The sequence below is a fragment of the Tympanuchus pallidicinctus genome, unplaced genomic scaffold (assembly GCF_026119805.1).
Source record: "Tympanuchus pallidicinctus isolate F22 unplaced genomic scaffold, pur_lepc_1.0 scaffold4, whole genome shotgun sequence".
In the NCBI taxonomy this organism is placed as follows: Eukaryota; Metazoa; Chordata; class Aves; order Galliformes; family Phasianidae; genus Tympanuchus; species Tympanuchus pallidicinctus.
The window spans coordinates 5437331-5509419 of record NW_026294758.1 but is presented as its reverse complement, the minus strand read 5'-3'; positions in this window follow the sequence as shown (position 1 = coordinate 5509419).

Genomic DNA, 72089 nt, shown 5'->3' with positions numbered 1-72089 from the left:
TTACATGAATCCTGTGAATTACACAATATCCTGAAAACTGTATTTAGGTGAGCTTTCAGTTGGAAGCGCTGTAGAGTAGCATGCAAGAAACAGACAAAGCAAACCAATTGCGGATCTGAAGCCTAGTATTTCTTTATGCATTCATTTTAACTGTTCAAGACTCAAAAATACCTTACAAGATTGCGTGGTTTTCCTAGACTGTAGAAATGTCCTGAATGAACTTACGTAGTTCATATTTCTGTTGCTAAAATGAGTTGTGGTGGTTGTCAGTCTACAGTCAACTGGAAGGATAATGTGAAAGTTGAATGGTAATATGTGTTCGTATATAATATGTACTTACATATATACTTACATATAGCCTTATTTAAGTATATATATATATAACATATATTCTGTATTTTAAATTCTTAATTTTCAGTTTGGATAGAGTCGATGTTTCTCCCTGTCTGAGAAGGAAGCCAGTGACAGTAAAAGTCAGTAGTAAATCCAGATATTTATACATGAATCTGAAACAGAAATCTGCTCTCAAACATGAAGTTTTTACGATGATGAAAATATTGTCATGCATGTCAGGCGCATATGGGTGAATATTCTTTCCTGGAGATCCTATTCAAAGAATGGAGACTGCTCAGCTAGGATTCTCTTTAAAAGGGGCTTACTAGTTTTGTGAAGCTAGAGGAGATTTCCCATAATGTGAGGCAAGGCGAAGGTCCTTTCCAAGAAATTATTTCCTGCTGCAGGAAGTAGAAGGAGCTGCCAGTGTGGTTGTACCAAAGGTAACCCTGAGGTGGCCAGCAATGCGGGTGTTATAGACTTCAATCTTAAGTAGATTTGCTGAGATAAAGGAATGTGAAAATAGCTGGAAAGTTGGGTAGGACTGATGGGTTTAGAGAGACGTGGTCTATGAAATTTTGGGGGAGTATCCGTATCTGGAAATATTGAATGTCCTGGACAAATTTCTGAACAGCCTGACCTGGATGAACTTACTTTAAGCAGACTGTTGAACCAGGTTATTTCCAGAGCTCCTTACTATGTGCTTCCATGAAATACCAGTAAATTTCTTTTGACCTTGTTTTCAAAGTCAGAGGTGTTTGTAACCTTAAAATACTGATTATTTACACAGATAAGCTGAACGCTCCACTGTCCTAGTGTACATATGGTTGTAGATAGTCTGTCTTTCTACTTTCTGATGCCACAGTCTACCACTTGTGACAAAACTGCTATTGTGTGTTTCACTTCCATTGAGTTGTGCTTTGAGTCAGCATATCTGTAGTGAGTCAGAGAGGTGCCACCTCACCTACGAGATGCTCAGCAAGGGTCCACAGCGAAATGGAAAAGGAGTCTTTGCAGAAGCTGAGGAAACTTGTTCTATTATATGTGGGTTTGGAGGGAGAAGAGAGCATTTTGTGTGTCCTGCAGAAGAGGGGATGATTCTTCTGGTAGGTACTGCACTGCCAGATAACAAAGAGAATTCTGTTCTTTGTTGACTTAAACATTTGGCATTCAGTGTGAATGTTGTTCCTTTGGTTATATTTTTGCCTGTTTCGACTGCTAACTTGGCATTTTTGTTTACACGAGGAGTTACAATGCTTGACTTGTTCTAGAGCATTCATGTTTCTACACACACCCTGAAATTCCTAATAAATGTTCAAGTTTTCAGTTTTGTTTCCATGTTTTGATATGAAACTAAGTGCCTGCAGTTCATTTTGAAAACAGCAAGTGGTTCCTGTCATTGTATCCTTGGAAGGTGAAATCTGCATTTGTGTCATGCAAATAGTCTTCTGTGGTTCACCCAGTTCTGACTGTAAAAATTCCTTAGCATCCGAGCACCCTGATTTCAGATGGTGGAGTATTTCAAATAGCTGTAAAGAGCTTGATGAGATAGAAATCTGTTCTAAAAGCAATAGAAAATATGACATTTAAATTCCATTGTATATGGAGCTGGGATTTAAGAACAGTTAGATGCCACTGAATTCATTAAGATCTCTTCATAATTCAGATCTGTTTGGTTATGGCTGCTGCCAGTCTCAGGCTCATTTTTATACCCAAAAGAGTATATCATCACTGTAACCAGTGTGACCTCAGCAGAGGTGATTTTAGCTCAGAATGAAGCTGTCTGCATTAACCAAAGGACACCTGCACTGTCCCAGATTGGGAGGATATTGTTAAAAGAGTGTTAGCTACTTCTCACTGTGAAAGAGTTGCAGAAATTAGGTCAGTTCTGATTATGGAAACTATTTCCTCCAGCTTTTCACTGCCATCCTCTACAAACATACAAGACACAGCTCAGAGAAAGGTTTGGCTTGCCCTTGTTATTTTTCCAAAGGCAAAATGAAAAAGGAAAAAAGAGAATAAGTAACAGTGGACCCAGAAGACAGCCTGATTCTGAAGAACAGCTGAATTTCTTGGCGTATAGCTACCACGTCTTGTTTAAGCAGAGTTCTTAGCCTAAATGCTGACTTCTGCCCTGCTCCTACCAGAAGACGTGAGGTAGCACCTGCTTTGTGCAGAGCTCTGCCACAAGCACTGTGATTTCCCCTTCCAGCAGAAGCAGTCTGCAGGAGCTCCCATTTTTGGCCAGTGCTGGTCCAAAGGACTTACAAGCATAACGCTTCTTGCAAATCACAAATCCATGACATGCTGGTATCCTGAAAAACAGAAAGCAGTGATCCCACAACTACCTAACACCAGAATTATGTAGTGCAGCTAGTTATGATGCTTGTTAACTACAGCTATAAAATAGCCTCTCAAACCAACAGAGAGGAACGGTGCTCAGAAGCAATGGTTCTCTAAGTTAGGGTTTACCTTTCATTAAATTACATCACGGGCAAGTTCTTTGTTTGGAACAGGCAGTACCTGCTAAATACACACTTTTCCAAACAGCAGCATTTTAAAATTTGAGGGAGAAAAATCTTCCTTCAGTGCAAAGTAAAGCATTGTTCACTGTGTTCCTAATTCATGCCTTTTCTCCACAAATCACACAAATTTCTAAATTTCGTAGTTGCCTTGTGCCCATATTATTGGCCTAAACCAGAGTTGTGTGCACCTGTGACTTAATTAGCTACCACTGCGCTTCATAAGATACCAGGAATTGAATTCTTGAAGACATATTAAAACCTGGAGAGTTTCCTGTGGGAAACAGCTTCTTTTTAAATGGGAGGAATTAGCATTTCCTCTTACTTGCATAGAAATATCTCAATCATCAGAATGTCCATTGATACCAAATCTACATGTTTCCTGACACCTCCAGGGACAGTGACTTCACCACCCCTCTGGGCAGCCTGTTCCAGAGCCTGTCCATTTTATTGGAGAAGAAGCTTCCTAATATCCAACCTGAACCTCCTCCAGCACAACTTGAGGCTGTTCCCTCTTATCCTGTAACTATCATCTGGGAAAAAAGTCCTACCCCGCTTGCCACAACCTCATTTTAAGAAGTTGTAGAGGTTGATAAGGTCTCCCCTAAGCCTCCTCTTCTCCAGACTGAACAATCCCTGTTCCCTCAGCTGCTTACATGACTTGTATCTTTATCTCAGAGTTTACAGCGCAGTTTTTACATTTACTTTGAGCCACATCTAGAAAGGGATTTTCTAGCTCCTGTCTCCCAAAAATTCTTCCTTGCTATTCTGAAATTTTCTTGATTAAAAAAGACATTTAAGCAAAATTCACCCTCAAATCCCTAACTACACCAAGGGAGATGAAAGAACATTCCATGTATTTAATCCCCAAAACAGTATAAGGTTTGATCTTTTATACTCAGGGAAAAAGTTGTTGTTCTGATAAATCTGGGAGACATCGTGAGAGAAATAGTATAGTTCAGTAAATTTGTACTCCTGATGGTGTGATTTTAGATTATTTATGGTGTAGACATATGTTTGGACTTGAATAGTCATTAAAGTAGGCATAGTTTGGATAAAGGGACTCTGTAGAACTGCTGTGATCAAGGAGTGTTATTTGACAAAGAGAATTTTACAAAATCCTATTTTTTCAAAGAAATACCAACCGTGTCCGTATTAATAGTGTTTGTCTGTAAAGATTCACAAATTCAGTCTCTTTATATCAGTGACTACACCAGCATGTAAGCTGGCGCACTTTTGTCATGAATGTTTAATCCACAATATTCTGATTAACCATAACATTTAACAATATATTGGTGGCTCCATGACCTGACAACTCATCTTCTTGCAGGGTCAATGTTGCATTTTAATTGATGTAAGATAATTGGAATTTATTTATTGGAGTTTTTCCAGAACTGCTCTGTCACAGAAATTTAATGAGCTAAATACACTATAATGTAAAGTATGTAGAGCACTGGGTTCATCTAGCCCAGTGGCTTTCAGTGTTTTGATAGTTTATCAAGGACAGTGTGAACACATCGGAAAGTTCAGCCTTGTGCTTTTCTATGTAAAATATGCAGACGCATTTTTATAAATCATCTTTCATTTGACACCTTTATAGAATCATAGTTGTACTATAATCATAGTATAGAATCATTATACTAGATCATGGAAACTCTGAAGGGTTCTGAAGAATACAAACTGAAGCTCTACTCAAACTACTGAGTTGTTTGGACAATTTCTTGCATTTCTGAAGTTTTGATGAATTATTTTTAACCAACTGTAGAAAGCATAGGTATTTAGTTGTTTAGCAATGGGTATTTAACAGAACCAAAGGGCTACATGAAGAGCACCGCATTTCATAAAGTTGTGTTTGGGTTGTCAGGACATTGTTCCCAGAGGTAATTGCTTTCTGTCCCTTTATTACACCTAGGAAATGGCATCACAGAGTTTTGCATGGGGGAGGAAAGTTATTATGTGCTGGTAGTTTGCAAGTGGAAAAGAATACTGAAAACATGCATGCAGGAGTGAGAAAATTAGTTTTGTCATAGAATGTTCGGAAAACGTCTGTGGAGCATTACATTTGAAGCATAGTTTCAATTGTACATCATAGGCAGGGTATTTTCTAATAGTCCTTTTTTGTACAGTATGTATTATTAAGTTCAGGTGAGCTACAAACGTTACTTTTAAAAATAACTAAGGGATCTACTGTTGCTTTATTTGATGTGCATAATGTGTATTGTGTATATAACATAAACTTAATCCCTTGATCTTTTACAGTGTATGAGTGGAATTTCTGTCTAACATACCAAGTAGTTTTTCTACACAGATTTTTTTTCCTGAATAGAAAAGGATAATGACTTCCTAATATAGTAGTCACTGTAGCCCTTTGTGGCCCTCTTCCACCCCCCCTCAAAAAAAGACAACCCAAGGAGAAGTTCTTAGTCTGTACTGAATATGTAACTCAGAAAATGTCTGGTGTGCTGTGAACAGCAAAAGAAAGTCTCCTTTAACAGTACCGAAAAATGAATGAGCACAAATGAAGGTTGAGATGATGGCCTCAAGTCATGCTGGGGCAGGTTCTGATTAGATATTAAGAAAAGTTTCTTTGAAAGAGTGGTCAAATGCTAGAAAGGGTTGTCCAGGTTGGTGGTGGAGTCACTGTGCCTGGAGCTGCTCAAGAGATGTGGGCATGAGGGGCGTGGTGGGGATGGGCTGAGGGTTGGACTTGGTGATCTTAGAGGTCTTTTCCAACTGTAATGATTCTATGTGCGTTAAACTCAGTTGTAAGACAGTGATAGCAGATGTAAGAACAAATGACTCAAGTCCCAAAAGGTAGTCTTCTAAGTCTCCATTTAAAAAAAAATAAAAATCTAAGATCTGATTATCTAAGAGAAGTTGAAACAGAGTTGACTCTGTTAGAGTCTGTTAGAGTCTATTTCAATGAGGATTCTTCAGGCCTCAGCAAAAGAAAGATGTGTCTTGTTGGCTTGTTTTTTGTTTTTGACTGCTGTGTCAACAATCACCAGGGTTGAAATTTGAAGGTTTAAAAACTACATACATTTAATACCACTTTTGTGGTATTATTTATGCAGTGGTGGGAAGGCTTGAGAGAGAATCTACTAGCAAGCAAGAGCAAATTTTGCTTTTACAGGTTGGAACCTAAATAATTTTCAAATACAATCAACCTCCATAAGGTATTCTCGGATAAATAACAAGCATTCAAATTATGCACAAAAAATAAATTTGAGGGTAGACAGAAGAGTATTGCTAAAAGTTTGCAGTACAAAATAAGTTTTTTCACACTGCATTTGCTTGTACATAAAAATTTGTAAATTCTTTTTGCACAAGAAGGAAAAAAAACTGGGTAAGGTGGATCTTTAAAGCTACCTTCAAATTGTACCTAAAGTATGACTACATTCCACCTTACACTACCTTGTATGAAGCTATTAATGGAAACAATGTGGATGTATTGGCTCTCTATTACACCCTTGCTAATTGCCAGCTTCCTAACAGTGGTGATTAACTAGAACAGAAGTCTGTGTTAAAGTTTTGTGTTTGTCCTTAAGCTAGCTTGCAAATCTCTGCACAGAATGTTATATTGCTGCACAGGCATGCCCCTGATGTTGTCATCATACTCAAGTCTCTTATCTTTGGCCTGTTATCCCACGTCAAGGTAAGACATCCTCTTTATGATGACCAACATCATTATTTTTGGCCCTGTGAAGGCACTAACATATTTTTTATATCAGTCTATACAGAGACAGTGAGAAGCTGTCACTGGCTTGTAATTAACCTGTTTTTTTGTTTTTGTTTTTTTTTTTTCCCTGGCCTAAGATATGTTTAAGGAAGTAATGTTCACAGTTTGTGTGGGGAAAAAAAAAAAAGAAATTGTCATCCTGATGACAGCTCTTCAGGCTGCTGGGAAGTTAAAACTGTGGTAGAGGGATGCTGACCAGGGTAGCATGGGTCCATTGGAAGTCACTACTTAAGGGTAAAGGTTCCAGGAAGCCTGGACACTCCTCAAGATGGAAATATTAAAGGCACAAGAATTGGCTGTCCCTGAATGCCGTAAGGCAAGCCGTAGGGGAAGAAGAGTGGTGTGGATGAATCAGGAACTATTGTGGAGACTCTGGAAGAAAAATAGAGTCTATGTCCTCTGGAAGAAGGGACAGGGTACTTGGAGAGATTACAAGGAAGTTGCTAAGGTATGCATGGAGGATGTTAGGAAGGCAAAAGCCCAACTTGAACTCAGATTGGCCACTGTAGTAAAAGAGAATAAGAAATGCTCTTACAAATATATCAATGATAAGAGAAGAATCAGGGATAATTTCCATCCTTTACTTGATACAGCGGGGAATGTGACCTCTGAGGAAAAGGAGAAAGCTGATGTCCTCAACGCCTTCTTTACATCTGCCTTTAATAGGCAGATCAGTTATCCTTAGGGCATTATATGCCTTGATCTGGAAGTCTGGGATGCTATGCAGGATACACCCTCGGTGATTTAGGTGGAGATAGTTAGAGAGCTCCTCCTCCATCTAGACTGTCACAAGCCCATGGAACCAGACAGGCTCCATCCTTGGGTGCGGAGGGAGCTGGTTGAGGCAACTGCCGAGCTGCTCTCCATCATCTACTAGCCCTTCTGGTTATCTGGAGAGGGCTCAGAGGATTGGAGGCTTGAGCAAATCATCTTGGGTGAAATTACACAGCACATGCATGGTGACCATCAGGCACAGCCAGCACAGATTCATGGAAGGCAGGTTGTGCTTGACCAACCTCATCTCCTTCTACAACTAGGTGACCAGACTGGTAGACGAGGGAAAGCCTGTAGTCTACCTAGACTCCAGCAAAGCCTTTGACACTGTCTCTCACAATACTCCCTGGGGAACTGGCTGCCCATGGCCTGGACAGGTCTACCCTTCTTTGGGTAAAGAACTGGCTAGAGGGCCGTGCCCAGCGGGTAGTGGTGAATAGAGTGAAGTCCAGCTGGAGACCCATTTTAAGTGGTGTCCCCCAGGGGTCAGTACTGGGGCCCATCTTGTTTAATATCTTTAGTGATGACCTAGATGAGGGCATTGAGTGCACCCTCAGTAAGTTTGCAGATGACACCAAGCTGGGAGGTGGTGTCGATCTGCCTGAGGGTAGGGAGGCCCTGCAGAGGGATTTAGATAAGCAGGATGGCTGGGCTGAGGTGAATGGGATGAGGTTCAACAAGGCCCACTGTCGGGTCCTGTACTTTGGGCACAGCAACCCATGCAGCGTTACAGGCTTGGGGATCAGTAGCTGGATGAGTGTGAAGAGGAAAGGGACCTGGGGTTGTTGGTTGATGCTTGGCTGAACATGAGCCAACAGTGTGCCCAGGTGGCCAAGAGGGCCAACGGCATCCTGGCCTGCATTAGGAATGGTGTGGCCAGCAGGAGCAGGGAGGTGAGCATCCCTCTGTAGTCAGCTCTGGTGAGGCCGCACCTCGAGTGCTGTGTTCAGTTTTGGGCCCCTCACTACAAGAAAGACATTGAAGCCCTGGAGCGTGTCCAGAGAAGGGCAACGAAACTGGTGAGGGGTCTGGAGCACAAGTTTTATGAGGAGCAGCTGAGGGAGCTGGGATTGTTCAGTCTGGAGGGGAGGAGGCTCAGGGGAGCCTGAAGGGAGGGTGTGGTGAGGAGGGCTTTGGCCTCTTCTCCCAGGCAACAAACAGAACTCGAGGAAATGCCCACAAGTTGTAGCAGAAGAGATTTAGATTAGACTTCGGAAAAGCGTTTTCTCTCAGAGAGTGGTCAGGCACTGGAATGGCTGCCCAGGGAGGTGGTGGAGTTGCCGTCCCTGGTGGTGTTCAAGAGGCGTCTGGATGAGGAGCTGTGAGATACGGTTTAGTTTGTGGTAGCAGTGGTAATGAGAAGACAGTTGGACTAGATGATCTTACAGGTTGTTTCCAACCTTGTGATTCTATGATTCTATGTATAATATTCTATTCCTGCCTTACAGGTGCAAAGGAGAAGGAGAAAGAAAATCGTATTTTTCTCTTTATAAAAGTGGCAGCTGGTCTACAAAGGCTAGGCTTAAGCACACAATTAAGGTTGCACCTTGGCTATGCAGTGACGAAACCTATATCAAATGAAACAAGCACTTCTCTAAAAATACATATGCCATTTTTGCCTCGATTCTCTTCGAAGCCTCCAAAATAGGCAATAAAAGGCTGAGGTGGCAATTTTTTTCTATCAGTTGAAATATAGTAGCTGCATAAAACTTTATCAGATGCATCCAGTTTGAATCCCTGGCTGAAATACCAGCTTCAATATACAGTGCTAAATTATGTGCTTAACTAACTTCATCCACTATTTTTTTGAACATTTTTGAAATACCTGTCTTGTAGGTGATGGGAGCATTTTTATTGTGGAGCACTTCCTAATCTGAGATGATAATATTTTGTTAAAGAAACCCAGAGTTTTATTGACACTGGTTTGACTGGGTTTGGCTGACTTATTGTGTAGCTTTTGTTGATTTTGTACATCAGAATACTTCATAAGGAAGTAGGAAGCTCTCAGACTGTTTTGAATGTACTGCTGACTGCATAATGGTACCTTGATAAAAGATGCTACTTATCTGAAATTATCAGGAACATATAGACCGTGGAGTGGTGTTTGGAAATACAAGCTCATGCTGTTGTTCTGATATCACACTGTCCATCATATTGGCTCCTTCACAGTGCCTTGACTCTCCAGAGAAGCTTGTGATTTGGTCTGTAAAATCTGTCAGCTCAAACATCTCTTGTAGTATGTGTAGCATTTTGCATAAGCAGATCATTACCTCAGTGTGTGTCTCTTAACTAGTGCTTTAAAACAAGCAATTAAGAATGAAATGCCATTTATAGAGTTATGAGGACATTTATTACTAGGCTAGAATAGATAATTATAGAAGGAAGAGAACACATTTGTATTTAAAGGTAGAGAGGGAGGCTGTAAGTTTACATAGGGTTCTTTACTAGTAAATGAGAGTTAATTTCCCTCATAAGGATGGCTTGATTCATGCTTTTGTTCAGGAGTGCTATATGTTCTGCTTCCTCTGCATATTAGTAGTATTCATTAAAATCTTCAGTCAGTAAATGGGTTCTGCAAGAGCAGATAGAATTGTGTATGCTAAGTAAAGTACATTAACACTTTAACAAGTACAGACATGCATCTCTCTCTTCACAATATGCAATTTCCTTAAATCTAGAAAGTGCATTTAATGGGTATTTAAGTTAGGCATACCTCCTTGCTATTAAGTTAGAATGAAATGCCTCCCACAGCTGTAATGCTACGCATTGGCATAAAATAACATTTGTTTTGTAAGCAAACGACCTCTATTAGATGACAGACTACGAGAGAAGCAGCATTTTATTAACATCTGAATCTGTGTATCTTCTACTCGTTTTATTTAATCAAAGTATTCATTTGGCAGCAACCTAGGGACTGGAGTTAAACTTTCCTGCTTTCTTGTACAACAGGCACGTCCAACTTTCAGCTGCAAAAAATATATTTTGTCTTCCTGTTGCTGATAAGATGTATGAGAGAAGAAAGAAGAAAAAACAGAAGGGTGTGGTGATAGGGTGTTCAGCAGCTGCACTGCCTCAGGCCTCTGATGAAATCCCAAGGAGCTGAACTGGTGCTGGGGGGCTGCCTGGAGTAGCACCTGCAAAGGAGGTGGGTGGTGAAGAGGAAGAGCAGTGCACGCTGTCTGTCAGAATTTCTATAGAGCTTAAGGGTTGCAAATTGCATTTGTGATTGCATTTAAGAGGAAATAAGATTCCCACAATACCATTTTGTCTCCAGCAAAGTAAAACAGTTTTTAATAGCTTTGTTTTCCAAACCCATAGGAAAAAATATGCTGTGACTTTACAGAGGCTATGATGGTTACTGCAAATATCCTAGCACTTTTAATTCTGAATAAAACTGATAATGATCATATCAGGTGCTCTCCAGTTATGCCTGAGTTGCACATCTGCATTTTAAACCTTATCACAGGACAATTGACATTGGAAAAGACCATGAAGATCATCAGGTCCAACTGTCAACTCATCACCACCATGCCCACTAAACCACATCCCTTCCTCTGGCTGACAGTAGGATTCAGCTGTGAATAGATTTCTTCGGCCAATTGTCTATCTGTGTCTCCTTGTTGGCTCCATTAAAGCCTTGTGGGTGAATGCTTAACTTTCAAGGTACTTTATGGGCTCACATATGAGCTTTTATTTACCACATAAGCTCTGAGAACATTTTGATGTTCAGGGCACATAAAAGATGAAATAAACAATACCTCTGATTTATAGGGCTTTGTGCACACTTAATTTCAAGTGGGCAAAAGAGATGACTGCTGTTGAAGCTAGATGAAGCTGAGATTTCCATGGCTGATTTCTTCACCCATCTGCAGTGTGTGACTGAAGTCTTTAAGAGCATGGTGTCCTTTTAGCAAGCCATGACACGTGTGTCTGCTTTAGCATGTTGGATTTCTTTTGTCTTTGCTATCTTGCAGCCAAATGAAGGTTGGTTGTTTTTTTGCTGTGAGAATAAGCCCATTTGTTTCTCTTTTCCTCAGGACCTGCTTCCTCCAATAAGTACCTGGAGTCCCCTTTCATAGAGCCTGGAGGGGATAATTCCAATCTTCAAACATCTCAGCAGAAACACTGGGGAAACCCTTGTCCAGCTTCTAGTTTTTTCACTCCAGATGGTTTGGCTCTCACATTAAAGTGCAGCTGAAAAGACATCTGCCCCTTGTGCCCTTGATTGGCATATGAAGCAGAGGACAGGAAGCAGTGTGGTTGTCAGTGTGCTGTGTAATTTCTCAAGTCAATTTAAAATCCTTAGCTTTGAACACAAGTTCATAAGGTTTTCACACTCCTCAGTTTGCCAGAAGATTCTTATTGGTTTAGCCAATCTGTATTTGGAAACTGGAATAAAATTTCCAAGGTTGCTCTCAGCACCTCTTGCTTACAAATTGAGACAGACTGCTAGCAACAACAACAACAAAGTAGGGCATTTGAGGCAATAGTGGATAGTTACAAAATATTAATAGTGGGCTGTCATTTCACCTCTTGGATATTTTCAATGTGCAATCTTTACACTTCCTCAGTACAAAGATTGTTTTTTATTGAGTAACAACATGTCGGTTGCTGCCTTCCAGTAATGAATGCACTGAGACATGAATAAATCTAGGGGCAACTGGTAGTGATTTCTCTATTTGTTTCCTGACAAATGAAAAGGAAAAGAAGTCTTACTAAAGACTTCTTAAAAAAGAAAAGAAGTCTTACTAAAAATGTGTAGTGACTACCTTATGAAATTCCATTGTTTGCAGGAAAATTTAAGACTGCTAACTCCGGGTCATAGTGGTGGGAGAAAATAATCCCTTAGATGTACTGAATCCTTACATGCTCTTTAACTCTGCTGTCACATTGCTCTTATTCTTGTAACTTCTCAATGCCACAGTACTCAGATGCACACACAGATACATACAGGATTGTATTTTATTGTATTTTATTGTATATTATTTTATTTATTATTTTTTTATTTTATTTTTTTATTTTATTTTTTAATATTGTATATTATTTTATTTATTTTATTGTATATTATTGTATTTTATTGTATTGTAATTGGTATTTATATTTATAAAACTCTGTTTCCTAATTTTAAGTAAAGTTTTCTGCATTATTTTAAATCCTTCCATGTGAATTTCTTGTCTTGTATATGGAGATTCCAGAACGTAGCTATCATATTCAGGTACTCAAACGTTCTTCATCAAGCATCTGAGGAAAAAATAAATAAATGCCTATATAATCTGTAGGTTTAATTCCTATGCACCAGTCCAATAAAATCAGGCTCTTAGGTTTAACTGAGTAAAGTTTACTTGTCTGGAGGAGTTCTCTGTACACCTGTCGTCCACTGTCTACCAGATCTCCTTAAAAAAAAGTTTCAATTTGGACAAGAAGAAAAAGATTGCTTTTATAGAGCTGGTAATTAGTTGTGTATTTATCAACGGACATACAAGGTATTGCTTTTGCCCTCAGACCGGTGCATGACTTGTACTGAATTTTCCTATTTGTTACACTAATGAGAACTGACAAGGGACAAAAGAATAAAAGTAAATTAAGTCTGACTAAAAATAATGTAATGGTACATTGTGTGAAGGGGAACTTCAGCAATTTGTAGTATTGAATCCTCCATACACACAAACGAGGCAGCTAAGCCAAATGTGTTTCTACACAGAGCGAAGGCCAAACAAAGCAAATAAATTATGCTATTTGGAAGTGCAGAGCTCCCAGTGTATCATTTCATTTCCTCTTCTCCCTTGTGCTTCCAAGCACCTTTGCCCACACTCACGTTTTAATCATCATTTTATTTCAGCTCAGTACTTACTGTAAATTGACTGCTGTAGGAGTAGAGACTTTTAGACATCATTGAGCTAATCAGATTAGGGACATGAATACTGCTGTGACTAACTATTATGTGTGTGAAAAGACAAATGGAAAAGTGCTCACTTACAGTTCCTGTAACAAGCTGTTGTTGCAAATGCATGGCTTGTCAGGACTCTGGCAAGAGACTGATCTTTATTTCTTGTCTCCAGCCACTCACCATGGCTCAGGGTTACAAAAGGCTCTGTCTGTCACATGGTAGGAATCACTGCTTTAGTGGTTACTACAAAAGCTGTATATATAAAAATATCTTGTGTCCTGTGTTTTTGCTGCTGATGGCTCATTGGAGAAAGGTTTTATTAAGAAAACATAACAAAATGGCATCATAAGACGAAAATATATTTAAATCCTATGTGTGCTGTATCTTGAAAAAATCAGTTAATTTAAAGAAAGTGCTCCTGCAACTACCAGATAACCAGCTCTTTTTGTAAAATGAACTTTTACAACACTAATGAATTAACTGACTGTTAGACAGCAGGTGAGTGAGGTGGCAGCTTCCTTGCCAGAAGCAGTCATATTTGTACAGATGGATGGTGAAGATCACATCAGTTGTTCAGATTTTATCTTTCCAGGCTTCCTTGTCTGCTATGGATTTTGCTATCTTTGAAAGCAGAAAGGAATTTATTAAAATAAAATTACCATGATTACCCTGGGACCTTAAATCTAGGTTGATACAGAATGTGCATCCTATCTGTCCTGACACTGCTTTAATTTGTAGTATTTAGCTTATTTGTAAGGCATTCCCTGCCATTATCTTAGTCAGATATACACTTGATATGTTGACACTAATAGTACTAATGATCCAGGAATTCAGAAAAAAATGTCAACGGTAAAGCACTACATTATTTACATCACTGATACCTGTATTTAAAGCATAGTATCCTAGCATCTCATCAAAACAACTGTCCCAGGCTAAGGCAACTGATTTTTTCCACTTCTGCTTAGAAAATACGTAATAGGGGAGGTAAGGTGTTTGTTTTTTTTAAAACATACTCCTTTCCAATTGACTCTTGAAAAAAATGAAAATTGTTAACCATTATGAAACAGTGCAGTGTTGCTAAATATGCCTGTAAGTTAATTCAGCAACAAGTTGTGACCTTTGAAGGCCGTATTTGTAGTTATTAGGACCTTTTATCACAACAGCATGTTGTGATAAAATCACACACACAACATAGAAATGGCACAGAAGTAATTTCAGATAGTTTGGCACTTACCACTCCACCACTGCAGCAGTCTTACCATAGGAAGAAACTAGAAAAAATGTTTGCTAAATGAATTGCTTCCGTAATCGCACCGTAAGTGAAGCAGCAAGTACTGACAAAGTTTTTGGTTTTTTGGTCACAAGCAAACAAAACACTTTCATTATAAGCTTTAAAATTGTTAACAGAACACTGATCACTGCTAAATGGAAAGAGTCTCTGAAAAAGTGGTCTTGAGCAATTTTTCTACTTGAATTGTCACTTGAGGTAGGTGCACTAAGGAATATGTATGTGCAAGCAGAAACACTTAAGAGAAACAAAAAGGTTCCTTAGAAATGTGACAGCAGTGACAGGTTTACTTGATGTGTTATACCAGAACATAATTAATATTGCATTGAAATGTTGTGCTGCGTATTTTCAACCTCTTTCATGAGGGCCTCTGCCTCGCTGCTGACAGTGACTTTATTTAGAAAGCACAAGCCTGATTCATTGATGCTACTGTAGAGAACTGCTAAGCAAACACACAAGAAGAACACAACATGTGCAAGAAGACAGCAATACAATGTTGTATGACATGCAAAGGAAGGAAAAGTGCCTCTGCAGAAGTTGGCAGTGACCTTTTTTTCTTCTTGGAGGAAACTGTTCTTCTCATAGACTGTTGTTTTCATTTTCCTGTGACAATCTTATTATACAAAATACTAGAGCCAAACAGGAGATTAAGCATATCAAATCAAATTTTGCCTGGCATGATCATAGAATCATAGAATCACAAGGTTGGAAACAACCTGTAAGATCATCTAGTCCAACTGTCTTCTCATTACCACTGCTACCACAAACTAAACCGTATCTCACAGCTCCTCATCCAGACGCCTCTTGAACACTGCCAGGGATGGCGACTCCACCACCTCCCTGGGCAGCCATTGCAGTGCCTGACCACTCTCTGAGAGAAAACGCTTTTCCGAAGTCTAATCTAAATCTCTTCTGCTACAACTTGTGGGCATTTCCTCGAGTTCTGTTTGTTGCCTGGGAGAAGAGGCCAAAGCCCTCCTCACCACACCCTCCCTTCAGGCTCTCCTGAGCCTCCTCCCCTCCAGACTGAACAACCCCAGCTCCCTCAGCCACTCCTCATAAGACTTGTGCTCCAGACCCCTCACCAGTTTCGTTGCCCTTCTCTGGACACGCTCCAGGGCCTCAATGTCTTTCCTGTAGTGAGGGGCCCAAAACTGAACACAGCACTCGAGGTGCGGCCTCACCAGAGCTGAGTAGAGGGGGATGCTCACCTCCCTGCTCCTGCTGGCCACACCATTCCTAATGCAGGCCAGGATGCCGTTGGCCCTCTTGGCCACCTGGGCACACTGTTGGCTCATGTTCAGCCAAGCATCAACCAGCACCCCCAGGTCCCTTTCCTCTTCACACTCATCCAGCTACTGATCCCCAAGCCTGTAATGCTGCATGGATTGCTGTGCCCAAAGTGCAGGACCCCCTCATCCCATTCACCTCAGCCCAGCCATCCTGCTTATCTAAATCCCTCTGCAGGGCCTCCCTACCCTCAGGCAGATCAACACCACCTCCCAGCTTGGTGTCATCTGCAAACTTACTGAGGGTGCACTCAATGCCCTCATCTAGGTCATCACTAAAGATATTAAACAAGATGGGCCCCAGTACTGACCCCTGGGGGACACCACTTAAAATGGGTCTCCAGCTGGACTTCACTCTATTCACCACTACCCGCTGGGCACGGCCCTCTAGCCAGTTCTTTACCCAAAGAAGGGTAGACCTGTCCAGGCCATGGGCAGCCAGTTCCCCAGGGAGTATTGTGAGAGACAGTGTCAAAGGCTTTGCTGGAGTCTAGGTAGACTGCAGGCTTTCCCTCGTCTACCAGTCTGGTCACCTAGTTGTAGAAGGAGATGAGGCTGGTCAAGCACAACCTGCCTTCCATGAATCTGTGCTGGCTGGGCCTGATCACCTGGACACCATGCACATGCCGTGCGATTTCACCCAAGATGATTTGCTCCATAAAATGATGCGCCAAGCACAGGGAAGTGATGAAGTCAGTGTCCCTGTAGGTGATCAAAAATGTGGCAGTGAGGGTTAGTGGACATGGTGGTGATGGTTGGACTTAAGAGAACTGCAGGGGTTGCAAGGGAACTCAAGAGATCATTGAGTCCCACCTTCCCACGCCAAATGTGGTATCCTACCATAGGTCACTCAGGTAGGTCCAGGTGGGTCTTGAATATCTCCATAGAATGAGACTCCATAGCTTCTCTGGGCAACCTGTTCTAATTGCTTGGAGATGACAATCCAGAACAAGTTGTTCCATAAACTTTCCTGGGCTGGAGGTGGGACTGACTGGCAGGTAGTTTCCCAGATCCTCCTTCTTGAAGACTCCACTGGCATTAGCTATCCTGCAGTCTTCAAGCACACCTCCTGTCTGCCATGATCTGCAAAGATGATAGCAGTTTAGCAATCACCTCTGCCAATTCTCTCAACATATGTGGGTGCATCCCATCAGGGTCCTAGGATTTATATGTGTTGATTTTTACTAGACACTGTTTGACCAGATCCTCCTTGACCAACAGGAAGTTTTCTTTTCCCCAGACACTCTCTTACCTCCAAGGCGTGGGATTCCTAGGGCTAGTCTTAGCCCTGAAGACTGAAGCAAAGGTGGCATTCAGTATCTCTTGCCTTCTCAGCACCACCAGTTATTGGGCAAATGCATCTTGCAGTACGGGATCCTGCTCCATATGCCTGGTTCTGCTTGAGCTCTGACTGGAATCACTCGTTTGTTTCCAGCTCCACAGAGCTCCCACTCTCCCTTTTTGCTGGTCCCTATATGCAGGAGAACCTGAGACCACAGCCCTTCTGTTGCTGCTATGGGCAGGCATCAAGCAGGATCCTGGTGAGTGTTTGTCTCGCTCCAACTACAGGAGAGACAGAAGGTTCTTATATATGTGTGTGTACCCAATGGTGAGATTAAGACACAATGGATCAAATGGGTCAAAAAAAAACTGACCAGGTTATTACAAATTCTAGTTGCTTCGAGAGATGGAGAAGGCAGGTGATGGAAAAGAGGAAATAAAAGCTGGAAGTCTTTATACAAAGCAAGAGAAAGATAGTCATGACTGTGGGTCTGTGGTTCGTAGTGTGTCTGTTGATCCCAAAAATTAGTCTGGCTATCATGGGAGATGGGAAAAAGCTGGGAAGCTTTGCACCATAATAGCGAACAGGGCTCAGGGTTTTTTTTCCTGAAGCTGAGAAAACCAGTAAATTAAGTTGACATGACAATGAGTTGTGTCAAACAAGTATTCCCTTTATTACAGCGCTGGGTGCATGCACATTGAGAGAAGCAGCAACTGTATATTTAAAGGCATGCTGTATACATATTCATTGCATTCCAAGGACATGGGCAGAAATTACATTTCTGATTGTCATGGGATGCATTCTCGCTGTAAATTTCCAACCTTTTAAGGGGGGATAGCCCAAACCAGTTCCCACAGATGTTATGTTGAGCTGAGGCATCTGTTTTGCCATCTTATCTTCAACAACAGGACTTCTATTCTGCTCTCTTCACTTGACAACAAGCTCCGCAGCCTCCTCCACATTTTCTGTTCTTGAGGTTAAATTTGCACAAGCCTCTGTCCTTCAGCTTGTATCTGCTCAAATTATATAGAAGGCTGTTCTCACAATTTGGAAAAGTTGTTCTCATGATTCAGGCACATGGTGTCACTCTGGCCCAGGACCTGAAGCCGCAGCAGAAGCTGAGGACTTGGCCTCTGCCTCACCAGATGGAGCTCCAGGATCCACTGAGGAATGAATCTGGGCTCTGGGTGCCCTGCAGCAAAACTTGCTATTGTCTGCCGTCCTCCTGTGGGGAGAAGATGTTGCAAAGAAGATTTTCCTTGTGCTCAGATGGAACTTTCTATGTTCCTGTTTCTGTTTGTTGCCATTGTTGTGGCACTAGGCAGAGCCTGGCCTTATCCTCTAGGCACCTGCCTTTTAGATATTTACAATCACTACAGCAGAAGCTGGGCTTCCTACCTCTGTGCTGTGGTTGCCAAGGATCTGCATGCATTCCGGGCAACAGAGTGGTGGCAAACGGACCCCGTGGTAGGATCTGTTTGTGCTTTTGCAGTCTGAAGGCACAGCTTGCTTATGCTTGCAGCCCTGCTGAGGGGAAAACGAGGTGTGGGATTCAGGTGGCTGTGCAGTCACACAGTGCTCCAGACATGGATTCCTCAGGACAGAAAAGAGGGGGAGGATTGCCTCCCTTGATCTGTTAGCCATTCTCTTTTTAATGCATCCTGGGAGTGCAGTGGCATCCACGTCCACCACAGGAATACAGTGCTGGCTCGTGGCATTGTCCACCAGGATGCCTAGATCCTTCTCCTCACAACTTCTTTCCATCAAGTCAGTCACTATCCTCTACTGATTTGTGCAGTTACTCCACACCAGGTGTAGGAATCTGCACTTGCCCTTGTGGAGCATCCTAAGGTTTCTCTCCTTCCAGCACTCCCTCCTATATAATATTGCTGAAGGCAATACCCTGGCAGGTTTTAGGAGCAGTTCTCTCCTACAGCTGCCACCTGCTTGTCAACAGCTCCCAGGACTCAAGAAGAATTACAGTCCCTTCTCCCGTGGGCTTCCTACCTGTGTGGGGGGATATTCAGAGACATGTGGCACCTCCAAGCGGGGTAGTGGTGGCAGACGGACCCCATGGTGGGATGCGTACTTGCTCCCACTGCCTGGAGGCACAGCTTGATTCGGTCTGCGTCTCACCTGTGAAGAGAAAGGGGGCATGGGATGTAGATGGCTGCATTGCCAGCAGTGTCCCCAGCAGAGCCCCTGGTGGGAGGCAGCTGCCGGGCATGAACAGCCTGGCTGAGCTTGGTCCCTCTGCTCTGTGCCTCTGGGTGCAGATCTGCTGGGCCTGCATAGTCCTGGGCTGGCCTGGTAGGTGGTGCCCCACGAAATGTCCCAGGGCTGGAGGAGTGGTGCCCAGAGGCAGTCAGGTGCAGACATGTCATCCCCCCAGCTGTGCCCCATGCTCTGGTGCTCTTTGTTGTGCCATCACTCTCCCTCCCACTGAGTTCTGCACCTAGCAGCATTCCTGCTTTCTTAGCAGCCCAGTCATCTGGGAGTGGGCCTTCTTCTCCTGCTTCTAGGACATTTATATCCTCTCACAGAGACTCAGTCCTGGCACCCAGGGGGAGCTGCTACCTCCTCAGAAACTGCTCTCGTAAGACTGGACAGAATTGTGACCCCTGTGTCACAATAGCCTTTGGGTTCAGTTGTGCTGCATTGCAAAGCCCTGTCACCATGGAGGCCCAGTGCCCCCTACATAGTCCCCCACTGAGTCACCAGCTCACAGCCAGGTGCAGAGGCAGCCACCTGGTTGGTCAACACTAGAGGATCTATCAATCGTGATGGCCCTGCCCAATGCAGCTTCCTACATACTGTAGAGGGAGAAAAGGTCCCTGCTGTACATGTAAAAGAGCTCGTTGGGAAAAACAATTTGGGTCTTTCCTGCTTCTGGGCAAAACTGCCTGTGGAACGGCTTTTGGCAGGGACCTGGGTCCATTTTGTGGGCGATGGAGAAAAATGAGGATGTTCTATGTGTACCAGGAGAGAATTTGATGTTGAGGGAATGCAGTCAGTAATTCCACATATATATACATATGTGCTTGTGTGTTTAATGCTAGTTAATTTTTTGTTTGTGTATATTAAGCATGATGTAGTGATATGGAATAAGGGGTGGAATGTGATGGTTTTGTGATTTTGTTTTTAGGCCCATCTGTCTACTCTTTTCCCTTTTCCAGGTTGTGGATCCATGGGTCCTCTTGCCCCATGAGTCATGGAACTGGGCTGAAGCAGCCCATAAACTGCCCCCAGGACTCAGGAAGAAGTACAGCCCCTTCTCCCGTGGGCTTCCTACCTGTATAGGGGGATACTCAGAGACATGTGGCACCTCCAAGCGGGGTAGTGGTGGCAGACGGACCCCATGGTGGGATGCGTCCTTGCTCCCACTGCCTGGAGGCACAGCTTGATTCGGTCTGCGTCTCACCTGTGAAGAGAAAGGGGGCATGGGATGTAGATGGCTGCATTGCCAGCAGTGTCCCCAGCAGAACCCCCGGTGGGAGGCAGCTGCCGGGCATGAACAGCCTGGCTGAGCTTGGTCCCTCTGCTCTGTGCCTCTGGGTGCAGATCTGCTGGGCCTGCATAGTCCTGGGCTGGCCTGGTAGGTGGTGCCGCAGGAAATGCCCCAGGGCTGGAGGAGTGGTGCCTTCGCCAGAGGAGCATAGGGGGAGCCACGTTCACCCTGCTGCGGTGCCCCACGCTCTGGCACTTTTGGTGTCATACCATCTCTCTCTCTCCCAGTACATCCTGCACCTGGTGGCTTTCCTGCCCCCTCATCAGCCCTTTCTTGGGCTGGGAGTGGGCCTTCTTCTCTCGCTTCTTGGACATTATATCCGCTCGCAGAGACTCAGTCTCAGGCACTCAAGAGCTGCTACCTCCTCACGGAGCTACTCTCTTGAGAGTGGGCAGCACAGGGACTCTGACCCCTGAAGGCATGGGGACATCACCATGTCACAGTAGCTTTTGGATGCAATTGCTCCCTGCATCACAAAGCCCTGTGTGACATCATGGAGGCCCAATGCCCTTCCTCTGACATCCCCCACTGAGTCACCAGCTCACAGCCTGGTGCAGGTCTACAGCTTTGGCAAACAGAAAAAAAAAATTACAAATATATTACCAGTAAGAAGAGGGACAAGGAGAATTTCTATCCTTATTGGATGTGGAGGGGAACATGAGGATCCACTGGGGATAAGGAAAAAACTGACATTCTCAGTGCTATGCTTACGTCTGACTTAAAATGTCAAACTAGGTATTCTTGGGTTACTCTATCCCCTGAACTCAATGAATGACAGGGTTGGAAAAGTCATCCAGGACCTTCAAGGTCATCCAGTCAACCATCCACTTACCACCAGTATTTCCCCAGTAAACTATGTCCTTTAGTACAACATCTAAATGTTTCTCGAACACCTCCAGAGACTGTGCCTCTACCACCTTCCTGGGCAGCCCTTTCCAGCACTTGACCACTCTTTTGGAGGATAAATTTTTCCCAGTACCCAACCTGAACCTTCTCTGGCTCGACTTGAGGCCATTCTCTCCCTACTGCTACTACCTGGGAGAAGATGGTGACCCCTTCATTGCCATAACCTCATTTCAGGAATTTAGATAGTTAGATGGGAGATTTAGGTTAGACATTAGGAGGAAGTTTTTCACTCAGAGGTTGGTGATGCATTGGAACTGGTTGTCCAAGGTGGCTGCAGGTACCTGTCCCTTGTTGCATTCAAGGCCAAGCTGGATGTGACTCTGGGCAGCCTGATCTGGTGGTTGGTGGCCCTGCCTTTCTGATCTCTGAGGTCCTTTTCAACCCAGGCCATTCTATGATTCTGTGATTCTAGGACTGATAAATTGTAGAGGGTAGTAAGGTCTCCCCTGAGCGTCCTCCAGACTAAACAATCCCAGATCTCCCAGCCACTCCTCATAAGACTTGTGGTCTGCACCTCTCATTGGCTTCATTGTTTTTCTCTGGATACGCGCCAGGGCCTTGATCTCTTCTAGTGAGGGGCCCAAAACTGAATACAGTACTAGATGTGTGGCTTCACCAAGGCTGAGTTCAGGGGGATGATCACCTCCCTGCTCCTCCTGACAGTGCTTTCTCTTTACGAGCCAGGATGCCCTTGGCCTTCTTGGTCACCTGGGCACATTGCTACCTCATGTTTAGATGACCTCCTCAAGAATTTCTTCCACACAGCCAGTCTGCTCCGAGCCTGTAGCGTTGTCTGGGGTTGTTGTGACCAAAGTGCAGGACTCGGCACTTAGTCTCATTGAAGATCATCCCACTTGCCTCAGCCCACCAATCCAGCTAATCCAGATCCCTCTGAAAGGCATTTCTACCCTCAGGTAGTTTGACACTTTGTCCCAGGATGGTGGCATCTGCAGTTTTAGTGAGGGTGCACTCAGTCCCCTCATCCAGGACATCAGTAGAAATACTGAACAAGACAGGCCCCCATACAGACCCCCGGGAGTTCCACTCCTGACCAGTCACCAGGCTGGATTTAACCACATTCACTACCATACTCTGCGCTTGGCCTGTTCTTTACCCAGCAGAGTACAACCGTCCAAGGGCACAGGCTGCCAGCTTCCCCAGGAGAATGCTGTGGAACATAGTGCCAAGCACTTTGCTCAAATCTTGGTAGTCCAAGTCAACATCCTTTCCCTCATCCACCACTTGAGCATAGGAGGAAATCAGGTTGGTCAAGCAGGACCTGCTTTTCGTGAACCCATGCTGGCTGGGCCTGATCCCCCTGTTGTCCATATATGCCATGTGATTTCACTCAAGACGATCAGTAGTGACTGTAGGAGTGTCAGCCCTGCAAAGAACTTGGAAGGTCTGATGGATGAAAAGCTGGTCATGAGCCAGTAGCATAAGCTATAAGAGAAGAGATTTAGAGTAGATATTGGGCTAATTAATCTAGACACAGGTTGCCCAGAGGAGCTATGGATGACCCATCCCTGGAGATGTTCAAGGCCGGGTTGGATGGTGCAGCCTGATCTAGTGCCTTCTTTAGTGGTTGACAACCATGACTGTAGCAGAGGAGTTGGAATTAAATGATCTTTGAGCTCCCTTCCAAGCCAATCCAGTCTATGATTATATGATTTTATGAAATCATTTTATTAATAAATGAGAACAAAAAATCTTGTTTAAGGATAACTAGTCTTTTAGAAAGATGTGAACCCCTACTCTCTCTTGAAGTGTAATACTCTATTGTTCTTGTAAGCTGGCAAAATAAAGCAGAGTGCATCTCAACCCAAGATAGGATGGAGTAGACAGATACTGTGATAAAGTTCTTTGTTTCCTCCAGTCACAAGACAGAGAAATTATTAAATGCTTTTCTGTAACTAAAGTCTATGAGTGATGCTGTGATACATTCCAGACCTAACTTTATTACTTCAAGAGAATATTTTCAGGAAAGCTATTTATTTATTTATGTAGTCTCACTCTTTCTTTAAGATCTTCATGACTCAGTGCAATTGCATTCTCTTTGTACCTTGTGCCACATCTATGAAATCAGTTCTGTTTTTAGGTTTGATCACTCCAGAATTGTTTTCCTGAACTGTTTGAGTGTCCGTTTCTCTTTAATTTTTCTTAGTCCTCATCACTTGTCTTTCTGTATCACATGCAAGTGTTCAGCTTCTTGCCCCTAGTTTTTACTGGTCAACTTACGTTTATCTCTCCAAATTTCTGTCACTTGTGAGCACTTTACTGAGGGCTGTTCCCAATTTTTCAAAGAAAATATACTTCAGACAGATTGTTTCAAGAGGAAAAATGTTCATTATTGCATTCATCCTGAAACTATAATATTCATAGTTGCTAAATCCCCTATAGGAAAATCTCTTAACAGAAAAAATTATACTGTATCTGTAGGTCTTTTTTCATTAGAATCAGAGTCACAGAATATCCCAAGTTGAAAGAGACTGCACTGATCATCAAGTTCAACTGCTAGCTCCACACAAAAATCAGACCATATGTCTGAGAGTGGTGTCCAAACAGTCCTTGAGCTCTGGTAGCTCAGGGCCATATCCACTATCCTGGGAAGCCCATTGGATGACCAGCACTGTCTAGGGCAGACCCTTTCCCTAACTTCCTGATCCTCCCCTGGCACAGCTCCATGCTGTTCCCTCTGGCCCTGTTGCTGTCACAGAGAGCAGAGCTCAGTGCTGCCTGTCTGCTCCCTGTGAGGAGCTGCAGCCTCCATGAGGCCTTTCCTCAGCCTTGCGCTCTGGGCTGAGCAAACCAAGGGACTGCAACTACTTTCTATACATCTTCCTCTCTTGATTCTTCTCCACCCTCAAACCCCTCCTTTGGATGCTTTCTAATGGTTTTACGTGCTTTTTGTACTGCTCTTCTGTACATCCTTAGCAAATGTTTTTATGCTTTTGCAAATGGTTCTACTTCTTCCTAGAAGCAAAGGACCCTGAAACATGCAAACACAGAAACAAGAAAGATTCTGGAGGAGAGCTCACAGATCCCTGTGTTGCTGTAAAGTCTACTCTGCCTATTACAGAACGAGATGTGTCACTGAGCAGACCTTGTCCACCTTTGCCTCCACCTTTCTTAGCCCAACTACCTGTGTGACACACTATCTTACTGTTGACAACAGTTTCAGTTAATACCTTGCCTTTGCCATATTGTTGTTTTCCTGAACATTTAATTCTGTGCCATATATCTCTGTTGGGTCATTGTAGATGTTGCAGTTTCATTGATTAATAAAGAGTGAAGTTTCACTATCTCCTGTAGTTTGACCTGGAAGATTAATTTTCAGATTCGACTCCCAGTAAGCAGCAAATCGGTTGTCGACTGGAACTCACAACACAGGTTTTAAAGAGGCTTCGGATGATCCTGGGTTGGGAAATTGAGCTTTCCTAGGGTTATGGGTTATGTTGGCCTAGTTAAGCGTAAGGAACTTTAGTAACTTTCAAGATCTATTTTAATCATCTCAAACTATTTATGACTGTTCATTCCCATCACTGCCTTACTTGCCTAATCTTGCAATTACAATTTCTCTCTTTCTTTACCCAGGATATCGTTTCAACTTCTAGAAACAGTGGCCCTCAGATGCATGATGCAACAGGGCTGTATTTCTGTGAAGTAAAGACCATCTCTCTCAATGTAGTACCTATCTCTTAACTTCATCTCTTCCATTTCTGTATGAAAGGCAGCAGAAATCTACTGCTGGGATAATTTCCAGCTGTTCTTTAAAAAAGACCATTCCTCTCCTTTGTCCTTGTCAAACACATCTCAGAACTACTCGATTCCAAACATCTTTGATAATAGCACAAAGTTTTCAAGCTCACTGATCAATGGGATCTTTACAGACTTTTTTTCATTTTTGTGCACTAGCTAGAACTAAATTTTGTTCGAACACTTTATTTGTATCAGATTATTCTCACTGAACCTAGCGAAGTTTCATGAGGTTTATGACATCATTGCAGACAGATAATTTTCTCTCTTGTCACCAGAATATCTTATGAAATAAGAGTAACCAATTATCTTATGAAATGAAAGCCATTAGGGAGGATTCATCTCTGGCAGAAAAAGAAGTTTGTGTAGAAGCCGGTAATTGCCAAGTGAACTTTAGGGCTTTTAAAAAATATTTCAATTTTGCATGATACTTTGAATCTCTACGTTGTATGTTTATTGAGAAATAACTGCTTGCAAATTAACTGTTCTTTGATCTCAGCTAATAATGTGTTTTGTGCTTTGAAGGCAACTGCTGTATAGCCTGAAGTACCATGGCTTTCTAAATGCAAGACCAATACATAGTCCAGCATAAAGACTAAGTAATAACTCCACCTTCAATTTCAGTATAATTATGACACTGTTAGAACTCTTTTGCTCTTGGGTGAAAAGGTACATTTACAACCCTAAATTAAGGATTGTTTGTGTGCTGGTACAATTTTCATATGTAGATGAAGCCTTGAAAGGTTAGGACTCTTGTTTACTACAATTCTTATGGTAACAGAAACAAAATGAAAAAGACAGCTATTTGCCTGTTGTTGATGTTTTCTTGCGCCAGTCAAATGAAAGAACAAATATGCTGGGTTTTTTTGTGTGTGTGATTTTTTTCTCATTTGAAGAAACTTACATGTTATGTTCTAGTTATTGGCAGGCTAATGAAAGAAAGTAAAGTACTCATTTTCTTTCTTCTTCAGGACTGCTTTTGAAGTACATGAGCTGGCATGAGGTTTCTGTATAAAATTTCTCCCCTGATTAAAACTGCGCATTGTTCTCCTTTAGTGAATATCCCAAATTTTTCTTTTCTTGTTAAATATTCTGAAATTGTAAAATTATATCCTTACTTAATAGTCTGAGGGAATGTTTTTATATGTCCTACAGATTTCAAAAGAAATCTTGTAAAATCACAAATTCCCCAATGTGCATAAGTTGCTCTGAAAGTAATGCTTCCTATTTATTTCCATAGGAATTACAACAGCTGCAAAGAGCACAGTAACACTATTTAACAGAGCAAGCTCTCTACTACAGAAGTTTATTTTTCAGTGTAGTCAGTACCATGAGCTATACATTTTCACCAGCAATGAACATGAGTCTGCATGCTGTTCCCATAAAATCTGCATTAGTGGAAATGACCCACTGTTTCACAGCTGCTATGATGGCATTGTTGCTAGGAAAACGTTGCCCATCCAGTCCATCTTTCATCAGCCACAACAGATAAAAATGAGAAGACACCAAATCAGGACTATGTGGTGGGTGTGGTGGTAGGACAGTCCAGACAAGATTGCCAGTGTGTTCCAACATGGTATGGGGCCCTAGCCCAACGCTGGAAGTCCAAGCCTTCAGCTTAGTCAGTGATTATGTAAAAGAGTCTGGCTGGATTCCAGGAAATCCAGAAAGATCACCTCTTGCCTGTTCCAAACGAGAATGCATATTTTCTTCTGCAGGCTGTATCTTGAATTTCTTCTTTGATTGAGAATTAACAGTGTTGATACTCCATGTACTGCTATTTCGACTCTGGTGCTTAGTGGTGACACCATGTCCTGTCTCTGGTAACACTGCGATCCAGGATACTGTCACTTTCAGCCTCGTATTTGTTCAACAGATCCTAATAAACTTGAATATAGTGTTCTTTCTGTTCCCATGAGAGCATTTGTGGGACCCAGATGGGGCAAACTTTGTAATATTCCAGTGTTGCCACCAATATTTCCAATGAACTGAAGCTGATATTCAGCTATGTACACAGATCCCTGGTAGTAATCTGCTGATTTGCATGGATGGGCTGATTGAAATGCTCTTCATTTTGTGGTGTGACCGCTGTGCATTGTTTGGAATGTGATTTTTCTTTCATTTTGTTGTCACCACTGCTGAGACACCTTCCTCTGTCTCACTGCACTCACATCCACTGGCTGGTCTCCATAAGTGTTCAGCAAGCATCAGTGAATGTCAGTGAGTGCCATTTCTTCTGCATGGAGGAATTCAATTTCACGTACATGCTTCCATGTCAGATGCCAACAAAATGCAATGAAATACTTCTGAAAGTTTCAACTTTTACTGCCATACTGCCAGCATCACATCTGATGTTGTGGGCCAACATGAGAAAATAGGTGTTACTGATTTTGGAGCAGCCCTCCTAGTTTTGCCCTGTTAGCTTATTGAAATTTCATAGCAGTGCTCCAAAATGCTCTGGTCCAATAATTGCAAGACAAGATATGAAACCTTATCTATCACTTCTTGTAGAATTGCTGTTCTATTTTTCAGAAAGTTGTTGCATGCTAACTGGGTTAGAAGTATGCACGCTGTGTCTGGAGAGTATCTGTTGTGAGAGACCTAGAAGACATCTTCATGCAGGTTGCTGAACTGTAAAAATGTAGGCAAAGTATCAGTTGAAGACAGCAGTTAACTACTGTCAGGAATCTACAGGTATCTACAACTCCAGAAGCCATACAGGAGGTAGCCTACTTTGTTTTTGCAACAGAAAGGGCTACAGGGGGACCTGTGGCTGATTTTCTTGTAACCTAGACTGGGTAAGTCTTACCATTCAGGGTGCAAAGTGACTTCCATGACTTCTTGTGAATCTAGGCCTAGAAGAACATATGTTCTATAAAATGTTTATGCAATGCTCTTATAAACTGTCACCTGAAGAAATCTTAGCACACATAAGCATACTTTCACAAAATAAATAAATACATATGTACATAAATAAAATCTGCACAATTTCTACATCTTTCTGGTTGATATTTCTTTTATGTTTTTTTTTGTTTTTGTTTTTGAGGATACCTTTCTTCCTTTACTGGTTTCTATGTGTTGCTGTGCATTTTGAGCTGGTTGTTATAGAGAGTGAGAGGAAAGCAGAAGACTGTGAGTCCTGGTTATTATGGTTTTCTATGATTAGATTGCACCTAGATTCTGGCAGGAGACTCTTAGTTCCCTGGCTTTTGATTCCGCTTGTTTTGACTTTCTCAACTTCTCATGTTCTCTTCTATGTAGTGCTCTCACTTTTAGTGAGACATGCTTTAAACTGAAAGAATTGGAGGGTGGGGTTCATAATGGCAATGGTCATGCCATGGCAACTGACTTGAGAATGAGCAAAAAACAATACTAAAAAATGTTCTTACCTGCCTATAGTGACAAAGGCCAGAAGGTCAGCTACATCAAGAGTGAGTATGCCTACATAGAATCTTCATGTGTCTGTCTAGGGATACCTGCACCCTCTTCTTCCTTAATATACCTGTATACTAATGCATGCAGCATGGGGAATAAACAGGAAGAACTACAGATCTATGTGCAGTCAAACGACCGTGATGTCACTGCAATTAGGGAGATATGGTGGGATAGCACTGGAGTGCTGTCAGGAAAGGCAGGATGGCAAGGCGAGGTTGTGGAGTTGCTCTTTATGTGAGATAGCAACTGCAATGTACTTAGCTTCACCTGGGAGTGAATGATGAACAACTGGAGAGCTTGTGGGTGAGAATTAAGGGGAAGTTTAATATGGCTGATGCTGTTGTGGGTGTGAAATACAGGCCACCTAATCAGAAGGAAGAGGTTGATGAGGTCTTCTGCAAACACCTGGAGGTAGGCTCACAATCCACAGCATTGGTTCCTTTGGGAAGCTTCAGCCATCCTGGCATTTGTTGGATAAGAAACTTGGCAAGGCATGCAGTGATTTCTGCAATGCGTTGAAGATAACTTTCTAATGCAGGCAGTGGGGCAGCTGATGAGGTGTACTGCTGGACCCTGTTCCTAACAACAAGGAAGAGCTGGTCAGGGATATGAAGGCTAGGCACAGCTTGGGATGCAGTGTTCATGAGATGGTGCAGTTTAGGACTTTACGTGGAAGAAGCAAAACAATAAATGGGATTGCAACTCTAGGCTTCAGGAGGGCTCTGATCTCTTCAATCTCTTCAAGGATCAACTTGGAGCGATCCCACGGGCTAGAACATTGGAAGGAAAGGAAATCCATGAGAGTTGCTCAGTACTCAAACTCTACTTCCAAGCTCAAGATCAGTACATCCCTAAGAAATCAGGGAAAGGAGGCAGAAGATCTGTATGGAGGGGCAAGGAGCTAATGGATAAAATCAAAAGAAAGGAGGTTCACAAAATGTGGGAAAAGGACCTGACCACTTGGGAAGAATATGGGAATGTTGTCAGGGCCTGTAGGGATGCAATAAAAAAGGTTAAGGCTCACTCGGAATTTAATCAGGCAAAGGATGTAAAGGATGGCAAGGGAAGTTTTAGAATTATATCAGCAGTAAAATGAAAACTGGGAAAATGTGGGTCCTCTACTAAATGAGGTGGGTGATCTGCTAACAGGGGGCGCTGAGAAGGCAGAGATACTGAATGCCTTCCTTGCTTCTGTCTTTACTACAGAGTCTGCCCCTTAGGAATCCTGAACCATGGAGGTAAGACAGAGTGTCGGGGAAGGGAAGACTTCCCTTTGGTTGAGCAGGATAAGATCAGACCCCATTTAGCCAAAATCGATTTGCAGATCCATGACCCCGATGGGATGTGTGCTGAGGGAGCTGGCAGGGATGATTGCTCAACTGCGCTCTGCCATCTTTGAAAGGTCTTGGAGAATGGGAGGAGTGTCTGAGGACTGGAGGATAGACAGTGTAATTCCAGTCTTCAAAAAGAGAAAGAAGGAGAATCTAGGAAACTACAGCAGTAAGCCTCACCTCCACCCCTAGAAAGATGATGGAACAACTTGTTCTGGATTGCCATCTCCAAGCAATTGGAACAGAAGAAGGTTATCAGGAGTAGTCAGCATGGACTCACAAAGGGGAAATTTAAGAAAATTATGTTATTTTTACCTTGGTAGGAACTCTCTTTAAATATAAATACAAAACGTTGTTTCATTCATTTCATTTTATATACAACTGCAAGTAGTTCCCCTGAAAGAAGGAAACACAGAATCACAGAATCACACAGAATCACAGAATCACCCGGGTTGGAAGGGACCTCAAGGATCATGTAGTTCCAACCCCCCTGCCTAGCAGGGCCACCAAACAAACACATTCAGATCAGGTTGCCCAGGACCCCGTCCAACCTGGCCTTGAACACGTCCAAGGACGGGGCATCCACAACCTCCCTAGGCAGCCCGTTCCAGGGCCTAACCACTCTCCTTGTGAAGAACTTCCCCCTAACATCCAACCTAAATCTTCCCTCCTTCTTAGAAATACAAAATGGGATGTTCTCTGTTTAAAAACTATACTTCCCAAAAGGTAATTTTCAGACACCCCATTTAGTATTGGTATTTAGTATTCATTCCCAAATGAAATTCAACAGAATTTTCTATCCTGTCTGCCTACAAAAGACTTATTGCCAGTCCAGACAATGAAATAGAAAGGAGGATTTCATTCCTAATTAGAATGGCACTTTGTCACCCATGACCACATGTAGTGCTATGGAAACTGATTGGAGGTAAGCAAATGTCTTTGCAAGGGATCTGAAGAATTTGTTTCTGTGGATGGCCTATTGCCACCAGAAACTTCCTATTTATGTATAATATGAGCATTGATATCTCTTTGCCAGAAAATACAAACCTCTGCTATTTGACTCTGGTTAGCAGCATTATATGTTTCCAAGACTGATGCAGCCCCCTTTCACCTACACTACTGATTTTCTGCCTGGATAGCAGTAGCCATACAGAGAGAATTAGAGGTGTGAGTCTTTTAATTTTCTTCTATTCCATCTGAGAGACAAATTGCCTAGGACCTTCTTAAAACCAAAGGTATGTGTCTCCTTAGCTGTCTGAACTGTGTTCCAATTTTAACATTAGGATCCTATTTTGCAGCTCAAAGGAAAGAAAAATTGGTGGTAGATGGTAGTTTCTTGTACAGCTCCTAGAACTTGTTGCTAGTGGAATAAATGTAAACTGTACACCTTCACTCTCATTTTGCCTTTGCAAAACAATACAATCTAGATAAAAGCAATGTCAAAGCAAACTAATTTCCTACATGTTTTCTAATTCTGAACTTGCACAGTGTGCATTTGGAGAGAGAAGGTAAGTAGGGAGTGTGTCAAGGACTAAATACTTATGTCTGTGAAGCAAGATGTGCAGTTGTCATAGCAGCAATCAATCTACTAGATAGGGAGTAACAAACTGATGCAAAGGCAAAGACTGATTTAGGTCAAGAAATAACACTTCATGAAAAGAGAGTTTTGTGTGACTTCTGATGGTTGTTTTGCTTTTGTGAATGCTCTTGCAGTGCATATTGAGGAAATGCCTGAGTACTGGAACAAGTGTGCTAGGATTTGACTTAAGAGCCCTTGAATGCTGTGAAGAAGCAATCCATTTACAGCACTGCTAGCAGCTCCAGTGTCAGCTTGAAGAACTGTAGAAGAGGTGATGAGGTCTTGCTTCTTTCATGTTATTTATGGCTTTGTTCTTCTCTACCTGATGAAAAGACGTTCCCAGGATGTTATGTGAGTACTACTCTCTGCTATAAAGTGGGTGAAGATATTTATGTGCCCGGAATTATGGAACTGCCTGCCCACCATGGACATGTCTATGGTATTTTTGGCAGATATTCATGCATACGTGTGACTATATATCTAAGAAGTACACATATTTTTGAGCTTAATGAAAACATGAAGTTGAGAAATCAAAAGAAGCAAATGCCATTAATTAAGTAATAACAATAAATTTGGTTAAATAAGTGTAGGAATATGAAAGAATGAGGAACTGTTAATTGTTTCCAATTTCACCATAGTTTGGAGTGTTGTGATTGTTCTGATTTCATTCTGTTAAATCCTGGATAATTAGCAGGAGTATGTTGAGAAGAAAAGAATGCAATTCTTGAAGATCTGACTATGATGTGACAGTCCCTGCATTGTGACATGAAATTTTGCTGTACATAATTCAATACAGGTTAATAAATTGGACTGCTGAAACCTCAGCAATGACATGAGAATGGCTGGAGAATTAGGAAACCTTTATAGGGAAACACTCAAGTCAGTCCATTCAAATTATGAAAGGAAGAACATAAAAGAGTGTCTTGGTCACTTTTTAATTAAGTCTTTACATGGGAAATAGAAACTTAATAAAAAAGACTTTCACTATAGTAACCACAATTATGATAGTATTTGATGAAAGTTGAAGCTAAAGAAATTCTAATTAAAAACAGGACACAAAGTTTGAGCAATTAATTAATCGTAGGAATAAATTAGAAATTCCTCCACGAGATGCTCCATCACTGGAAAGTTTCAAGTAGGTACTGTAGACTCCTCTACAACACATACATCAAATTAAGCCTTTGCTGTAGAAATTAAGGTGGTAGGACTCAAGACAATGTCATGCTGTCTCTACGGGGGTAGGACTAGACCCTTCTTGACCATGCTATACCTATGCCTATGTTATACCTATTTATATTGCTTTATGAGACAAAGTGCTACTGGCACTGTAATGATGGGTGCATGCAGCAGCTTTTCTGAAATCTCCCACAGAGGAGATGCTTCTGGCTTCAGCTAGATTCATGCCAATTTAATCTCTCCTCAAGGTGAAAGAAAGAACATCCAATATAATGATTTTGTTTAGTTTGATTTAAGAGCATCTGCCTGTTAGAGTTCAGGCTGTAGCTAATGGCTGTGGTCACAAGGACCTGAGATAAGCTGACAAACAGCAGTAACCTTAGCCCTGGTTGACCTTGCCTGTTTTCAAAACCCCAACTTAATTTCCAAGCATTCCATCTGTACACTACTAGTCCCCAGAACCATTCATCCCGTGTTTTCTTTTTAAAATAGGCCTCGTTTATTTTTCATGTCATGACATGACTGAGCTGCAATAGTCCCAGAAAAAGTTCATCCTTTGTTTTACAATGCATTACATTAAAATAGAGACTTCTGTCTTATGAAATGCATTTTCGTAAGAACAGTATTATTTAATACTATTTTTCCTGTAACTTCATTAGAGATTTGAATGATTAGCTGAGAGCAAAGCTGCAGGAGAGCACCTCCAGTTCATTTGTGTCCCTCTCCAGGTAAATTGTCCTTTTCAAAATTTGTTTCTAATTACTCTGGTACTGGAGCAGTTCTGCGGGTAATAAGAGACCCTGGGCTCCAAGGTTACCGGTAATAGCCTTCCTAGGCACAGACTAATTTCTCCTGCGGAGGAAATGATGTGACAGAATGGTGCTTGCTCCCAGCAGTGCTTGTATCTGTAGTGGTAGCTGGAATGCGAGACCTTGTAATGGGCTACTCCTATGAAATGTCAGCATATACTTTTCACCCAACAAAACTGGCCACTTCTGCTGCAGAAGTAACTTGTTATTAACTTTTGCTTTGTTACAACAAATATAGCAATGAGAAGAAAACACAAGAAATGGAGGAAATTAAGTGGCATAAGAACAGGAACTGAGTTATGCTACTGCTGTTCACTGCTACCTCCAGGTTCTTTTCCTCAGATATAAGTAGCACTGTGAGAAGAAGGCCCTCTGGAGCAAAAGGCTTCCCACGACAGAGCTGTTTTCCTAGCCCAAGCACTGAGATCTGGGAAGGCCCCAAGGCTGTGCAGGCCTGCTGGGCCTCACGCTGTGGTGCTCAGTGTGCTCAGGCCCCGCTGCAGGCCAGACTCTGCTGTGTGTCTGTGGAGAACGTTGTTCCATTTCTAATCCACTCAGGGTTCTTTCTCTGGCCCTCTGTAAAATTATTTTACTTCCTGCAGTGCAGACGTCTGGGTTTAACATCCTCTGCCCATGCTGGGGAGATCACTTTGGAAAAGTGATGTTGCTGCGTCCCATGTTGCTCGTGCTTCGGCAGTCTTCCCTTCCTTTTCCACCTCAAGTCAGTTTGTAAAACTTTATTTTAGCTGTTACTGAAAGAAGTGACAGAGGTGACACTGAGCTCCCAACTTGGAGAACATCCTTTTTCCCAAGCTCCCAAGCTCCCAACTTGAAACATCCTTTTTCAGGATCTTCTTACATGGATTATATTGCCAACAGTGTTGAAATATATGTCCTTCTTGGGATTTGCGAACCATATCCCTGTCACTATGGTGCATGCTGTGCCTGAACAATTGTTTTTCTCTGTACCGAGACCTGGTGAATCTTCGTCTCCTTTCTCTGTCATCTGGCTGATTAGCTTGTCACTCAGTACAACACGTTACAAAAACAACGTTGTAAAACTTAGATTATTCTCCACAATCAGGGATTCTTGAAGACATTGAATATTTATCAGTACTTACTATAGTCATCATTTTCATCACCAAAGAGCCACCTTTAATCCTGACAGTGAATAGTTCTGCTTTTACTCCTTCTTTTACACTCCATTTAATTGTTTCCTGCTGATCCGTCACCTTCTCTTCAAGAGAATAAATAAATAAATAAATAAAACTTAACAGATCCATATACAGCATGAAGAATCAATTTTCCCAAAATACCTAAAGAACTTGTAAGCAAGCCACTGTCAACAGCAGGTTTTTAACCATGTATAGTACTGTGTGGGGTGAAGGGGAGAGTTGAAAAGTTGCCAGGTAGCTGCTGAAAATTTCAGGAAAAAATATTGTTTCTTCTAATATATGGGCAGTAAACCAAGCATAGGAGTTTCTCATTGTAGAGGGAATTACTTGTCCATAGAAGCAATATTCTCATATTTAAGATTGAAGAATAATCAGGGATTTAAACTTTTATCACTGGGATCATTTGTTCCGTGCTTTTAAGCTTGAAAGACTCTTAACGTAATTTGAGTTGTATAGTACTCTTCAGCTGATGATGCCAATCCCACCATTTAAATTCCCATGTAGACTGTGTACTGTGTTATGTAAATTATGTGTGTGCTATGCTGAGTATTGAGACTCTATCTCATGTCCCATGCAGTAGAGTAAGTGTTGTAAAACTACAATCCCCAGCTGAGAAACCATTAAAACAACAGTTTCCATATTTTTGTGGGAACAATCTGTCCTGCAATATCAAGTCCTTTCTAAATTTGTGTGCAAAACCATGCAGTGCAAATCATGATCCAATGTTTTCACACTTTCACGTTTTGATTATGTGTTTTACATATTATGATACCTGTAAAGTTAGGATAATCCCTTAGATATAGTTTCCCAACACAATGAGCTTTTGCCAGTGAATGTACAGTCGCGTATAGTAAAATAGTTCTAGCAGTACTAAGCAGCCAAGCATTATACCTACTTGCAGAATCTTTAGCCTATATTAAATTTTCATATTGCATGAATGATAAATAGTATGTTCAGTACTAACTCAGCTGACTGAACGAATTGAAAGCTTATTCCAGATTTGGAGAGGGAAAAGCTTGAAAATGCTTTTATCAGTGGCAATGCTGCAAATGTAAGGGGAAATACAATTTCTAAATTTGGGATCATTGGTTTTCTTTTCTTCACTGCTGAGAAAAATTGTTATGGTCATGATTTGCTATAGCTCAGCATAAATGTAATTAAAAACTAGACTGTTGGAAATTGTTAGTTCTTCTTTCCTGTTGAGAAACATAGCCAACATTTCTGGTGACATCACTGTGAAATTGCTTCATAGATGGAAGTGTGAGTGGGCTTCCTGCATGGTATTTTGTGTTTTGGGCAATCTGTGCTTAATCTCTGAGTATGAAATTGGACACATCTTGGCCCATAATAAAGATGTGCAATCCTTAATGATGGAAGCAGTATTTCTGACCGCAATCCTGGTTTCCAATTTGGCATTTCGGATTCTTTGAAAACCTTTTCTGTGATGCATAAAGACAGTGATACTTCTCTGCATTTCTTAGCTGCCAGCAAGCAAATGAGAATAACTCTATTTTGTAAAGACATTGTGAAAAGGCATCCCTGTGCCCTTCATCTCTTTCCTATAGATCCTGGGGTTGCTGCACAAAGCCATAGTTTTGTGGCTGAAAGCAGAGCTCCACTCTCTCTCATTTATTTCCCATCCATGAATGCGTGTGTGTATGCCTAGGATTGGGAGCCTCCCGCCTGCAACACCCTTCCTGATATCTCCTTCACCCTGTGCCCTTTGCATTCCAAGCAAGTTCTGATGTTTCACAACCAGAACTTTTCACATGCTAGTTGCTTCTCTAACCCTCAACTAGTTTTTCAAGGAGTCAACATGTCTTCAATGCAAAGGAAACCATGGTTGGAACTTGGGCCTTCCGTTCTCTATCAGTTGGTCATTCCTCCACAGCCTCCACTGCATAGCTGTGAGTAGCATGCAGTTTCCTAACCTTACTGATGCAGCTTGGCCACGATAACACAGAAATAAGATTAAAAACAGAGTGGGGTATTTTTTCTTTCACTTTTCTTAACATAAACCTGAAATAAATAAATAAATAAATAAATAAATAAATAAATAAATAAATAGGGTTAATAAAAATGATTTTCAATTTATTATTATTATTTTTTTAAACCAGAAATTTATTCTTCCATCTGCTGATTTTTTGAATGTCTATTAACAAAAAGAAGCATAACATCTTGTTCTTTCATCAGTATGGCTCAGTAGAAAATTTTAAGAGAAAAAAGTGTTCAGATTGTCTGGCTGTATGTGCACTGACAAACACTTTTTAACTAAAAGAGGAGCCATAAATAAAAAGGCTGTTGTATATCTCATTTTGGTACTGAAGATATTTTTATATTTTAAGTAGAAGGAAAAAATATCTGGTATTTTGATGCCACTGAACCAGAATGGTATATCAAGAATTACTATTCTTGGACAACATACTCTGTTATATCTGGCTATTTTTCTTTAAAAGTATACAATAGACAACTTTTGAAATTCACCATGCATTGTAACCAAAGCCAAAAAGCCCTTAATTTCACTGGTCATAATTTCATTATTACTGCATTGTGTGCTTGTGCTTTTATATCATGGCAATGCTCACAGCCTCACAATGGTTTGGAGTCAAAGGCAGAACCCTGTGAAATCAGAATGGAGAGGATTCATGTTGCATAGAGAAAATGGACATTCCCATTGCTCTTATCCAGACAAAACAATGCAGAATGAAAGTAGTTTCCATAGGTCTGGTTCAGAGTTCGCAGGGGTAAAAGCAGCAACAGCAAACAGCAAACAGAAGGAATTATACTGTTTCCACACACTGCACTGCACCTGTGATTTGCTCACCAAGGACGCTGTAAATTTCTAATTAATTTGCTTGATATGAATGAAGACATAGAAATCTCTTCTGGTGAAAAGAGATACTGTTACACATAATTACAGTGCACTTATCCCGCATGAAACAGAGAACTGCTGAATTAAATGAAGATCAGCTGTCCTCAGAATTTCAAAAGTTTTCTCTTGAATTTATCAGTGCTGCTAATCTGGGGTTTTCAGTGCAACAGCTCATTTTTTCTTCTCCTTTTCCTTAATGCCACATCTTTTTCTGTCATGAACCATATAATTTAATTAAAAGTGAAATAATTTTGCATATTGTAAATGATCAGAGTACACACAGAGGAATTACGCTGGCTGCAATAGAGGTTAGTGCATGCTCACTAAATAATAAGTTGGTTGCTAATTATTTATGTGTTTGTTATTTATGTATTGAGATGTGAACTACAGGAAGAAAGGTCAAGGGAAAAGAAGCTCAATATGCTTACTGCTGTTTAATTCTGAAGGGATTTAGCCAACAAATTAATTCTCTGTTTATTTTCCATTGCTGTTAAATATTCTCTCATGGTAATGTGAGATGAAATCTTTTTCATTCCCTTCCCCTCCCTCCTCTCCCTTTCCCTCCTCTTTCTTTCCCTTCTTTCCATGAAAAGAATATGAAATATGTAAACACCAGCAGCATTTCCTTCAACCTTTTTCTCCAGAGTCTTACTTGACGCCAGTGATGATTGTACGTGTTAACCTTGTATGTTCAGACCAAATTATCAGCAGCAGAAAAAGGGAAGGATAACTCTTGGTCTTGTTTTTAACTGTTTGCTGGAAGAAGCATAGTCATTGGGGCATTCAACTAATGTTTATCAGGGAGAGTCTGGTCATTCTCCTTTGAAATTCTCCATGCCCAAACTATCTTACCCAAATTCTCTGCACCCTATTATTTTATCTCCAGGAAATGCAAGTTTATGCATAGTTTTCCTCATGTGTGCTCTTTAATCGGTATCATATCCTGGTTCCTGAGACTTCAGAGAGAGACGTATCACACAGTGGTGACTACTGAATGGTGATCATTTATTTTCTTGAAAGCAATTCTGCAGTTAGATGTCAAGGTGGGAATTTTATCTTTTAAATATATATTTTGAGTTTTTTAGGAAGAGATTTCCTTTTTATTCCTGCTGAAAGGTAATAAGAAACATGTCATGCTTTTCAGGCCCCTTCAGTTATTTTGCATTTCAGTGTATCTGTCAAATGACTCTTCAGGCAGCTTTTCTGTTCTTCTGAGAAGAACAAATGTGACCTTCGGCTCTGTCAGCAAATGAAAAGAAGTGTCTGGAGCTCTGTTGTACAGCTGTTTCTTGTATCTTCGCTTTGTCTCTTCAGATTTCTCAGGTGCATATCAGACTTCCACATCTGATAGCCTGAATGCTTCAAATGTGGAAGAAAGCAGTTCTTTAGAATGTGTAAGGAAGGACAGGGTGGCAGTAAGCTTTCAAAAGCTCATACTTGTCTTTTCATTACCTCATGTGTAATATGTGAAATTAGCAACTCAATTGTTGTGCATCAGAAAAGATCACTAGCAGAAGGAAAAATGTAGAAAACTGTGCTTATTACTGCTAAAACACCTGAAGAACAACCAGCTATGCTTTGATCCCATAGAACTGGGTTCAGTTGCCTCTTCTTTGTGTACAGAGTGCATTTGATGTCAAAAATTAACCCTGTATTTCTGAGTTGTTACTGATTTGAAGAAAGCTGAATGCTGATATTTAGATGGTAATTGCTAAATTATGTAAGCCAGACCAAGATCATGTAGGGATAGGAGGGAAGGCATCTTGAAATCATGGGCATGTCCTGATGACTGATCATCAATTTCTCTTTTCTTTCCAGATAGGTAAGATTTTTCTCCTTTACAGTTGATAGGACAATGTAGCAATGCTGCTAGATCTAAGCTTTCCTGTATTTCCATTTTGACTCTGGGAATTTCTTGTGTAGTTTATCTTTCATGATTACTTCGTATTCCTCTCTAGGCTTCCAGTTCATGGTATAGTATACAATTTATTTAATAATAATCATTAATTGTAATTCTTCGGTAATCTTACAATATATTGAGACTAATTTTATTTTTCTTACCTACCAATGCTATGATCTCCACCAAATGGCTAGAATTTCTGTGGTCAGCATGCTCTGAAATGATGTTCTTGGGCAGTGTGCACATGCAGTTTTTCCTTCTGACGTTTTTTCTCTTTCATCTTATTTCTTCCTTGTGCCGGTATTATCCAGAAGTGCTACTTTAAATTACACTCAAGAATTGAGCACAGAATTATGCCTCTGTACCTAAAGCATGTTCTAAACATGTAAGGCAGGTAATAAGAGCTGAACACGCAGCAGATAGTCTTATAAATTTCACTGAAAATAAATTTGTTTTCTGCTCTAACGTATACAACCGCCTGTTTTTTCAGGTTTTGTTTTGTTTTGTCTTGTATTAATTAGTATCTTCCATTTCTGCTCAAGTGATTGTTTTATTAGGCATCTGGTGATGATGTTCCCCATCACAAGTTTGTAAAAGCAGCATAATGCCTCTGGAGAATTTCATGTAAAAATATTTTTATTTTAGTATGTTTTGTCTTGCTGCCTTAAAATTTTCCTCCACTGAATTTCAACTAAATTATTTTCTGCTTTAGAGTATGTGGAAACTTGATATGTTTTCCACTTTTCAGTGTACAGAGATGTGTATTCACTTGGTTATCCTCTGCAGCTGACTGTAGTATCGTAAGTAGGGAAGGTGACTGAAAATGAATGGGAATGAATTTGAATTCGCCCAAGTGTTCATTGTAAATTATTTAAATAGGAAAAAATGAAGGATTTTCCATTGCCCGATAGACACTCTTCATCTGTGTCAGACTGACCAAAAAATTTGAGGAGGAAATAGTATTATGGGTCTGTTCAGTGATCAGGAGTCACCATTTTTATACTGGAGGTTTCTCTAGGGTTTGGAAGAGCCCTGAATCAGTGCTCAGCATGTGAGGGAGCGTGAAGTACAATTCTTTTACTTCATGTGTTTTGAAAACTATGTGCCTCTATGAGACTTTCTATGAGAGATTTAGACAGAAAATTTCTTTGTCTCAGAAAAATTTCTGCAGTTTTGAGTTGTAAGTGATTACACATACCTGAAAGGAGGTTGCAGTGGGGAAGGAGTGTGTCTTCTCCCAGGTAACAATGATAGAATGAGAAGTAATGGCCTCATGTTTCACCAAGGGAGATTCAGGTTGGGAGTTAAGAGTTTCTTAGAGTGCTGAGGCATTGGAACAGGCTGCCCAGGAAGGTGGTGGAGTCACTGTCAGAGGTGTTCAAGAAATGTAGAGATGTGACACTGAGGGATGTGGTTTAATGCACATGGCAACAATGGTTTCATAGACTTGATGGTGTTAGAGGTCTTTTCCAACCTTAAGGATTCTATGATCAGGAGCTTTCAATTCCTCACTATTGTAACTGTCTCACTCCTGAAGTGTACTGCTATGTCAGTTGTACCAAAAGAAGAGTCTGGGATTAGGTACCAGGGTAATAATATATATTCCACTAAATGCATGGTTTTGTACCTATAAAAGAAACTGCTTTGATGAACAAGAAAGAGAAGTTTAACTTGTTAATGTCCTTTGGCAGGGAGACAGAGGCCATTAACAGATGATATTTAGGCTATCTAGCCATTGGGCTAGATAGTTGGCCTAAAGGGACACTGAAACCTCAGCTCACTTCTTTTTCCCTTTCAGTTTTAACATACACTTCAAAATGTCTTGCTCTGAGTTCTAAGGGAATATCTATTCTGAAGCAACTTGGTAACCTGTACAGCCAACAAAGGCAGCGACCATGATTAGATAATAGAAATCGTGTTAAGCAGTGTAATAATATCATGCAAAATATGTTTTTATTATGTTGAGAGAAAGCAACCATTAAGTTTGAACTGAATTCAGTGTTTATTTATCTGAGAGAGAAATCAAGATAAATATGTTGTTTATATACTCTTTAGATCCTTCTCAGATGACACTAAAGAAAAAACATAAGGCACTGATTTCACCTTGCCTGTGTTTGGTAAATTCACTTAAATATTTAATTGCATGGAAGGCTTAGGAGCAGGTGTTTATCACATCTGCTGGGCATTGTTCCTTGTTCCTGTATGTTCCTTTTGCTCTTTTTCTTTTTCTTTTTTTTTTTTTTGAGAGAGAGAGGGTCCAATTAGAGATGCTTTCAACTCTTACTTAAAAAATAAAATAAAATAAAATAAAATAAAATAAAATAAAATAAAATAAAAAGACGAATAAAACCCAGCTAAATTAAAAAAAAAATGTAAAAATTAGAAAAATTTTATCTGGTCTTGACTGCTTGACATGGGATCAAAACTTCTTGGACACTGTCTGTCCTTTTGCAGTTCTCTGTGCTCTCATTTCTCTTCTGCATCTTTTCCTTAGAAAGGTGGGAATCATGTCCAGATGTCAACTAGAGTAACTGCTGAGCAGAACTGACAGTACATTTTCTTTTTGACAAGGAATGATTTTTTTTTCCTCAAACAAAACAAGTATTTTCATGAAAGGAAAGGAAAGTGAAGGGAAGGAAAAAGTTTTCAATTTTTGAAAGATTAATAAATCCAATTTGATAGGCAAAAACTTGGCTGAGCTTTTTTTCCCTCCCTCTCCCTCTTCCTTCTCTGCCTGCAATCAGGAAATCAAAGCCAACCTGTGAGCTGTGTCCACTGAGGAAAGGCTGTTCCTGGTGTGATGGTTTATTAGGCTAATGACTGCCAGTGTGTTCCCTGTCAACTAGTTCCTCTTTTTGTCAGCTTGAAGCTTCGAATGACTGCCATACGCAAATCAAACTCAGAATTTTAAAGAAATTTTAAAGCTCGTTTCTTCCTTAATGTCTTCCCTATTCTAAATGCAGGAGTGTGAAACCAGCATGTAAATTCCCAGCAATTTGGGTGGAGTATTTGGGCCTACGATAGAGATACTGATCACAGATATTCAATTAAGAGGAATTTAATAGGAGAGATTATACTGCAAAAGTTTCTCACTGCTTTTCAAGACTGCTGTAACTGTTGGATATTGGACACTATATTGGCCAGAGTCTAATGAGCAACACTTTGTATGACTTTATGAAGCAGTGGGTAACATGTACGCAATGCAGGAGCATGCTGTGGTTCATGTGGTAAGATTCGGAGTTTACAATGAAGAGCATTGGTATGCATTAGAGTGGTCAAATTTAAAGTCTCAGATGTGCAGTGCGGTGCAGTGGACTCACCAGAGGGATGGGATGCCATTCAGAAGGACCTAGACAGGCTGGAGCATCAGGCCCAGGCGAGCCTCATGAGGTTCAATAAATCCAAGTGCAAGCTCTTGCACCTGGGTCGAGGCAATCCCCATTACCAATACGAACCAGGGGATGAAAGGACTGAGAGCAGTCCTGCTGAAAAAGACCAGGCGGTGCTGCTGGATGGGAAGCAGGACATGAGCCAGCAGTATGCTCTTGCAGCACAGAAAGCCAACCGTGTCCTGGGCTGCATCAAAAACTGTGGCCAGCAGAGCTAGGGAGCAGCCCCTTTGCTCTGTGCTGGTGAGGCCTCACCTGGAGCACTGCATCCAGACGTGGAGTTCTCAGTACAGGTGAGACATGGACCTGTTGGAGCGTGTCCAGAGGAGTGCCACAGAAATGATCCAAGGAGTGGAACATCTCTCTTAGGAGAACAGGCGGAGAAAACTGGGGCTGTTTAGCCTGGAGAACAGAAGGGTGAGAGGCGACCTGATAGCACTCTGTCAGTATCTAAAGGGGAGCTACAGGAAAGAGGGGTACAGGCTCCTTAGGAGGGTCTGTGGTGATAAAACAAGGGAAAGTGGTTTCAAGCTCAAAGAGGGTAAATTTTGGTTGGATATAAGGAAGAACTCTTCTAGAGTGAGGGTGGTGAGGCACTGGAACAGGTTGCCCAGAGATGTGGTTGATGCCCTGTCCCTGGACGCTTTCAAGATGAGGCTGGATCAGGAGCTGGGCAGCCTGATCTAGCTGTGGTGCTCCTGTTCATTGCAGGGGTGTTGCACTAGATGGCCTTCAGAGGTCCCTTCCAACTCTAAGGATTCTGTGATTCTAAAAACTGATGAAAGAAACATACTCCTGTAGAAATATTCTTCCCTCTCTTTCCCATGCCTTTTCTGCCAGCTCCTGGTTTTAGACTTTTTTTTTTTTTTTGCAATGAACCCAAGAGAATTATGCTTTCCTCATCTAGCTCCCAAATACTTTCTATAGAAGTTTATGTTATTGTAATTAAATATAAGATTATAGGAACTACTGTGGTGTGATTCTGATTTTAACTAATGTGTATTATCTCTATTCTCTTTGAGAAGATATCTGTAGTAAACCTGCAACTGACCTCAGTAGGAATGTTCTCATTCCAACACAATTTGCAGCCCAGTATCACTTTCAATAAAATAATAATACTTGTTACAGATTGTGAGCTTTTAGAGCAGTGGTTGTTAAAAGTAGTCATTTTGCTGTTCATATATTTTATGCATAATCTTTAAATACAGTTAATATGCTTTATTAGAAGTGGGACAGATCTGAAAATGCAAATGGAATGAGATCTATTTATGCCCCCAAGCTGTTTAGCATCACCTATGCAATACACAGAAAATGTTCTTGATAAGACAGTTCACTTTGAAGTTTGATAAGAAATTAATATATACTAAATAAAACATTAATATATTCAAATCTAGAAGACTTGAAATTTGAAAAGGCAGACTATTTACAGCTTCTGCTATAGTAATTGGTATCTGCCTTCTTTTCTCCCTTTTTAGTCTAATTAATAATATATCAGAGCACTAATGGTACCCTAAAAGTGCTACATTAACTATGTGTTTTAAGAGCCACATCCACATCTGTGATTCTGTGTGTTCTGTTAATTAATTATCATCAAACAATTTCTGGGAATATAGAGACACATCTACAGAAACATCTACTGAATCAAAATGAGGTGAAGGAGTGATCTCTTGACACCAACAAAATCAGTTATGGTCAGTACCTTCTTAGCGAAGAGTAAGTTGTTAGGCATGCTGAAACCATTCAGCAAGAAAATGCAATGGGAATAATGATTCAACTCACAATATTGTAGGTGTGTGCATTCTACATGACTTTAAGCATGAAACAAAGGTCCTGCAGCCCAGCAGCAAACAACATGCAACACTCTAAATGCAAATGTAGAGATAAAATGAAAATCAATCTACTGGAACAATTATATGATCCTTCAAGTTCTTCGAGCAGATTGTAGAGAAAAAGCAAATAATGCCTGTCTATTCTTTTGTACAAGTAGAAGTTTCCACCATCTGTAAAAGATCTAAAATAATTTGTTGATGGCTTGTCTTTGTTCTGCTGAAATACTAGGTTTTCTGCGTGGCTTCATTTCATGCTGCAATGACAGCAAGAATATTAACCATCTAAGTTAACCATCTATTTTCAGGCAAAACAGGCAAGTACAAAGATGGTGAAATCTACTTAGAGCAGAAACACACTGAAAATGATTCCCTTTTTGGAGGCTCCAGAAAATTCTGAATTCAATTCAGTATTCGGGAAGACTGGGGGGGCTGTCTCGACTGTCTTCAGTGGTATTTAACTCTCTCTTGATAAAGCTAGGCTCCTAAAAGGAAACAAGAGAACTGCACAGAAAAACAGATCTTGCTTAGAGAAATGATTTCATCTGAAATTAGAGTTGGAAATTAGTATCTGGATAGAGTTCAACCACCAGCAAAGTGTTTCTAGCTGCTACAGTTGGTTGTCTACTTAGTCCAGTCCAATACAGATCTAAGAAATGATGTCATGTTTATATTGTGTCGCAGATCTGCCCTTGAAAAACTCAGCTTCATTCCTCCAACCAATGGCTCTACTTCACAGAAAAACAAAAAAAATAGCATATAAAAAATACTTAATGAGGGCTTGCAGAGACTCACCCATGACAACTACATCCCAAAGATGGGGAGAAGAGTAGAAAGCAAGAAGATAAAGTGCAGTGGAACATCTGAAAATCTCCCCAGTAGTTGCAATGGTTGCAGTCAGAAATCTGGTTTCCAGCAACTCTGTCACTAAAGATGATAAGGTGTCTTGTCATCTTTGTACAATAGGAACAACTGTTTTGAGGTTTGACTCCTCAGCTCATTCCTCCATGTAACCTGCAGGAGTGTTGTATCCTCTTGGCCACGTAACCCCATGAGCTTGCATGTCAACAGAGGCAAAGGCAAGCATGAATGAACAAACCTGCATAGGAAGAGCGTTGCTCACCAACCCATCTTCCCAGGCAGATAGATGTGGGCTGCAGGTGGGGAGAGAAGATAAGAGGGAACAGCACTCATCCCTGCATGACTGCCAGCACCTTAGGGAAAGGCACAGAGACCAAGGAGCAAGCCCTGCTTGTGCTGAGAGGCCAAGCAGGATGCAGGAGGGACTGAAAGGGGTAGCTGCTCAAGATCACTGTTTTGGGAACAGAAAAGGAGGTGATTCTGCCTTCCTCCTGTGCATTGCAATCCCAGCACCTCCAGGGATGGGGATGGGGCATCCACAACCACTCTGGGCAGCCTGTTCCAGCACCTCACCACTCTCTCTGTAAAGCACTTGAATAGTCTTCAATTGCACCAAGACTTAACCTTTGAATTGATTTTTATCTACTCAGTCTGAGTTTACTTTTACAGATAGATACTCATGATGAAGATGTCGAAGTAAAAGAGAAAATTACTGATGGGTAATGGTAGTTATGGTGACGTCCAAAAACTTTGATCTTTTCCTGTGTCTATTTGCACGCAGACAGTCTTTAATCACGTAGTTTTGCCAAGGGTTCGGACAGCTTTCAGTCCACGGGCTGGGTTTGCGATTTGCCTTTTTTGACCCAAATTAGGTAAAATGTAGCTGCCATTTCCTCGCCCATTGTTTGCCTCACTCCTGCCATTTTTGGCATTGGTTTTACCTTCCCTCTTCTCGTCCACTTGTCCCAGTTTGTTTTTTTTCTGACATTTCTGTTCAAGTCTACCTATTATTCTGTCAGGAAATATAAAATTGCTCTTATCTCGGATGGGTTGAGACCTGTGTGGTAGCAGACTTACCATCAGTGCAGGGAGGTAAGATCCCTGCTCTTGTACTGTATCTGAACATGAGTCCAGCTCAGCTATGCAAGTTCAGTGCTGAAATTGTGAGGCGAGAGAGCGTGAGTGCACTCATGAATCACACAGCTGCACTCACTGCTGAGCACCTCTGCGAAGTGTGTGCAAACAAGTATTTTTCAAAGCTACGGTGGCAGTAAAGGGCATTTCCTTGTCAAAAAGGTAACTCCATTTCAAAATCATGTATCCTTGCTACAAAGAAGGCAGGGATAATGTTCTCTGTTTGAGGAAAAGACAAAAGAAATTCCCTCTCCTCATTTTTATTATTATTATTTTTAAATTGGCCAAGCAACTTTTTCTGTTTCTCAGAAGTGGTTGAAATGCTTAAATTTTGCAAAACCATTCTGCCTGAAGGATAGCTCTTAGCATGAAACACTTCGTCCCATGATCTAAGCCATAGAAAAGAGTCATAAAGTAAGAATTTATAGGGTTCTGTGTATTTGTGACCAAAACATCAGTTCACCAAGAGAATGTCATTTATTCATGACAGTAACAGAAGTGTGTAGGTACATATTTATGCATATATATTTGTTTAAGACTGGAAATTCTTAAAACAGACACTAAATTTAAGATCTGCACACCGTTCTGAAAGAAAACAAATTTATTCACATTACTGTGAAGAAATTTACTCCCACTTTATGTGGGAATCAAAGATTAAATGTCTAAATGGATAAGAACACAGGAAAAATAGTTTCTGCAGGTCTAATTTATCAACATATGTGCTCCTAACACATATCCTTATTTTATTACCTGTGAAAAGAATTATATTGACAGAAAATACTGTTACAACTCTTTCTAAAACGATGACAGTTCTGTAAGAACATCCCTTACTCTTAATTGCTGTTGCCATTTTTTCCTCTAGAATATTCTCAGTCATAGCCCACGTACAATGTCTGAGGATAATTTCAAATTAAATTATGATAGTTGAATTTTTAAACCATTTGAAAAGAAAATTGAAATGCAGTTTGACAGTACTGGCAGTGCTAGTTTGTAATATGCCAAGGAGAAACTCAGGAGTGGCAGCAAGAAGCTAATTTTTGGGTCTCTGAAATACACTAAACAGAGATTATGGAAACGTTCTCTACATGCACTGTTTTTCTTCTCTCAATTGCCTGGTGAAGAGTCGAGATGGTACAAGAAGTTTAAAAGCCACATTTTGAAAGTTCATGGTCCCCCATAAGGCATTCTTAACCCTTACTAAGGGAATCCCAAAGAGATCCCAGCCAACTCAGGTTTCAAAGTATAGAATCTTGCTTCTATGACACACCTTGCCTCCCATTTGCAGTTTTGTAATGCAGCTTCTACTTTTTCCTACTCCTCTGCGTTTTGCTTACTGTAGAGCTGGTGTTTAATTGCAACATCCTGAAAAAGTTTTATGTAGATCCTGATCACATGACTAAGCATCTCAATGTGTGTTACATCACTTAGCCAAATAAGTTGCCATTACAGTGGGAAATTCTATGAAGAGTTCAAAGCCTCTGTACCAGACACTAGACAAATATCAATCTCTTTATAGAACCTCCATCTTAGTTACTGAGGCAAGAAATGCAAGAAAAACAGTGGATAGGAGAAATACACAAAACGACTGAATTTGAAAGGGCTCAACAGGACAGTGGAATGGATTCACCTCAGAGTATTGTGGTGCTGTGCTTGTTGATGACTCTGGATGATCTCACTAGAGTTACTCCCACTGAGTGTTAAAAGTGAGGTCATTATTTCTTGGAATTAGAAACATGAATGTTAGTATAAGCCTGAAAGTGTACCAGCATCTAGATTATTTATGGGAGGGAAGAAAATACAGGAGAATGTACGTTGTCTCAGTCTTCACCTTTTGCATGTCTAAGTATTACTAACCCTGAGACCTTCTTCCACTACTCTGTCCTTCTTACTGCCATTGAATGAACTTCTCTAGCTGTTCAACTCTGCACTCTGACAGACTTGAACTACAGAAATATCTGCCCTGGATGCCATTGGTGGGGAGAGTTCTTGCTTTCCCTAGTGTTATATCTCAGAAGTACTTAATTGCTTGATAACTTCTCAGCAATAAAATTAATTTTTGTAGTACTTTATGTGGGAAGTGGGAAATCTTATTTGAAGATGGCTTGCAGCAGGAGAGAGTGTCTTAACTGCGAACATCTGTAGTGGTGTGTTGGCAGAAGGCCATGCACAATACAGTCATCTGCTCACTGTCCCCTTTTGCAATGGGAGAGCAGAGAGAAACAGGAAAAAAAACAAAATAGAAGTTATGAGTTGAGATAACACTGTTTACTGAGATAGAGAAAAGGATAACAGATTATGACTATATATGCAAATGAATATATGTAACACGTGCTGCAGAAGCAATTGCTTACGACTCCTGACCAATGCCCAGCTAGCTCCCTAAGCAACAGAACTGGGAGGTGTGATGTCCCATTACCTTCAAAACTCCTCCTATGGAATATCCCTTTGGCCAGCTTAAGTCAGCTGTCTTAATTCTGTTCTCTCATAACTCACACAGAATCACACACAGAATCACAGAATCACCCGGGTTGGAAGGGACCTCAAGGATCATGTAGTTCCAACCCCCCTGCCTAGCAGGGCCACCAAACATCCACATTCAGATCAGGTTGCCCAGGACCCCGTCCAACCTGGCCTTGAACACATCCAAGGACGGGGCATCCACAACCTCCCTGGGCAAGGCCCTCCTTGGGGCCTTGGCTGCAAATGGCCTTAGCTCTGTACAACACTGCTTAGCAGCAACAAGAAATATCCATGTGTTATCAGCACTGTTTTTTTCCTAAAACCAAAACATAGCATCATACCAGACACTCTGGAGAAAACAATTCTGTCTCAGCTGAAACTAAGACATGGTGTCATGTTTAAGCAGCATGTAACATTTAGAAAGCTACATCTGCTAAGGCTGCCTCCAGTGCCCATCTCTAACTGCTATGTGCAACGATTTGCCAAGATTGCGCTTTTATTATCAGCAAGATCAGCGAGAACAAAATGATCTTGGTAGACAGGAGCTGACTGTACGTAATCACAGAAGAATTACAGAATCGTAGAAGAGCCTAGGTTGGAGGGGACCTGAAAGTATCATCAGATTGAACATTTTTGTGGGAAAAGGGAACCTAGTTGAGATTAACTAGTACTCTGTCCAATAACATCTTGGAAACCTCCAGTGATGGGTATTCAACAATGTCCCTGGGGAGGTTGCTCCAGTGACAGATTCTCCTTGTGAATAATTTCTTTTTTACTTCAAAATGAAACCTTTCTAAGTGCATCTTGTACCCATTGCTGTTTGTCTTCTCCACGTGGCTTCTTGTGGAGAAAGTGCCTCTGTCCTCTTTGCAGCCATTCTTTTAAGTATTGGAATACTATGATTAAGTCCTCCCTGAGTCTTCTCAAGGGTGAAAAGGTCTAGTCCCTTCAGTCTATAATGAGTAACTTATTCAGCTGATACACTCATTTATATTTCACAAGTATTACATACAGTTGTGGCATTTTTGTTTGTTTTTGTGTTTGTTTTAACCTGAATGCAATTTTTTTTCTGAAATTTCCTTAGATTCTAATTCCATGTTTTTTGAAAGCTTGTGTGTGACACACCTGAGTTTGTGAAAGGCAAATTGCCTGAACTGGGCAGTAGTCCCATGGTGCAACATACTGGTTGAGTTTCAGGTGTTAAGGAGTTCCTGTTCCGATCACATTACTGAGCTAAAGTGCTTCACAACAATGTTGTTTGTTGGAAATGGAAAATATCAGCAGCTTGCTTTTAGGACTGATCACGGAAAAAAAGAAGGAAAAGAGGGCAATCTTTTACAGGGCAAGAACTGAGCAGTTTCAGTATAGATAGCAAATCAGGAGGAGGGTGGTAGAAGGGGGGGGGAAGGTGGGGGGAAAAGGTCACAGTGGGAGTAAGTAGGCCAGGAGGGGAGTGTGTGTTTAGTGGTGCCTGAATAGAGTGAAGAGAACAGATCTGGCATGAGAGTTCCAAGGGAGCTGATGTTGAAAAACCATTTTAATGATAGCTTCTTGTCACAAAGGTTTTCAAAGAAAAATCATGGTTAGAAGGAATCTTCCAATTTTTTTTTTTTTCAAAGTAAAAACTGAATTTTTATCCAAAGTGCCTTTCAGAGCGATAATGTTTTACTAACTTGTCCCTATTTTTTCTCATTTTTAACCTCGCCAAGTGAAAAGAACGTTCAGATAAATAGTTTTTAAAACCTCAGTACAGTATGACATATTTTTCTCCATAATGAGGCAGAGAGAGATAAGTAATTAAAAGAGAGAGAGAGAGAGATGAACTGCAAACACTGCGATGAGTTGGTGATTATTAGTGAAGAAGCTGCACTCTGAATTCAGCATGTATTTAACTTTTCCAGGCATAGGAAACCTTTGCTGAATTGAAATCTGGAAAGTGATTTTTTTTTTTTCTTTTACAGGTTAGTTACTTCTCAGAAGCATTTCTTAACTATGAAAAAAGCCTCTAATGATTTGAGACCTTAAAGTTACATAAGAGGGAAAAAGTTGTATACCATGACATTTTCTAGTGAGTTTTGGGAGGATGTTTCTCTGGAAGGATATTTTAGTTAGTAAGAAGATATTCCCCTCACGGAGATTTGCATAAATAGAATTTCCATGCAAAAAGTGCCAAATATCACAGTAATGGCTTTGCCCAGGAAAAGATGAAAACTAGGAGGAGAATTTTGACCACTAGCTCTGCAGATGTTCAAGAAATGTGGAAATTTGACTGATAATGGGCATGTGGGGTGGGTTGATGTTTGTCTTGATGATCTTTGAGGTGTTTTCTAACCTAAAGTGACCACGATTCCACAGTTCTGTTGCCAGCCAGGTTATTTAAAAGAGTGTAGCACCATCAATACAAAGATTCTTCCTATTGTCAAAAATATCACTTGTCTCACATTTTTTCCTTCACAGCTGTCTTTATAAGGCTGGAATAAAGAGAGGACATGAGAGGACATTTAAAAATATTCCAAACAAAATTTCCAGCAGTCAGAGAGAAGCTGTGATTCTCAATGTTGGTCTGTCCCTGTTGTCCCTGTGGGAAATGGTCTGAAGAACTGACACAAAGCTGAATCCATGGGCACAGCACTCCATTGAAACCACCTGAGACAAGCAGATATGAGCATTAATGGCTGAAGGAACAGCAGGGGAGGGGACAGCACTTCACAATTGCTGTTTTTTATTGTTGGTTTCATCTCATAAGCAGTGTAAGCACAATGCAGTCATTTGCTACCTTCAGGGCTCTGCTATGTGTGCTTGTTTGTGTAATCAGAACTAAATGACATTAAATGAAGTTTTCTTGCCCTCCTGAGGACTTGGATACAACATTTCCAGCCGGCTCTGTGCTGGAGATAGAAGAAAGTGTAACCATAGTGATGGAATGGAAATGATTCCTTTGTTCTGAGGCTGCAGTATCCTACAGACGTTGCTGTTCTCAAGGTCAAAAATGTATTAGGAAGAGATAAAAATTAGAGAAAAATGTGCTGGTTTAGCTACAATAGCTAATTTAGTTTATGCATTATAAATTATGTTAAAAGTGACTGAAATGAGATTTCTCAGCAAGAACTAAATGTGTGGTTTCACAAAACTAATTTCCAAAGATGAACACAATTACAGAATTCAGCTTTAAAAGCTTTTTGGGTCATCAGAGAAAACTGCAAAGCTATCAATTATCAGTCTTCGGGGTGCTTCTGTCAGAAATATAATGGTAATTTTAGCATTCTCCTCAGCATTTACTAAATTAAGAATGTCTGCAAACAGATCAATTAATTGGAACATTATTTAATTTAATGAAACGTGATCTGTCAAGGAACATTTATCAGTCTTTAAAAGAAAACATTCAGGCATATCTTCCCAGATGGCAGAAGCAGTAAGGCCACAATGTGACGAGGTGATGGCTGTAATTCTGAGGCTTTGAGGATGTGACTTGGGCATTCTCACAAACAAGTGGAATCCCTGCTGGCACTGCACAGTGCTGACCTCTGACAGGCTGTGCTGCCTCTTCTATTGACTTGCTCCCTCCCATCTGCCTCTACTTCTCCAGAGAAGTCAGAAGAGTGAGCACACAGCTTTGTTCTTCTTCTGACACTCCAAGTCAGTGAGGAGAACTCTGAGAACGAGACCTCCTGAGCCTTCTGTCCTCCACCACAGAGAGCTTGTGCAGAGCTGATGTTCCATTACTTGTGCTTGGCAGTGCTGTGAAAGGATGGCATTTTCTGTGGAGAGAGCACCATGTAAGGCTGCCACCTGGCAAGAAGTGTGTTTGAAGGAATGCAGGAATTGTCTATTTGCTCCTGCAGGCTGAAAGGATCCTTCTGGAGGATTCGCAATGTCATCAGTGTGAGCCATGACGGAAAGCTTGTGGGCATGCTGCTGCATCTGTTGCTGCATGCTGTGGGACAGCTGGGGGGAAGGAGCAGAGGAGGGTTGCAGAAGGAGTAAGAGATCAGAATAAGCCATCGAGGAAATCATTCCTGTGGGTCATTTCCATCAAACACTTTCTCTTTGATCTTTTTCCCATTGCTGCCTTTGTGGCCTCGTGGTTGGGAAAGAATCTTTGCACAAAGCAGGGTGAAACTGCAGGAGCAAAGCTAATCAAATAATCCAGCTCCCAAGGAAAATTGACAAACAGCTGGAGGCCGCTGTCACAGATACAGCGAGGCTGTGTCCCGTGTTGGTAGTCATTACAGAAATGGCTCTGCAGGCATTAACTTCTGGTCCTAAGCAGATGCAGGAGTTTGAGGTGAGTGCAAATGAGAAAGCTTAACTTCTGTTCTGGTAATGCAGGACTGCTAAAGACTGACTCACAGCGCTGGGTGTTTTATTTCTCCAGTGCACTAACACAGCTCTAATTTGAAACTGCAGGACCTCTGATTTACCATTAATACAGCAAAAAAGTACTGAGTCTGTATTTTTTGTGGTGCTTTAGCTAAAGCACAGTTTTTCTATTACCAAATTATGTAGTGATTTTCTTCCTCACCAGGAAAAGACTTTTGCTATATTTAAGGGGTGAGGGGTGATCAAAGATATAACACTTTCCAAAAGGCAACAAAAGTAAGAGGGATGAGGTGGCTGAGGTAAGGAGGAGGAGACAGCTAAGGTACAAAACAGGCAAAAGCAGCAGAGGGTGCTTGTTCTTCCTGCCATATACCAAGGGGAAAGGATCTTCTGCCAGGGGTGGTACTGCCTCTCTTGTTACGAAAATGAAGGCAAAGTGACCTGGGCAAAAAATGTTAGCCTTTCTCTTCCAGGTGATGTTAATTTTTCAAGTTCTGTAGCTCTATATGGACTATTTCAAGATGTTTGGAAGAATCTGTTTTATAACTGGAAAGCACTCACCCCACGCTGGGTGGCTGAGACATGACCTGCTTTCTGTAGACCCAATATAGCAACCTGCCTTCATGCTATATCTTTTTTTATTTTCCTTTCCACTCTTCAATCTATGTCAAGTTTGTATCATGATGTCTTATTTCTTTACGTTAATGAAGTAGTAATAAACAATATCTGTCTGAAGCAGATCTTCATTAAACTTCAAACGATCTGGGATGCAATCATTTAATTTTGTGACCTTCTCCCATCCCTAGCTATGTCTTTTCTCTCTACAATGTGTATTCACATAACTGCCAGGAGGACGTACTCTGGAACTTCAAAACCCCCCGTGGTATGCTGATGGCTGATACTTGCAAATGGTGTGGGAACAGTTCTGGCAGAGACCTGGGGAGCATGCTGTGTCACTGCAAGTCAAGAAAACCAGGGTCAGCTGCCTCCTTCATGCTGTAGACACCTAAAACACATCAACTGAACTGTTTCCAAAAAAAAATCTCACTCCACTGATCACAGAAAGTCTATGCATGTTAGACATGAACACTATCTGAATGTTGGTGAGATGAATTCCTTTCCACTGACTGCCTCGTGAAGACAACCCAGATTTATTTTCTTGTGGCATATTCAGATAACCACCATTCAAGTCCAGAGAAAGGTTTAATTTGATTTTTTAATACTAAAACTGCCACCTGATTCTCCATGGTATTGATTTCCTAAACAAAACAGAGCTTTCTGCTTTCTGCATAATTCAAGCTCAACATATTTTCTTTCACAGGTTTTTCAGAAGTATGGGAAACAGATGCTTTAAGTAACACATTTTCAGAAAATGTAGCAAATGGATTCTGAAGATGATCTGACTGACTTTTGTGCGCTCAGTACAACTTTTAAATTGGATAGTTTTGTTACACCATGGATGCATGCCTGCTTGGGAAGTGGTGCCTCTCTAGAGATTGGTGCTAGGCTATGCCAGAGCAGCACTAGAACAGCCCAGCCAAGAGCCACTGCAAACTGGTGCTGACCAAATGGTTGTCTGAAGAATGCTGATAGTCCTCCTGTTAATGGCCAGCTAGGCGAGGAGAATAGCAGTGCCTAACATTTGTTGGTAGCTGATCTGAAATATCATGAAGGATCCCACATTTTTGTGTGACTGGAGCAGAGGAGACAACTGGACAGGCTGAAAGTCCAGGATGGATGGTTTAGCTCTGCAGAGGTGAAAAGAGTGCAGGTGATGTTTCACCTCGACTGTGGGAGGGCAGAGAGGGTACAGTCAGTGTCTTTGGAAAAGCACTCTTTGCGGGTCCAACAGGTTTAAACAACTTCTTGGATCACAAAATTCCCCTTCGAGTAACATCAAACAAGACTGGAAATACATTATTAGGCCATTAATAGCAAAGCTTCCTTGAACACAAAGGGACTACATTTATCCCAACATTCTTTGTGAACTCCGAACATGTCCATGTGTGCAACTAGCCAGGATGATGCAGCTACTTCCTGTCTTTGTTTCTGCTTCCTACCCAAAATTCATACACCTGTGCTAATCTGAAGGTGCTGGGTAGAAGTTGCACACATGCCCTCAGGAGTATCAGCAGTTTTAACTGGCTGTTATTTTGCCAGAGAAGAAGTTGGATAATATAGTGATGTTTAGTGTGTCAAAATACAAGTCATTTTTTGCTAAAACCTCATTTCTCTTTCTCCATAAGGAGATTAAATACGTAAGTACATAATCCTATCACAATTTAATTAGAGTAACTCTCCTTCATTCAAATCATTTGCTGCTATTATAGTCAATTAGTCCTAGGATGAATACAAAACCGGAAAGAAGTGAGAGAAAGAAAGAAGGAAGGAATGTTGCAATGAATCTCTCTCCGGCTGAGGTTCCCATTACCATGCCTGTCTGCAGTGCTGTTATGCCTGGGGATCTTCTTGTGGCCCTCCAATGTGCAGAGACCTGTTTGGTGGTATAGATGAGAAACCTTTCCCTACCTCAAGGAGTTTGCCACAGGTTCATAAGATAGGGGCAGGGAAGGGGTGGCTCAGGCCAATGGGGACTTGAAGAATGACAAATGGCCTGGAGCCATACAGGGCAAAAAGTAGATGTAGAACTACAGCTCCTTGCTTGCTGGCTATGATTCTTCTAAGATAATGTAATGCGGGAGAGTTTAGGAACAGATTGAAGGGCAGCTTGAAGCATCTCTTCATCAGCTGTCAGACAGTACATGAGAATGCTGTTACTTTCTTAGATAAGCTGGCTGGTCCATTTACTACTTCAGAATAATTATTCACTTTCTAAACTTGTTGTTTGACACTGGCAATGCCTTCAAAGAATAATTAATCTTAGAATGCAATCAAAGAAATTGCTGCTTATGTTTCACTCTTCTACAAAACCACCTCCTTCATGGTCTCAACTTGAGCAGCAAAAGTCTTGTGCTGAGGCCAACTGCACGAAGTGCAAACAGTTAGATTTCATTTCATCCATCTGAATATTAAGTTGATGTTAAGTTCTTAAAAATGTTCTGCCATAAGGGAGTGGTGGAAGGGAAAAGTCTAGAGAAAAGGAAAGGTGATACTTCTCCAGTGAATTCATTTATTTATTTGTTTAATTGTGCAGGCTTTGTAAAGTAGAAGTGAGAGTTTCAGTTCAAATTCATTAAAGGCATCCAGGATGTATCTGAAGTCCAAAAGAACTGACTCCAAAAGAAAGCTAAAGAGACTTCAAACCCCCAAGGTCAGCTTTCTCAAGAATGAAATGCATAACAAAGCAAAACAAAACATTAAAAAGGAGATCTAGGAATCAAAGCAAGATACTGGGCTGCCTGTGAATTTGGATGTGCGAACAGCAGAATTGCAGGTCTCTTCTTTCCCAGTGGGACTCTGTGGTCCCAGCTCTCTGGCTGTAAATGAAGCTGGCAGAATGATTTTGGCATAGCTCAGGAAAATAAAGGAAAAAATTCATGTACATTCATCCAAGCAAACATGCTCAAACATTTGTCTCCCTTCTCATAACAGATGTCAGAAAACTGTTACTTCCATTGCAAATTGCTGTTCAAAAAGAAATACAGATCACCTGGACATACCTTCTTAGGACTGAGTCAGTCAGACTCATATCAAAATCAGATGCTTTTCTAGTGAATTTATTCAAACGGTAAAAGCAGTGTTGAACGTGCTACACACTTTTATGATCCCCCTGTCCCATCACACTTATGTTCATTTTATAAGTATTGCTTGGCAATGGAAAATACATACATACATACATACATACATAAATTAATGTATAAATGTATTTTCTAGAGAATAGGCTAATGAAGTTCTGACTTGTTTGGCCATGATTTTGCTCATGTATGTGTGTTTTATTCCTGTTTCAGGATGAGAATAGTATGGACCTGTCTCTCTCTTTCCCCCCCCCCACTTTTCAATGCTTTCAAATTCTGGACTATGTTATTTATTGACAGGTGTATAGATCAACACAGGGACATAATTTCTAAGCAAGACTCAGAGTGTTCATGTTCCAGTGAGTGCTCACTGATGCTGTGTTAACACATCTAAAATGTGTTCCAGTTGGTGATGATGATGATAGTGAAAAACTGTCTTCATATTTCTGCAGAAGTGAGACCCTTAATTGAATGTTTTTGTGGATACAAAGATGGCTGTTATAGAGACTGAATAGTGCTGGTTTCTTAATTTTGGAAAAGAAGAGGAAAGATTTCTGAATCTGGGAGTAACTTCTCCATTACATTGCAAGAAAACATCATTAGAGTTTCTTTAATTATGTTTTTACTGTCCAGCTCCTTAAATGCTACCTCTATGAGACTAAGAGAAACGTTCTGGCACTGGTGCTGCGTCCAACTAGTCAGCCAACTCAGTGCTGGATCTTCTACAGAGGCTTATGCTGATTTCCTTATCCTTCATTATTTTTAAGCTGCTTGCTTCAGGACTGAGAATGGATTTCTCTGAGGCAATGATGCAATTCATGACCACAATCATATTCGTAACTAGTCTTTAACTGGAAACAGAGGTCATTTGAGATGTGCGACAAAGCAGTGAGTGATGCTGTAGAGAATGATATAGCAATGTGATGAAGTTGCAGAGTTTGGCAGGGATTGAAGTAACAGATTTGATGACATACATCATCTTTTTCACCTCTCATCTGAATGTAGCTGGTGTTTTGCAGGTGACTGTGATTCTGTGATTCTGTGACTGTCTCAGTAACGGTTGTCAGCCTTTCAGAAATAAGCTTGTGGTATTAGATTGCGACTTCAAGCAGAACATCTGCCTGGAGCTCCCAGGGTAGTTGTGCTTTGTTTTCATTCTTGTTAGGCCTGTTCACTAGACCAAAACTAAGCAAGGCAGCAGGATGATGGCATGAGGATTGAGGGTGCAGAACTGTAAAAGATCCCCCTTATTATCAGCTCAGGTTCTACCACAGCCTATGAGATTTTTTCACTTCATTTCAATTCCTTGTTTCATTGATGAGTTCAACCATGTGAAGTAAAGTGGCAGATTGGTTCATGTCACAGACTTTCAAATCTAACAATGTAAGACTGATTTTACAACTCCAGACATACATACACCTACATGAAGACTCACTTGAGTGAGAAATACAGGCAGTGCAGTGTGGTCAACATCATCAGGCTCTGATCAGGTCCTGAAGCTGAAGGCATGTGCTGTTAATGGGTGGGCTGGAAAGAGTTTGGTGATAAAATGGAACAGTTGTTGAGAGATTTTTTCTAGTCATTTTTGAGTGAAATTGCTCTGCTGCCCTTCCTTAAATATGTTACTACAAAAATAAACAAACAAGCAAAAAAGATGCAATCCTTTTTCTTAAATACTTAGCAAGATAAAAGAAAAACATCAAACCCAAGACTTGTAGACCTGGAAAAAGGAAGCATGAAGAGAATCCAGTGCTGGAATCAAAGGAATTTCTCTCTCCCCCTCCCCTCCCACACACACAAACAGCCTAAACAATACAAAGAAGCACTGTATTACTCCTAATAATCAGTGTAGTACACTGCTTGCATTTTCAAAGCAGATTTTTATTTTTTTTTATTTATGCCTTCCTTCAGTATGCTATTCCAGTAGAACAATAGGTGTTACTGTCATTGTGATAATCAGCTTTCAATTTCCTTTTCCTAAATGTGTTCTAGTTATAGTTTCTTGTACATACTAAATAGGTCTTTCCTCTCCGTGGGAATAAACATTCAGATACTCATACAGTGTTAGTTAAACTGACAAGAGAACAAAATGCTGATGCATTTCTAGTTATTTATCATAACTTTAAAAATTAAGTCCTGTCAATTTTACTCTTATCTGTAAATTGTCATCCCTTATACATTTGTTTTCTTTCTTTTCTCCAGGTACTATAGCTTGCCAGTTAGAAAACTGCAATAAGTTTGCCTGTGTGCCCTTTGGTGATGACAGTTTAAGAAAGACTTCAGTGGTAAGTTGGTGTTAGGGCAGAACAGTGTGTTCATTTTTATTTCTTCCTTCCAGGGAGCATCCACAGAAGCAAAGTGAGGAAAAGGTCCTCAACAGGAGGAAAACTTGAAAGCTCTTCTTCCCATGCAGCCCTTCTTCTTTGCAGCCTGTATTCTTAGCAGCTTCCATTGCCTTTAAATGCTTCTCATAGTGGGAAAGCATTGTGCATAAGAATGGCACTTTGTTCCAAGAAACTTCACTTAGTGCAGACTTCCCTGCCGATAAGAAATCGCTTGAGCAGAAAAGCACACATGCAGCTTGCAAATGTGGAATAATCTGGGATGACTTGATTTTCGTAAGTGCCAGTAGAGAAGAAGAGTGCTATTTCAAAAATTGGTGTAGCTGCAGACAGCAGGTGTCTTACATGAAAATGCAGCAGTGTAGATTGCCAGTGAAGGCAGCAGTGTGCCGCTGAGAGCAGCTGAGAGTCCATGTGAAAGTGAGAGCCCATGCTGGCAGGCTACACTGCAGGACTGAGTTTTGGCTTTTAACCTATGGCCCTTCAACAAAGGCTGAATCCTTAAATAGATAGTGGCTCCCTACCCATCCGTAGGGCATAATTTCTCTCAACACACAAACTACCTGTGAGTTTTATTTCCTTCCTTATTTCCTTTACTTCATTCAGACCAGGTGGAAGCTTTGCCACATACAGTTCTATAGAGGGGATGTATAAAAACATAACCACAAGAATAGAAGATGCAGAATTTGCTATGCTCTATTATCTAGGCTTAAAAACTTCCTTCCTCCAACTCTGAAACAAAATAACACTGTTATAATCAGAATTCTAAAGAGAATTGATTGATATCAGTTGTACTTTATCAGAGAAAAAATTGATTATCACTAAGGAAGATGTATATATTTACTCTGACATCAAATTTTGCCTTTAACTTTCTAGAAAACAAATTAAAGCTGATGGAATTACGCTGGTTTGAGTCATTTGACTAAGCTGTAAGAACAAGTCATCAGCATTTGTAGAAACAGAAGGTTCTTTTGTACTTCTCAGTAGTGCTCTTCATTTTATCTTTGAAAGCAAAAATTGTTTCATTGCCATTGCTACTATGATGACTATCTGCATTACATGTTAGGTGAAATAGATTATTGCTTTCCTCCATCTCAACTAGAAACCAAGCAAAATAATAAAAAATATCTTTAAGTATCTACAGCTAATTTCCTTGTCTTGAAGAAAGCAGGTTAATTTCCTTGGATAGCAAAATACAATTTTCTAAAGTCCAATTTGAAAAGAAAAATATCTGATCTTCTGCGTGCTGTTACAGAACCATGGAATCAGGAGCTGGAAGGGACCTCAAGAGATCATCAAGTCCAAGCCCCCTGCTGTGACAAGTTGTACAGGTAAGCATTCAGCCAGGTCTTGAATATTTCCTATGAAATAGATTCTATAACCTCTCTGGGCAACCTGTTCCAGTGCTTAGTCACCTTTACCATATAGAAGTTCTTATGCGTATTTACATAGAATTTCCTATGTTCAAGTTTTAGGCCATTACTCCTTGTCCTGCTATGCACCACCAAGAGGAGCTCAGTCTCATCCATTTGCCTTCCATCTCATAAGGGAGATGCACCAGGCCCTTTATCATCTTTGTGGCCCTCTGCTGGACTCCTTCTAGGAGATCCCTGTCTTTTTTGAACTGGGGAGTCCAGGACTGGACACAGTAGTCTAAATGTGGTCTCACCAGAGCAGAGTAGAGGGGAAGGACCACCTTCTTTGTCATGCTGGCCACACTCTTTTGAATGCCCCCTAGAATACCATTGTCCTACGTGGCTACAAGGGCACACTGCTGGCTCATGGCCAATCTGTTGTCCGCCAGAACACCCAGGTCCTTCTCCACAGAGCTCCTCACCAGCATCTCATCCCTTAACCTGTATTGATGCATGTGGTTATCCCTCCCCAGGAGCAAGACTCTACTCTTGCTCTTGTTAATCCTCATAGAATTTCTCCCTGCCCAACTTTCCAGGTATTACTGAAGGTACAGCCTTCTGGTGTATACAGCCTTCTGGTGTGTCAGCCACTCCTCCCAGCTTTATATCAGTGAAGTTTTCCTGAGAAGAAAGTAGTTTATTCTTGTGGGCTACATAAATTTCTGACCTTAACAGTTCTAGATAAACAAGATCATGTATTTTACACATAAGGAAGATACACATACCTATTCTATGTCTCTGGATCATCTTTTTCCAATCCAGATGAAGACTAACTTGAGATTCATCCATTTCAGATAGGGAGTGAACAGCTCATTTTGATATTTTTATCTATTGCTTATGCCTCCACAGTTTTTAAGTGGCATCCATATGGAAACAAGTCCACTTTGCTATAAAGATTAATTATGCAGTAATACAGTCCCAGGAACATTGATGTAAACCAGCCACTGGAGTGAAACAGTCAAGCTTGTGAATGAAATAGAAACATAAATACAGAGATAATTAATAATTTCATTTCTTCCAAATGTACAAGGCACTTCTGGGAGCTACAAAGATCCTGCAACACCAGGTGTACCTGGCATTTTCCAGTATTTCAGTGGAGCAAACTGAAACAGCATTTGATTAAGAGTTTGATGTACAAGCAAAATAAATGTTCATTTAGTTGATCTTGTTAGCAGAATGGATTGCTACGTGGTGGATGTGAGAAATTTCATAGAATCATAGAATTATAGAATCACAAGGTTGGAAACGACCTATAAGATCATCTTGCCCAACCTCATCACCATTGCCACCACAAGCACTAAGCCATATCATGCAGCTCCTCATCCAGACTCCTCTTGAACACTGCCAGGGATGGCGACTCCACCAACTCCCTGGGCAGCCATTGCAGTGCCTGACCACTCTCTGAGAGAAAAAGTTTTTCCTTATGTCCAACCTAAACCTCCTCTGATACAACTTGTAGCCATTACCCCGTGTTCTGCTCGTTGCCTGGGAGAAGAGTCCAAATCCCTCTTCACCACAACCTCCCTTCATGCAGTTGTACAGTGCAATGAGGTCTCCCCTGAGCCTTGTCTTCTCCAGACTGAACAACCCCAGCTCCCTCAGCCGCCCCTCATAAGACCTGTGCTCCAGACCCCTCACCAGTTTCGTTGCCCTTCTCTGGACACGCTCCAGGGCCTCAATATCTTTCCTGTAGTGAGGGGCTCAAAACTGAACACAGCACTCGAGGTGCGGCCTCACCAGAGCTGACTACAGGGGATGCTCACCTCCCTGCTCCTGCTGGCCACACCATTCCTAATGCAGGCCAGGATGCCGTTGGCCCTCTTGGCCACCTGGGCACACTGTTGGCTCATGTTCAGCCAAGCATCAACCAGCACCCCCAGGTCCCTTTCCTCTTCACACTCATCCAGCTACTGATCCCCAAGCCTGTAATGCTGCATGGATTGCTGTGCCCAAAGTGCAGGACCCCCTCATCCCATTCACCTCAGCCCAGCCATCCTGCTTATCTAAATCCCTCTGCAGGGCCTCCCTACCCTCAGGCAGATCGACACCACCTCCCAGCTTGGTGTCATCTGCAAACTTACTGAGGGTGCATTCAATGCCCTCATCTAGGTCATCACTAAAGATATTAAACAAGATGGGCCCCAGTACTGACCCCTGGGGGACACCACTTAAAATGGGTCTCCAGCTGGACTTCACTCTATTCACCACTACCCGCTGGGCACGGCCCTGTGGCCAGTTCCTTTCCCATATATTGAGCATGTACAAGCTCTTGCTGGGTGGTTCCTCAGCAGATTTCAGGGCTGTCGCTGCACTTCACATCAACATGACCTAGAAAGAAAGGAAGGCCAAGTCATCCAAGGCCATCATCAGAGCTATAACCTTCACTGAGATCTCCTGTTTCCCTAAGGTTGTCCTAAATATAAATCCAACTTTCTTGAGCCTTGCATCAAGCTTTATTTTCTTCATGTTTTGTCAAAACAGATTATCAAAACTTTTTCTACAGTAGGGTCATGATGTTCATAATGATGGATGAATGAGAAGCACAGCCTGGGATCAATTGTTTAGAAGAACAATATTTGAAAATGCAGGAATGTTGAGTCATTTTGATTGCTGACTGCTGGAGAAGATAATGAATACATTAGATCCTAAATCATTTCACTGGACAGCAATTGTCAACTGTTATTTTTTTCTGAGGATCACATTATTTGCCAAATGTTTTCACTTAGCTCTTCCAGACTGATGATTGCTGTGAATAAAATATGGTTTGAAGTGTCCTGGAGCAGTTAGTGCTATATTCACATTGGTTGACTAACTAGTCTTGCTAGAAAACAACTCAATTGTTGTGAGGAACAGGAGGGACAAAATTCAGTTCTATAGAGGAATTCTCTTACAGCTCCTCTAACAGAATTTTATAGTGCCTGATTTTGTAATAATATTGCTCCATCTATGGCATTAAGTTAACATAGTTGTAGAAGAAATTATGTAATTGAACAAAAAAAAAATTATTTCTTCTTCCTGCTATAATGGTCAGATATGAGCAACATATTTCTTTTCCTTTTTCACCATGCAGCCCTGAAAGTATGTTCACTATTAGCTGTACATTCTCTCCATGTGGAATTTTGACTGAATTCTGCAATGACTTGTCACCTGGTCATCTCCCACAAAACAAAATATGCTTATTACCTTGTATCTTTCTTCTCCCTCCAAGCTTAATACAGAAATTTCCCAGGTTTACTAGCTCTTCTGTAGCTGCCACTGTAGCTAGAGTTAGTTTATCCCTCGTTGTTGTGAATCACAAAGAGTATTTGATGGCAGAGTGCTGAGAGTTGACGTTCTTCCAGATTCCTTATCAAACATATCCTGTACAAATATCTGAGATTGCTGTGACCCAAATGCAGCACCTTGCACTTGGCCTTGTTTAATGTCATTGGGTCCACTTTTCAAGCCTGCCCAGGTCCCTCTGGCTGGGGACTTTCCCTCTATTGTGTCAATTGCACTGCTGCTTGGTGTCATGAGCAAACTTGCTGAGTGTGCACTCTATCTCACTGATAAAAGTTTTCAAACAGTACTGGCTCTAAGAAGTACCTCTGGAGGACATCACCCATCACTAGCCTCCATCGGAAGATGCAGCCATTGATAGCTCTGTCTGCGACACTCAACTCATCTTTTATCCAGTTTTGCCCATTCTCAAATCCATATATTTCCAATTTAGAGATAAAAATGTAATGTGGGATTATATCAAAGGCCTTACAGAAGTCCAGGCAGATCTACTTACACCGTCATCCCAGCATAGAAAGCTACTAGATTGGTCTACCATTGGTGAAGCTGTGCAGGCTGACTTAGAGAACCTGCTTATCCCTCATGTACCTTAACATGTCTTCCAAGAGGACCCCATGATCTTCCCGGGTACAGAGATGAGGCTCACCAGCCTGTAGTTCCTCAGATCTTCTGTTCAACCCTTCTTAAAAAATGGAGCAATGTTTCCCTTTTTCCAGTGTCCAAATACTTCACCGACAGCCACAACTTATCAAATATGATGGAAGCGGCTTGGCATCCACATCAGCCAGCTCCCTCAGGATTCTGGGATGTATGTCATCTGACCACATAGAAATGACTTGAAAATCCCAGAGATCTTTGGAAATCATCAAAGTATACTTACTACTGTGAGCAATGCTCATGTTTAATAGACAAGGCTCAGGCAGAATTCACTATGAATCACAATTTATTTCACACTTTTGCAAGAAGGGGCAACCTTAAGAGAAACAGGTGTGCACAACTGGAGAGATGCAACAGTTTATATTTCTTACCTCCTGGCATGAATTTCCTCCCATTTCCTTATTGGTTGAGTACTCCATGGTTTAAAGCCTATCTGATGCTTCTAGTACCTTTGGCAGGTGTCCCACTCCTGTTACTGCTTGGTTAACCTCTCTGTGCTCTCCTAGTATTCTTGTTTAGTTTTTACCTATTATGGTATGCTGGGATAATCTCTCACAGTTAACCTTCTCCTCTGGCTATCATTCAAACTGAGGAATCATAGAATCATAGAATCATAGAATCACCAAGGTTGGAAAAGACCTAAGAGATCATCCAGTCCAACCGTTCACATATTCCCAATAGCTCCCACTAAACCATGTCCCTCAACACAACATCCAGTCTTTCCTTGAACACCCCCAGGCTCAGTGACTCCACCACCTCCCTGGGCATCCATTCCAGTGCCTGACCACCCTTTCTGAAAAGTAATACTTCCTGATGTCCAGCCTGAATCTCCCCTGCCGTAGCTTGAAGCCATTCCCCCTGGTCCTATCACTGATGACACGAGAGAAGAGGCCGACCCCCAGCTCACTACAACCTCCCTTCAGGAAGTTATAGAGAGCAATGAGGTCTCCCCTGAGCCTCCTCTTCTCCAAGCTGAACAACCCCAGCTCCTTCAGCCTCTCCTCATATGGCCTGTGTTCCAGACCCCTCACCAGCTTTGGAATAGATTCATACCAGTATGTCTCACATAAAATGTAGGTCTTCTATTTTGCAGCCAGGAATTTATCTTGTTTCACAGCTCTGTGATGTCACTTTGAACCTTCCTGGAGTCATAACATCTTATTGTTGTACAAAAACAACATCTACTTCTGCACCCTACTGGTAGTTTCTGCAACGTGTGTAGGAAGTATTTGATTTGGAGAACTTTCTTGTGCAAAGAGCTACAGGTAGTGCTCAAGTGGATTGCTACCAGGATGTACCCATTCCAGCCCTCACATAAATAGTTATTGCTCACATTCCCTTGACCTATCCTTTGAAGCTCATTATGCATTTTGTTATTTCACTGCCAGCCTTCTATAAATGCTAAAGACCTGAACTAAGCTCTAGTGCATATAACGTTGTAGACTTTCTGTTCAGACACTTCCAGTAAACAGTGTAGTAGTTTGTATCACAGTGAGTTGATGGAGATGGAAACAAATAGCCTGGGTTTCCCAAAAACACTGCAAGAGAGAAGCAAGTATATAAGCATCTGCTGTGAACAAAACACCATAGAAGACAGTAGAAATGAATACAATTAACAGTATGTGAGGAAATGTAAATTGAATCCAACACAAAAGGTGTTGTAAATCAGTTTCCTATATAGTGCTGCCAACTCTTAACTGAGTGTGAAATATGGGTTTTGTGAATTAGCTGTTAAATGCAAAGAGAGCTTCTGTCCTTGTTGTATCTGAGAACAACAGCAGGAATACACAGCCTACTTTACTTCTCTACTTATTTCAGTTGAAGAAATGTATGCAAGAGACAGAAAATATACTCCTCATTTGTTAGAAAGGATTTGTTAAATAAGACATAGGTATGGAGAGAAGTCTGGACTCTTCTAGCCGATAGACAACTGATGGGAGAGGGGGTCAGGAAATGGGATGAGCTGTCATATCTAATATTTTAGGATAGTATCTTGGTGTGACTGGATCATCTAACGTGAACAAGAGGTGTGGAAATGAGTCAGTGAAAACAACACACAGAAATAGGAGACAGAATGTAAACAATGAGAACTATTGAAATACATAATGCTGTGAAGCAGCCAAGGAAATTAGCCAGTTATTTTGTTAACTGCTCCTTTACTTTAATAACTGCTGTCAGAAAAGTCCTCCTGCAATACAGATGTCCTTTCTTTCTGAAGTTCATACTGGTGAAGGAAACCTCTTCAATCTTTGTATGTTTTTGTTTGTGGCCACGTTTCAGAATTTCTGCTCATTGCCAGGAGTATCATCCTCTGAAATACATTTACCATTTTTAGAAGAGGAAGTGGAAAAATTTGAAGTTTTTCTTTTGATCACCGTGAGGCAATTTTTGTAATGAATTACTCTAGAATGATCTGCTTTAGATAATAATTAGAATAAATAAACTAAGTTAATGAAAATAATTTAGCAATGTAAACTCTCTGAAGAATTCGGGGTAATAGTAAACTGCAATTAAAATTTAAAAGAGCTTTCTTGTGTAGAGAACTAAATAGAAATAAGGTGTACCTGAATGAGGAGGCTTTTTGAATATTGGTCAAGGCAGAAATATCTGCAATTACTGAGCAGGTGTTCGGCAGTCCTGGTGCCCATGCATTGCTCTGGTGAGTGGGAAGGAGCCCAGAAGGAGGACAGTCACCCCTGCTGCTCTGAAGATTGGACACTCTTTCTCTATAGAGGGAAATGACTCTATAGAGCAAAAATGAAGGATGAACAGATTTCAACAGCAGGCGTAACTGTGACTAAAAGGTGTGTATGTATGTCATCTCATCCATGTCATTCTGTTCATGAATGAAAAAAAGCAAACAAACCAAAATATTGGTAAATAAATATGCAAGTACATAACTCCACAAAACGTGTATTAGTAATTCAAGTAAATTTGCAGTAAGACTCACACAGATTAAACTTTCCTTGGTGTGTTTTGTTAAGTCTGTACTTGAAGCGAGGGAATTTCCAAATGTTTTTCTGCAAAGACAATGCTTCTTGAGCAGACTAGGCATTTGAATGATTTGTTTTATTGTATAATTCCCTGCGTGATTATCAGCTCATCTCATATCAATCATTATTCACCCATTTCTTTTTTTCTAGTTTGATTTTACTTTTCTTACAGTTTTTTATTTCTGAGGCCTCTTGTCTTTGAACTGAGATCTATTTCAGTGATTATGTTTCAGTGAAAGAAAAGCAAAAGCTCTTCTTTTTTTTTTTTTAAATTACGTAATTGTATAAACATTCATTCATTCATTCAACTCTTACTACATTTTCTGGTTACTTCTCACATTGGAAGGAACAAGATTGAATGACGTTAAGGAAAAAACTGATTTTTTTCTATTTGACTAAATGCTGATGAAACTGCAAAGATTTCCTGCTGTCACTGAGATTTCCTAATTTTGAATTTATTAGTCCATTGATTTCCTCTCAAACAAACTCATGAGCTAGTCTGTCAAATCATAGACATTCTCACAGTCAACATAATCATAGAATCATAGAATGGCCTGGATTGAAAAGGACCTCAAAAATCATTTAGTTTCAACCCCCCTGCTCTGTGCAGGGTTGCCAACCAGCAGACCAGGCTGCCCAGAGCCACATCCAGCCTGGCCTTGAATGCCTCCAGGGATGGGGCATCCACAGCCTCCTTGGGCAACCTGTTCCAGTGCCTCACCACCCTCTGAGGGGAAAACTTCATCCTAATATCTAACCTAAATCTCCCCTGTCTTAATTTAAAGCCATTGCCCCTTGTCCTATCACTATCCACCCTCGTAATAATGTCTACAGTTGACTGGATGGAGGCTCAGTTTCTCATCAAGCTGAATAAGCAATAATAGACATGATCTATTTATGTTATTTGTACTTCGCATTGTTTAAGTGGCCAGGCCTGTGCACTCTTTTTGAATATTATCTCCTACGACCCAGAAGACAAGGTTAGATGGACCCACTGACCCACCAGTTTAACACTTCAGGGCAGTCTTTCAATTTATATTTTTAAAACCATGGCTGGCATTCTTTGAACTGGAATATAAGAAGGACTCCGGTGAAAACAAGGATGGAAGTGACCACAAGTCTGTAATGTGACTTCTAAAAAAATAAGAAGTTGGATATGTATAATGTATTAAAAATGTAGAGTGGCTAGGTGTCCTATGTGGTTTTATGAATTTAGGGAGGTGGAGCTCTCCTTTCTAAGCAATGCAAACTTCTATTGGAATTACTAGTATAAGTATTCAGGATATTTTCATAGTCTTAAAGCAAGTGTGATGGAATCACATGCTGAAAGAGAAAAGACTATCTACTCATATTTGGTAAATAAGAAACAACCAAAATAACTTGCGTACTGGAAACACTCATTTTCCTTGGAATTGTTGTTTTGTAAACCATAAAGGCTACTCAGTCTATTATTTACATTCAGATCTATGGCACAGTTGAGAGAGATGCTGATGTGCATTTGCTGCTTCATCTCCTTGGGTGAGATCAATAGCTCAGATATCTGTTTGCAAACCAAGATACCTATTGGTTTCTGGATCACTGAAGTGGAGGGCATATACTGGGTCTGGCTAGAATGAAGTTAACTTTCTTCATATTAACCTCCTGTGATACTGTTTTAGGTTTGAGAATAAAGCAGTACTGATGACAGACCAATATTTTGGCTATTACAGAACAATGTTTCTACAGTGCCCAGGCTTTCTCTGCTTCTCCCTCTGTTCCTTCCAGCAAGCAAGATTTGTGTGGGCAAAATGTTGGGTAGGGACCAATGACCCAAATGGACCAGACTGTCCATGCCTTATAATACCCTGTTTAGCAATTAAAAAAAAAAAAAAAAAAGTGCATGTATCTGTGGGAGGGGGAAGGTGGACTTCTGGCCTTCAGCATGCTTGTGGGAGGACATGAGTGATTGTCTTTGCATCACCTGACTTTTGTTTCTATTTTGTTCACTTACTAAATTCCAAGCACAAGTTTTTCTGTTGTTGTTGGTTTTTTTTTTGTTGTTTTGTTTTGTTTTGTTTTGTTGTTTTTGTTTTTGCTTTTCTGATTCTCTCCCTTCCCGTACTGGGGGAGAAAGGTAGAGAACAAGCAATATGTTGGATGCATTGTTACTGGCTGGGGTCAAGTGAACACTGGAAACTTGAACACACTGTGCCTGGGAGTGAGATGAAGCCTCAGCTGAGCTGTTTTTGTTTTTGAGAGATGTACAAACCATGACTGATCTCAGTTGGAGCATAGCTGAGCAATAGATGGGTGAGCTGCTGATGGTCTGCACTGCACTTTGCAATGAGATACATTCTTGGACACGACCTGCTAGTGGACTCCAAGAGGGAAAACACACAATGTTTTCAAAACTCATGTTAATACCTACTATACTGTGGTAAGAAGCAAGAAGACAAACAAATCACCTTGTTGTGGAGCATAAACCAGTTTCCTATAACTCTGATGCATATTTTCAATATTCATATTACTGATTGACTAGCCTGTTCAAACCAGAATTCATGTAAGACTCCCTAAGTCAACTGAGCTGTAAAAAGAACTGTTGCATCTAGGGAAAAAGGCCATTTTTCCTCCTGTATGAGAATGCCCGTGAACATGTGAAGCACATTTCCAGACTTGCTTTTGTCTATGAAGTCCTGTTTTATTTCTATGCCAGCTCTGCACAACGGAGAGCATTACAGCAAACTGTGGAGTTATTCCTACTAGGAGCTCATGATACTATTTCTTTTTTTCTCTTTTTGAGAGCTTATACAATGTCAGAGTGACCCTGAATAGTGTATACTAGCAGGTGTTTGTGTAAGATTGCATGAAATATACATAAGTGCTGTAAAATTTCTGAATAATTATTGCCTAGATGGGTAAAATTGCTTTTCTGGGTTGTTTCTCACAGACATATTGGAGAGAAAACTTCAGGGAGCAGCAGAAATAATGAAATCAGCTATTAACAAAATGAAATGCGTACATAAAACTTACCTGACTTTTCCAAAGGTACAGGGGAGTCACTGGAGATATATATCAATTTTCCGTGCAACTTTCATGCAGTATCCTGCATGAGGAAGGCTCCAGTTTCTTTCAGGAAGACTTGGGGACCCAGCAGGACAGGATGGGTGAGACTCTAAATATTGCACAAGCTTATTCAGGAAAAAGAGGAAAGTAATAATAAGACATTCGTAAGAAGGATTCTGAACAAGCAAAAACAGAAATGCACACAAGAGCCAAAGGTTAGGAGACCTCAGAAAACATCTGAGCTTAGTACTGTGATGTAAAATTTGTTTTACACCCACAGTTATGCACAGGGACACCAGAGTTCTCAGTTGTTTCTATTTGTTGTTGAAAAATTAGTATGGTCACAATTCCACTGAGCTGAGTCTTTTTTCATTCATACATGTTCCTGTTAATGTACAAAATCCCTTGTAACCTGAGAGTTCATCCTCTAAACTCCAGAAGAGCACATTTATCTGTGTGATAAATGCTGACTGGTAACATTTGTTCAGAATGTGGAGGATGTAGAATAATGACAGGTGAGGAGCTGAAAATTGGCAGATGATGATAAAATTGTATTCATTGTAGTAAGGCTCTGAGTGTTAACCTGGAGCTCATATTAGCTTTTGCCAGCTCACTTTGGCTATAAGCAAAAAAAACCAAAACAATAGTTTCTATCAGTGATGATGACACACGTTTTATTTATTCACTCTTCTGTCATGGTATGGTGGCAGTATAGTGGCCACATGGGCCAGGGCATGCTCCCAGGGTTTGGGCAGGGCCTGGCAGACAAGGCTTGTCCCTGCATTCTCAAGCCAAGGATCAGAGCATGAAGACTTTCTCAGGATTTTCTTGGAAAAGGAGAGAAAAAAATGGGGAGATTAATGCTGTGGAGTGGGGAGGGAGTGAAGGGATGAAGGACATGAGGATGTCCTGTATTCACTGTGTTAAGAGATTTATTTATGATTATGAGGTGAACGAGAAGTTAAAGGGTTTGGGGTCTGGCAGGATGGGCAAAGACTACAGGATAAAAGTTAGAGTCTCCCCATCCAGTGATCAAGGAACAAAAGAGAAAGGTTTTCTCCTTCTTCTATATCTATCTGTACTGTTGTGCAAACTAAAAATAACTGAGCAATTGT